This window comes from Oncorhynchus keta, chromosome 28, assembly GCF_023373465.1.
Source record: "Oncorhynchus keta strain PuntledgeMale-10-30-2019 chromosome 28, Oket_V2, whole genome shotgun sequence".
In the NCBI taxonomy this organism is placed as follows: domain Eukaryota; kingdom Metazoa; phylum Chordata; class Actinopteri; order Salmoniformes; family Salmonidae; genus Oncorhynchus; species Oncorhynchus keta.
In genome coordinates this window covers 27,418,692-27,490,780 of record NC_068448.1, presented here as the reverse complement: position 1 = coordinate 27,490,780, position 72,089 = coordinate 27,418,692, and the positions used below count along the sequence as shown (strand labels likewise).

At 42.1% G+C, this 72,089-nt stretch overlaps 1 protein-coding gene across 2 annotated transcripts; it reads left to right on the top strand.

Moving 5' to 3' along the window:
• Window positions 1-15,777: 15,777 nt before the first annotated feature.
• LOC118360932 (gamma-aminobutyric acid receptor subunit delta-like) lies at window positions 15,778-41,846 on the top strand. Of its 2 annotated transcripts, XM_035740507.2 has the most exons (9): window positions 15,778-16,131; window positions 32,957-33,072; window positions 34,562-34,629; window positions 35,173-35,393; window positions 35,843-35,925; window positions 37,536-37,673; window positions 38,216-38,371; window positions 40,249-40,460; window positions 40,720-41,846. In XM_035740507.2, the coding sequence occupies exons 1-9, from the start codon at window positions 16,064-16,066 to the stop codon at window positions 41,044-41,046; spliced, it is 1,389 nt and encodes a 462-aa protein (XP_035596400.1). In that variant the 5' UTR covers window positions 15,778-16,063; the 3' UTR covers window positions 41,047-41,846. The 2 variants fall into 2 exon arrangements, with proteins under 2 accessions (XP_035596400.1, XP_035596401.1); XM_035740508.2 differs by lacking the exon at window positions 32,957-33,072.
• The last annotated feature ends 30,243 nt before the right edge of the window (window positions 41,847-72,089 follow it).

Below are 72,089 nucleotides of genomic sequence, written 5' to 3'. Positions count from 1 at the left end.
TACCATGGAACATAGGCTATAAGGCATATCTTAAAGAAATGAAATCCATCAGATCCATGGTGACACCAAGTAACTTGCAATAACTGGTTGTGTAGCTGACATTAGTCAGGATGACCTTCTTCTTGTACATAATCTTTTCCACCTCAAATTCCTATGTGGATGTGTAAAACAACTGAATGTCATGAAAATGACTGTCATTTTGTTCGAAGTGACTAAACAACATGAGATAACTGCATGTCATTTTCTGTGAAATGACTGCACAATGTGAAATGACTGCATGTTCTGCGATACAATACACTGCATAGTTACATAATGCTCAGCAGTGTACATTGAAGAGGACAATTTCTGGCTTGCTGATGCAAGGTGAGCCTTTGAATTCCTTCCCCTGTATAACTCTTTTACCAGCCGCTGGAGGTTTTCCCACCTCCAGTGAAGACATGTCTCTGCTCGCGACTGCAAGGATTAAGCCTCTTCATTGGAAGTGCTCAGGAAAATTCTGTTAATATTTCAAAGTTGACAAATATCCTTATATATCGATATACTACAGCTTGTAAGTTATAATTTTTCACAAGACAAACAAGCAGATAGAAAATGTTAGCCTATGTTTCTCTCAAAGCCACATTGACACAAAAGGGCATGGACAATGCAGCCAACATCATGACATAGAAACCATTAAATAAACAATATGCTTATTGTGGGAGGCAGCAGCTCTAAATTCACATTTATAAACTGGGTGGTTCAAGCCCTGAATGCTGATTGTCTGAAAGCTGTGGTATGTCAGACCATATACCATGGGTATGACAAAACATTTATTTTTACTGCTGTAATTACATTGGTTAAAACCAGTTAGGGCTAGGCAGAATACTGCCCCCTTTGGATGAATTGCGTGCCCATAGTAAACTGAAAACAAATCTGTCCAAAATTGCTAATATATACATATAATCATTATTATTGGATAGAAAACACTCTAAAGTGTAACGTCGTTCTTCGTTTGTGGAAAGAGAGTCGGACCAAAATGCAGCGTGGTAGTTACTCATGACTTTAATGAATGAAGAGCGATACATGAAGTAACTATACAAAATACAAAACAACAAACGGAACGTGAAACCTATTACAGCCTATCTGGTGAAACTACACAGAGACAGGAACAATCACCCACGAAATACAAAGCGAAACCAGGCTACCTAAATACGGTTCCCAATCAGAGACAACGAGAATCACCTGACTCTGATTGAGAACCGCCTCAGGCAGCCAAGCCCATACAACACCCCTACTCAGCCGCAATCCCAATAATACAAAAACCCCAATACGAAATACAACAACATAAACCCATGTCACACCCTGGCCTGACCAAATAATAAACGAAAACACAAAATACTAAGACCAAGGCGTGACATAAAGCTTCTAAAACTGTTTGAATTATGTCTGTAAGTATAGCAGAACTCACAGGGCAGGCAATCTCCCAAACTATTTTTGGGAGCCTGAAACTTGGGGCAACTTTGACGTCATCGCCCCCACCCTACCCAACCAGCTATGGATCTGGAGACACTTTCTATGTCTTCCACTAGATGTCCTCATTCAGAACAGCGTTTAATTGTGCAAATCCCTCGAGTTTTGACCCTTTGGGAGGCGAAAGAGTGGATGTCGCGAGAAAATACCTGGAGACTAGAGTGCGCATTTAGGACAGGCCTTCCTTTGTTCCAGAATGCCTCAGAAGAACCACGTTTGTCCGATAGATTTAAGAATGGTTTTGTACGTTTAGAACATCCTAAAGCTTGATTCTGAACTTAGTTTGACCAGTTTAGTCGACATATAATATGTAATTTTGAAGTTTTGATGCGCAACTGTTCGAGACCAGAAGTAATTTTGGATGCATTTCAGCTGGAACTTGAAGCATATGCTAATACAAAGACACACAACTTGAAACCAAACAATGTTTTGGGTAAGTATGACTCCTTCCACTACATTCTGATCGAAGACCATCAAAGGTAAGGGAATATTTATGTTGTAATTTTGTGTTTCTGTTGACTCCAACATAGCGGAGAAATATTGCTTATGTCTGAGCGCCGTCTCAGATTATTGAATAGTGAACGATTTCTGTAACGTTAAAAAGAAATGTGACAAAGCGATTGCATTAAGAAGCAGTGTATCTTTCTAACTATATGTAGAACATGCATATTTAGTCAAAGTTTATGATGTGTATTGCTGTTATCTGGCGTTATCTGGCGGAGCTATCTGTAATTTCTCCTGACATTTTTTTGCATTTTCTGAACATGGCGTCAATGTAAACGGAGATTTATGGATATAAATGGCATATTATTGAAAAAAACATAAATGGCATAATGTCCTATTACTGTCATCTGATGAAGATTTTCAAAAAGTTAGTGAATTATTTTTCTTTTAATCCGGCGTTTGTGATTGCATCTTTTGGCGCGAACCCAGGGACTCTGATGGCACAGCTGGCGCTGCAGTACAGCGCCCTTAACCACTGCGCCACCCGGGAGGCCCGAAGGTATGATCAACGGTAGGTTGTCCACACCACTAGTATAAAGAGGGTTGTCTCCTGTTTCGTCACACATATCTTTACTATAGACTACTGAGGTATTCTGTATGTGAATCTCTGTCTGCAATTGCATTTTATTACTAAAGAGTTGTATACCAAGGTTCCTGTGTCTGTGTCATCTATCTGGAAGACTGATTGTTAAAGGAAACTTACATCACCCCATGCAAAGGACCACCCAACACCATTCATGTCTTGCCTGGCTACCCTAACTCCTTGCTCCGTCCAAATGCTACGCTATGCCCACGGACATTACTTTCTCCACCAGAATGAGTCTGTAACCGAGTGCCTCCCCGGAGATTTCTAGAATGCAAACATATATCTAACCGTTCTTGTCACGTTTACTCCCGCTCCCCCTCTCCGGTGGTTGACATGCCAGTTTACTCATTATTATGCACACCTTCCACCATTGTTACGCGCACCTGCTCCTCATGAGACTGACCTGGACTCCATCACCTTCCTGATTACCTCCCCTATATTTGTTACTACCTTTGGTTCTTTCCCCAGGCATTATTGATTATGTTCCTGTGTTATATGTCTGTACTCTACTCTTGTTTCTTGTTATGTTTGATTTATTATTGAATTCACTCCTTGTACTTGTTTCCCAACTCCTAGCGTACCGTTACAGTTCTGATTGGTCCCAGAAACAGTTGGGTTGGGCCAGAGCCAGAACATGTGGGTAAAGTAGCATTTAGAAAATCCGTCATTGGGTTTGATACTCTGATTGGTTAGAGATGACCCCATCACTGATGCCTTTTGATTTTGTATTTATTTTTGCAATAGCCCTGATTTTGACGTCCCCACAAACGATTTCAACGATGGCAGTCTCAGACTGAAGCGAACATAGAGCAGGGTAAGAATTCAGTTTGAGTCATCAGACAAATTCATGTCATGCTCAGTTAATCAAATGCTAGACGAGGCAATATCAAGACACAAACAAGACATCAATCTTTGAGGGAGAGTGCTAATGTGATACAAACTTAGGAGTTGAGGATCTGAATAATTTGCTCAGTTTTTTTCGACGTCTTTTATATTGAAATGTCGCTTTTTTAACTTGCAACCTCATTGTGATAAAACTGCAATTACAATATCCATCATCATCATCATCATCATCATCATCCTGGAATCAAGAATTTTCCTTTGTTATGCTGGAGAAGGCGGTAGAATTTGGCCTATGGTCATTTTCTTTTGTGTAAACTAAACCCATAACTCGGCTCACAACCCAATCAACATGTGGCATGTTGTCATGAGAACCTCATTTGTGGAAGTGCAAGATAACCTTTCCGCATGACTTCTTGCACCCAGTACTATCTGGCCTAAATGACTCTCATGTTTCGTTGTAGGCTTTCAAGGCACTAGTAAATGAGAAGTGATGACTGTTGCCATGGATCTCAGGAGTGGGAGAGAGGCAGAGGCAACCTATTGCTGCTGGCTGGGACCTAACTCCTGGCTCTTATCCTAACTCAACTCTATGCCTTAACAATAGCCTTGGGTGGTGGCATTTCATGTTCACCCTCAAAAAAGTGTGCAGTGCTTACCAGGCTGGCTGCAATGTTGGCATTCAACTACATGATGACTGCCTGCATCCTTTTCTGCCTCTGATCTCGAGGGAGAGCGCTCAAGTGCATTAAGATGGAAAGAAATTCCACAAATGAACTTTTAACAATGCACACCTGTTAATTGAAATGCATTCCAGGTGACTACCTAATGAAGCTGGTTGAGAGAATGCCAAGAGTGTGCAATGCTGTCATCAAGGCAAAGAGTGGCTACTTTGAAGAATCTCAAATATAAAATATATTTTGATTTGTTAAACACTTTTTTTGGTTACTACATGATTCCATATGTGTTATTTCATAGTTTTGATGTCTTCAGTATTATTCTACATGTAGAATAATGTAAAAATAAAGAAAAAACCCTTGAATGAGTAAGTTTTCCAAACTTTTGACTGGTACGGTATTATATGTTTTATGTCGTTACAGGGGTCACTGGTAAATATAGAAATACACTGCTCAAAAAAATAAAGGGAACACTAAAATAACACATCCTAGATCTAAATAAATTAAATATTTTTATTAAATACTTTTTTCTTTACATAGTTGAATGTGCTGACAACAAAATCACACAAAAAATATCAATGGAAATCAAATGTATCAACCCATGGAGGTCTGGATTTGGAGTCACACTCAAAATTAAAGTGGAAAACCACACTACAGGCTGATCCAACTTTGATGTAAGTTAAACAAGTCAAAATGAGGCTCAGTAGTGTGTGTTGCCTCCACGTGCCTTTATGACCTCCCTACAACGCTTGGGCATGCTCCTGATGAGGTGGCGGATGGTCTCCTGAGGGATCTCCTCCCAGACCTCGACTAAAGCATCCGCCAACCCCTGGACAGTCTGTGGTGCAACGTGGTGTTGGTGGATGGAGCGAGACATGATGTCCCAGATGTGCTCAATTGGATTCAGATCTGGGGAACGGGCGGGCCAGTCCATAGCATCAATGCCTTCCTCTTGCAGGAACTGCTGACACACTCCAGCCACATGAGGTCTAGCATTGTCTTGCATTAGGAGGGACCCAGGGCCAACCGCACCAGCATATGGTCTCACAAGGGGTCTGAGGATCTCATCTCGGTACCTAATGGCAGGCAGGCTACCTCTGGCGAGCACATGGAGGGCTTTGCGGCCCCCCAAAGAAATGCCACCCCACACCATGACTGACCCACCGCCAAACCGGTCATGCTGGAGGATGTTGCAGGCAGCAGAACGTTCTCCACGGCATCTCCAGACAGTCACGTCTGTCACATGTGCTCAGTGTGAACCTGCTTTCATCTGTGAAGAGCCCTGGGCGCCAGTGGCGAATTTGCCAATCTTGGCGTTCTCTGGCAAATGCCAAACGCCCTGCACGGTGTTGGGCTGTAAGCACAACCCCCACCTGTGGACGTTGGGCCCTCATACCACCCTCATGGAGTCTGTTTCTGACCGTTTGAGCAGACACATGCACATTTGTGGCCTGCTGGAGGTAATTTTGCAGGGCTCTGGCAGTGCTCCTCCTGCTCCTCCTTGCACAAAGGCGGAGGTAGCGGTCCTGCTGCTGGGTTGTTGCCCTCCTACGGCCTCCTCCACGTCTCCTGATGTACTGGCCTGTCTCCTGGTAGCGCCTCCATGCTCTGGACACTACGCTGACAGACACAGCAAACCTTCTTGCCACAGCTCGCATTGATGTTTCATCCTGGAAGAGCTGCACTACCTGAGCCACTTGTGTGGGTTGTAGACTCCGTCTCATGCTACCACTAGAGTGAAAGCACCGCCAGCATTCAAAAGTGACCAAAACATCAGCCAGGAAGCATAGGAACTGAGAAGTGGTCTGTGGTCACCACCTGCAGAACCACTCCTTTATTGGGGGTGTCTTGCTAATTGCCTATAATTTCCACCTGTTGTCTATTCCATTTGCACAACAGCATGTTAAATTTATTGTCAATCAGTGTTGCTTCCTAAGTGGACAGTTTGATTTCACAGAAGTGTGATTGACTTGGAGTTACATTGTGTTGTTTAAGTGTTCCCTTTATTTTTTTGAGCAGTGTAGAAAGAGAGAGGCAGGGAAGGTCAACGATGAGATCGGTGCTTAAAGGGATACTCTGAGATTAAATTGTTTTTCTACACTACTGAGTCAGATTAATTTGTGGATACCATGTTTATGTCTCTGTGTGCAGAATGTAGGAAGCTAGAGTTAGTTTCACGAGCCAATGCTGACTAGAGGGGACTTGATACCAGAGCATAACTCCTACTCTGAGACACTACATACTGTACGCCCCCTGACCTGGCTATATGTGGGTTTGTTTTGTTTGTGCCTACCCATTGTCTGCCTCTTTCTGTTCCTCTATCTCTCTGCTTCTCCAGCTCAGAAATATGCAGACTGCAAACTTTGAGCTCCTTCCTGGAAACCAAGAACAACAACAACAAACCACCATATAAAAATATTGAATTTTGATAGTCACAAGACTATTCAGAGATTTTTTGCAAAGTAATAGGTTGGATGTGTCTGTATAAATGATTTTGTGACTGAAGGTGGCCGGTTATATTTGTTGTGCTCACAAGGAAGTCATGAAGGTGTGCTATAGCAGAGACAGCTGCGAGATTTCAACGCATCCCCGTCTCAACAGCTTTGTATAGCCCAATGTTCTCTTTGCAATCAAATGAAGTGCATCATAATCTGTAACTGGGATAAAGTGCTAAAACAAAACATTAAGGACCATTATGTTTCAGGTCATCTGTATATTGGCTAAATGCCAGGTGCTTAAGTTGCCATTCCAATATGACCCTAACCACAAAACTTCTTGATTTGCCACACACAATCTATTGCAGTGTGTTGTTTTGTGTCAGCGAAGAAGGACAACCATTTATGTTTATGCTAAAGGTTTGCATCACAGCTCATTGGGCTCTAAATGGCTTGATGTTGCAGAAAACAACAACGAATGTGGACACATCAAAAGTGCATCCTCTTTCTTTGAATATCCAAATCAGTGAATTATAGAAACGGTCCCTTGGTTTAGGGCAGGACTGAAAAGGGGCATTGGAATGTATTTGGGCAGAGACAATCTTTGATTTGGGTTAAGGTGGCATATGGTTAAGGTGGCATACAAAGGTCTGATCCTTGCCAGACCCAGGCTGTATCCCTAATGGCATCCTATTTCCATTATAGTGCACTACTCTTGACTAGGGTCCACGCAGACACCGACCTGGCTTTCAGCACGTTGTGCTCCTTCTGTCAGTGGAAGTGGTCCAGCTGGTCTAGGTTTCTTCTCAGCTTGAACATCCGTGCTGTCCCGCTATAACTCTTCTTTCCTCTACCGCTGCCATCCTCCACAAGGTCGTTATAATTATCCTCCCTTTGACGATACAAGACACATTGGCCAAGGTTTGGTGAATGGTCAAGAATAGATCATCAGTAACAGCATGAGGTAATCTAATAGGTATTAACAATATAAGGCACACCTCTATTCATTTAAAATAATTTATAGATAACCCTTAATCTCATTCCCAGACACTTGCACAACAGCCTGGGCACGCGGTTAGATAATCCTAGACAAAATGCAATTATTAGTAAAAAGTAAATTATAAGACAGAAGCCAAAATTGGTCTGTTGGGAATATTTAAAACTGAATTAAACCACATTTAGGATGATCAAATCATCTGTCCTCAAATAAGCAGCAGACACCCACCAGTTACTGGTATCTGGGGTGGTAGGTAGCCTAGTGGTCAGAGCATTTGGCCAGTAACTGAAAGGTTGCTATATCAAATCCCCAAGCTGACAAGGTAAAATCTGTCGTCCTGCACAAGGCAGTTAACCTGCTGTTCCTAGGCTGTCATGGTAAATAAGAATTTGTTTTTAAAACTTCATTTGGATAGGGGGCAGTATTTTCACGTACGAATGAAAAACTGCCCAGAAGCTAGGATATGCATATAATTGGTAGACTTAGATAGAAAACACTCTAAATGTTCTAAAACTGTTAAAATTATGTCTGTGAGACAGAACTTATTTGGCAGGCAAAACCCTGAGGACAAACCATCCAGAAAAAAAAATTGAGGTCACTGTGTTTTCAATTGGTTTTCTATGGGAAACTATATTTATGAGGAACCTGGTTGCAGTTCCTATGGCTTCCACTAGATGTCAACAGTCTTTAGAAATTGGTTGATATTTTCTTTTGAGAAATGAGGAAGTAGGGCTGTTCATTGTGAGTGTCAAGCCAAGTGGACTTTTCTGTGTGGCGCTTGAACTAGAGCTCGCTCCTCATTGTTTTTATCCGCTATTGAACACAATATATTCCATCTTAAATTTGATCAATTATTTACATTTTAGGATATCTAAGGTTGGATTAGGAAAGTTGTTTGAAATGTTTGGGCCAGGTTTACAGGAAACTTATTAGATACTTTGTAGTCATGTTGGGCGAGTTGGAACTGACGTATTTCTGACGCCATATGCGCCAAATAAATTGACATTTTGGGGATATAAAGAAGACATTTATCGAACAAAAGGACCATTTGTGACGTTTGTGGGACATTTTGGAGTGCCAACAGAAGAAGATCTTCAAAGGTAAAGGCATGAATTATATTGTTATTTCTGACATTTGTGTTGCACCTGCCTGGTTGAAATATGCTTTTCATGTGTTGGTATGCGGGGCGCTGTCCTCAGATAATCACGTGGTTTGCTTTCGCCGTAAAGCCTTTTTGAAATCTGGCACGGCGGCTGAATTTACAACAAGTTAAGCTTTATTTTAATGTATTGCACTTATGAAAGTTAAATATTTATAATTTAATTTGAATTTGGTGCTCTGCAATTTCAACGGATGTTGTTGAGGTGGGACATCCCACTTATCCGAAAGTTAACTGACTTGCCTAGTTAAATGTTAAATAAAAAAATCTTAGTCTATAGACAACTCTGTTGCATCAGTTCAGATTGCTCTGAAATTGTTGCTGTTGTTTGAAACAGATAAGAGTAGCATTCCAGCAACATTATTTTGTTGAAATATAATTGGAACTCTGAGAAATGAACCTAATTGCACCAAAATTGGCCAAAATTGGACATTCATACAGTGTGAATTACACCATGACATTACGTCTTTAAAATAATAAAGATGTAACTTAAATAGTAAAAATGAAGTAACTTTTAATGTGCCATGAACACAACCTGTCAAGATATTTACACACATGAACACACCCAGAACAGGTGGCCTACATTCAATATAACCCATGAGTTGAATAACTAACTAGATCGGATACTATATGCTTGCATGCATTTGTGATGAAGGGAAATCTTAATGTTACAGCATACAATGACATTATACACAATTCTGTGCTTCCAACTTTGTGGCAACAGTTTGGGGTAGGCTCTTTCCTGTTTCAGCATGACAATGCCACCATGCACAAAGCGAGGTCCATACAGAAATGGTTTGTCGAGATCGGTGGGGAAGAACTTGACTGGCCTGCACAGAGCCCTGACCTCAACCCGATCAAACACCTTTTGGATGAATTGGAACACTTACTGCGAGCCAGGCCTAATCGCCCAACATCAGTATCCAACCTCACTAATAATCTTGTGGATGAATGGAAGCAAGTCCCCGCAGCAATGTTCCAACATCTAGAGGTAAGTCTTCCCAGAAGACTGGAGGCTGTTATAGCAGTAAAGGCAGGGACCAACTCCATAGTAATGCCCATGATTTTGGAATGAGATGTTCGACGCACACTTTTGGTCATGTCGTGTAGCTATACTAGACTGCCATTAAACATGTTCAGTTAGGCTCGTGCATTACAGTCATTTGCAACAGCCAACCTAGCTAACGTTAGCTAGCTAGCATTGTAGTTAGCACACTAACTTACTAGCTAACCTCAGCTGAACAGGTAATATGTGGGTTCATGTTATCTTCATTGACTTAGTTGCTGTTACCTGGAGTTCTTTCTAACTGTGTAACTTTGCAAGCTAACTAGCTATGGTAGCTACTGCCTTCTCTGGTCTTCAACTTCCAGCCAGCTGCCAAACCATGTGTAACCCCCCCCCCGAAACGAAGAAGAGGGTGCATCCAGAGGTGCGTTCAGCAGGGCTCAACATTTTGGAAAGTTCAGATATTAATTTGTAGCCTAATATAGAACAAATATGCCTCTCCAACATGTAGACCAAGGATAAAAGGATAAAAATAAAAATGTTTTCATGAATATCGCTAGCAACAAAATCGCTTACATAACTACAGTAGAAAACATTAGAATATCTTCTTTATGATGATGTCAACTTTATTTCTCAACTCCTTATACTGAGTAAATTACTTTCATTGAAGACAATTACACTCACAGGAGAATCTGCTATAGGCTTTGAAAAAGCAACTGTGAATAGGCTATCAGCGCGGCAAGTGCCGCTGGCTGCTATTAAGCTTTCCTGTCTTGGACAGCTGCTCTTAGTGAAAATGTGTTTGGAGTTACCTTTCTAGCTAATAGGCTATGTTAGAGTTTACACTCATCTTCCAATTATAATGTGGGGAGGTCAAAATAATGAAAAACTATTTACCAAATCTATTCATTTTAAAATGTTCATTACTTCTCCTTGCCATTATCATTCACCTGATGATAACACAAGACGTATGATGGGGGTCCCTGGGTGGCTGTCTTGCCTGGGAGGGGGTCCTTGGGCAAGAAAAGGTTGAAGACCCCTGATATACAGTCAGCGTGTGCATTACTAGGATTTAGGATTTTATCTATTTTCTCTCTCTCTGATAAAATTGATTGATTAAAACCTTTTGGGGCTGAGATCCCGCTAACGGGATCGATATGACAACAGTCAGTGAAAGTGCAGGGCGCCAAATACAAAACAACAGAAATCCCATAATTAAATTCCTCAAACATACAAGTATTTTACACCATTTAAAGATACACTTCTTGTTAATCCCACCACAGTGTCTGATTTCAAAAAGGCTTTACAGTGAAAGCAAATCAAATTATGTTTGGTCGGAGCCAAGTTACAGAAAAACACAGGCATTTTTCCAGCCAAAGAGAGGAGTCACAAAAACCAGAAATAGAGATAAATGAATCACTAACCTTTGATGATCTTCATCAGATGACACTCATAGGACTTCATGTTACACAATACATGTATGTTTTGTTCAATAAAGTTCATATTTATATCCAAAAATCTCAGTTCACATTGGCGCGTTACGTTCAGTAGTTCCAAAACATATGGTGATTTTGCAGAGAGCCACATCAATTTACAGAACTACTCATAATAAACATTGATAAAAGATACAACTATTATGCACGGAATTATAGATAAACTTCTCCTTAATGCAACCGCTGTGTCAGATTTCAAAAACACTTTACGGAAAAAGCACACCATGCTATAATCTGAGTACGGCGCTCAGAGACAAAAACAACCCTAACAGATATCCGCCATGTTGTGTAGTCAACAGAAGTCAGAAATAGCATTATAAATATTCACTTACCTTTGATGATCTTCATCAGACTGCACTCCCAGGAATCCCAGTTCCACAATAAATGTTTGTTTTGTTCGATGATGTCCATAATTTATGTCCAAATACCTCCTTTTTGTTCACTCATTTAGCCCAGTAATCCAAATTCATGACGCGCGATCACTAGGAGCAGACGAAAAGTCAATAAGTTCAATTACAGTCCGGTAAAAACATGTCAAATGATGTATAGAATCAACCTTTAGGTTGTTTTTAACATAAATCTTCAATAATGTTCCGGAGAATTCCTTTGTCTTCAGAAATGCAATGGAACTCAAGCTAACTCTCACGTGAACGCGCGTGGCCAGCTCGTGGCTCTCTGGCAGACCTAGCAGGCTCTCTGACTCATTCCCCTCTCATTTGCCCCCACTTCACAGTAGAAGCATCAAACAAGGTTCTAAAGACTGTTGACATCTAGTGGAAGCCTTAGGAAGTGCAATTTGACCCCATAGACACTGTGTATATTCGATAGGCCAAGAGTTGAAAAACTACAAACCTCAGATTTCCCACTTTCTGGTTGGATTTTTTCTCAGGTTTTTGCCTGCTATATGAGTTCTGTTACACACACAGACATTATTCAAACAGTTTTAGAACCTCAGAGTGTGTTCTATCCAAATAGTATGCATATATTAGCATATATTAGCAACTGGGCCTGAGTAGCAGACAGTTTACTCTGGGCACCTTATTCATCCAAGCTGCTCATTACTGCCCCCAGACCAAAGAAGTTAAGGAAATTAAAACATATGCTGTTTATGTTAGCATTGCAATAATAAAACTGCATTATTCAAGTAGGCTGTACTTGGAACTTCAGTTGAAATGCGTAGGGTAACCATCTAAGTTTAATAGGTAGGGTTGCAAAGGGAGGGTATATTTTTGAATTTTGAATTTACCAGTAAACTACCAGAATTTTGCTATCTTTCAACAACTTTATGTAATCTATCACAAGACATCAAGTGGCCCTTTTGGGTACTTCAGATTATCAAAGGTGTCCGTAATTATCTCTAGCCCTCTGTGTCCTTATCACACATAAAATACACGGAACAAAATGATAAACGAAACATGTAAAGTGAAATTAAAGATCCCTGAAAGTTTCCATACGCACAAAGAGCTTACTTCTCAAAACAACATTGCACAAATGTGTTTTCATCCCTGTTTGTGAACATTTCTCCTTTGCCAAGATAATCCATCCACCTGACAGGTATGGCAAATCAAGAAGCTGATTAACAGCATGATCATTACACAGGTGTACCTTGGCTGTGGACAGCAAAAGGGGCAGTTTTGTCACAAAACACAATGCTATAGATGTCTCAAGTTTTGATGGAGAGTGCAATGCTGACTACAGGAATGTCCACCAGAGCTATTGCCAGAGAATTTAATGTTCATTTCTCCAATGTCGTTTTAGAGAATTTGGCAGTACGTCCAATCGGCCTCACAACCACAGACCACGTGTAACCATGCCATCCCAGGATCTCCACATTCAACTTCTTCACCTGCGGGACTGTCTGAGACCAGCCACCCAGACACAGCTGATGAAACTGTTTGTACAACTGAAGAATTTCTGCACAAACCGTCTCAGGAAAGCTCATCTGTGTGCTCGTCGTCCTCACCAGGATCTTGAATGGACTGCAGTTCGGTGTTGTAACCGACTTCAGTGTGCAAATGCTCACCTTCGATGGCCACTGGCACACTGGAGAAGTGTGCACTTCATGGATGAATCTCGGTTACAACTGTAAGGGAAAGGAAAGGAAAAGGGGGATACCTAGTCAGCTGTACAACTGAATGCATTCAACTGAAATGTGTCTTCCGCATTTAACCCAACACCTCTGACTGTACCAGCTAGATGGCAGATAGAGTGTATGGCGTTGTGTGTGCGAGCATTTTGCTGATGTCAACATTGTGAACAGAGTGCTCTATGGTGGCGGTGGGGATATTGTATGGACAGTCATAAGCTTCGGACCATGAACACAATTGCATTTTATTACCATGAAGAGATCCTGAGGCCCATTGTCGTGCCATTGTTTCACCATGATAATGCATGGCCCCATGTCACAAGGATTGGTACACAATTCCTGGAATCTGAAAATGTCCCAGGTCTTCCATGGACTGCATTCTCACCAGACATGTCACCCACTGAGCAGGTTTGGGATGCTCTGGATTGACATGTACGACAGCGTGTTCCAGTTCTCTCCAATATCCAGCAATTTCGCACAGCCATTGAAGAGGAGTGGGACAACATTCCACAGGCCACAATCAAAAGCCTGATCAACTCTATGTGAAGAAAATGTGTCGCGCTGCATGAGGCAAATATGGTGGTCACACCAGACCAGTTTTATGATACACTTTCCTAACTTCTTTTTTAAAGGTCTCTGTCACCAACAGATGCATATCTGTATTCCCAGTCATGCGAAATTCATAGATTTGGGCCTAATTTATTTATTTCAATTGAATGATTTCCTTATATGAAATTGTTGCATGTTGCATTTATATTTTTGTTCAAAGTATATGAAATAATCAAATAAAATTATTTTTAAATAAAACGTATAATGACAAAGCTGTAAAACATTATCCTAAATATAAACCATCAACTTAGTGAATACCATTGATGTTTAATATCAGAGTTTCAGCATGAAATATCCTTTATATATTTTTTCAACACTTTTATTTATTTTACTATGTATTTTGGCATCAAACTGATGGCAGTTGTGAAAAAAGTTAATAGGTGGCTAGTTACAGACGTAATTAAAAATAATGCCATTGTTGATTAGATGTTTTTTCTCTTGAACCATATTGACTATCTACTAGAAACTCATGGACAATATGGACACAGATATAAAACATGAATACTTTATATGAATAAATGTTTTTAAGTTATTCAAGTATAAATTACCAAAGTTACAATTGCCATAGAGTTTCTGTTAATTACCAAAATTACTGAAGATTCCGGTAACTTTGCTAAATCTGTTAATTACCAAAATTACTGAAGATTCCGGTAACTTTGCTAAATTACTGATAGCTTTACAACCCTAATAATAGGATACTTATATTAGTATATGTGATTCTATTATCAACATTTTCAAGGGTGTCTTGACATTGAGATCCCTATATAAATGACTGCCAATGTACTGCACCCCTGCAGTTAATAGTTAACTAGAGGGAGAGTATAGCCTTAGTCCTAAAATCAATTTAGAGTATATCATGATGACTTACAGAAAATCCCCATCTATCATGACTTCTGCTTCAAGTACGAAGTAGTGGACACAGTTTGACTGTATATCGTGGGGCAGATATCAGGGGCTTATGCGATATCATTATTTGAATTTCATCAATGGACTGTGAATCATTGGTGTGAGACTATTCACCCATTTTGTTTTGACATCCATTGATTATATAAGTTTAACTGAGTAAACATGTGTTAGAAGACTGCGTTCTGTGTCATAGGACCGTGACAAAAAAAAAAAAGGGAAGCTGAGGTGTTAAATGCTGATGTCCCACATCGAAGAATATATTCTGTTATTCTGGAAGATTATAATGAAACATTTTACATGTGCTTTTTCTGGACTGATATAAATCAACACCAGCTCAGCAGTTTTTTCTCAGAGTTTGAAATGCAAGTAGGGAGGAAAAGAAAGACAAAATCTTGAGGTCTTTGCTAATTCTTTTTGCCAGGTGTATGTAGATTATGTATGCAGAAATACATTTTTACATAGTCCTTACAAAAATATGTCTCATAACTCCTAATTGTGATTCTAATCTATGTCACTATGCACAAAGGCCCTAAAGAAAAAGAGCAACTGACCCACGAGGGAAAAGGCAAGGCATGCGACCTTACAGAATGGCAAAGCAGATAACTGCCCTTTACAAGTGGAATAGTGCCACCAGGAGAGGAGAGCAAGGACAGAGTCACTTGCTCCTTTCTCCCTTGGGTGAAGCAAATGAAAATGAAACCAGGGCAGGTGCATTGATATGAAAATACTTTTACGTTTACGTTTTGGTGTAACAACTGAAATTACTAGGATGTGCAGATGAATGTGCAGATGACAATAATATATAAACGTTTATTAAGATACAAGCTGAATAAATAACAGTTGATCAAATCCATTACATAATATCGGTGTCTTCTTTTTTGCGCCTTGGGTTTACATTGGAGACAGCGTTTCCATGAGGACGATTTAATCTGACGTTGCTTATAGCAACGCAGTGAGAGAGATTAGTGTGGTCCTATCTCTCTCTCGAGCCAGTGCTGCGAAAGTGGAGTGCAAGATTGCGCTCCAGTAATCGACTGTTGTGGTCTGACCAACGAGTTGACACCGTGCGTTCTGTGTGCTGGGCCAGGACAGGGAGGAAGCCAGGCGCGCGTGTGTGAGCAGAACATGGGTCATCACAACAAATTACTTTATCCCGATCTTCCTCCGCATTATGGGACCGTAGGAACGCAGTCTGTGTGAGCCCATTTGGTTTTCTTGATAGTTTTTGGTTCTGGGAACTTTGGCCAGCCATAAAAATGGAGATGATAACTTTCATGTTGGCGAACCTTGCCTTCTTGAATATCAGGGGCAACATTTTCACCAGGTAAGATTATACATTTTTTGACTAGTGTTACAGAGAAGACCTTCCCATAAAATTTACTCGGGTTTTATTTGAATAGCGTATATTATTGAATTGGAGCCAATTGTTTCGTTCAAAAATAATTTGTGCGTATGTTGTAGGTCAGCTGTTGCGATGTTCTGATTTATCCTATAACATATACTACTGGTCGTTTAGAGTACCCTCAAAGCGTTTAGTGAATTTCTGCAAATTCAGTGTTTAGTTGGATTTAGATTTAGAGCACATTGAGGCCATAGCATCTGTTTCTAATTTAGCCTAGATCATTTTTCGATGGAAACGAATTCCTAACCTACATTTTCTGGATTGGTCCAATTTGCGTAAAATGAACTGATTATTAATGAATTCTACTCAACGCCCACATAGCTTTCGAGCAGTTACTGTACAGTTGAAGTGCTGTGGGACCCATAATCAACATACAGTAGACCTGCTGATCATATGGTCATATTAAAGATAGAGATAGAGGCTCAATCAATAGTGGATATGTGGTAAATAATGTAACATTATATCATGTGTGACAGATTTGGGTACAATGTCACACCATAACTTGTAGGCCCATTGAATTGAGGTCAAGTATCATGTGGTGTTCAGCATACTGCAGTTTAAAAATAATTATTTGTTTCATTTCAATAATTGCATTGCTTAAAATGAGTTGTTAATAACAATGAGATTATAATAACAACATGTTGTTACATAGTCATTTTGTAACTGATTTGTAATTGCATTGTAATAAAATTGAGTGCCCTTTGTTATAACACAAGTGGAACAAGGAACAATCCCTATATACACTCTTGTACAGTACTTACACAAACCAGTCAATCCCAAAATAACTATGCAATGTCAATGCAAATACTATGCAATTACTAAAGAGTTATGGAACAACATGTTTTTAATCAATGCTGTTATTAGAGTCATTGCATTGTTATGGTATAATAGCAACTTGATGTAAAGTCTTGTTAACACAAGGTTATTGTATTATAACGTCAGAAGATAAGAGCCCCAGTCTATATCCAATCACTGTTTAAATAAAATTTGTGAGTAAACATATATAAATACAATGCCTTTGGAAAGTATTCAGAGACCTTGATTTTTCCCACATTTTGTTACATTTAACAGCCTTCATCTAAAATTGATTAAATATTTTTTTCTCAGCAATCTACACACAGTACCCCATAGTGACAAAGCAAAAACATTTATTAAAAAAACAAACAGAAATACCTTATTTAAATAAGTATTCAGACCCTTTGCTATGAGACTCGAAATTGAGCTCAGGTGCATCCCGATTCCACTGATCATCCTTGAGATGTTTCTACAACTTTATTGGAGTCCACCTGTGGTAAATTCAATTGATTGGACATGATTTGTCTTGTTCAACCTCGTGTTGTGTTCCGGGGGTTGTGACTATTGTAGACCTCGCTGCAGCGTGTGTTCTTTCAAGTCTGATATGTTCATTCTTAACTCAAGATGTTTATACCCTTGGGTAAAAAGGGGCACTTTTTTTTTGAACCTTTATTTAACTAGGCAAGTCAGTTAAGAACAAATTCTTATTTTCAATGACAGCCTAGGAACAGTGGGTCAACTGCCTGTTCAGAAGCAGAACGACAGATTTTGTACCTTGTCGGCTCGGGGGTTTGAACTTGCAACCTTCCGGTTACTAGTCCAACGCTCTAACCACTAGGCTACGCTGCCGTCATGCTGACACGCTCTATGGGCTCCCTGGGGCGTGGCTAGTTATGGTTGTACACAGTGTAAAAGCTCTTCAAGTTACAATGTTTTCATTATAATGTCTTTAAAACCATTTTAATGACATCACAAAATATACATACATTTTCCATATTCCATCTCTCATCATTCCAAACATTTGGATGTTGAAATAAATTGTCCCAATGTCCATTGTTTGATGTTGAAGTTTTGGGCGGAAACCTCTTCTCTAACAAATTGACATTCCATTCACCCAACTAGAAATCAAAAGGAATCGTCTGTTGCCTACAATTTACCATCACGTGAGGTGTCATAAAACCCCCACACCCATCCCTCCCCCACTTCTACGGGTTAGAGGGCCCTATTGAACGCTGATCCACTGTAACCTGATCTTGGGATCCTCCCAAAAGAGTCATGACACAGTGCATGTGAGATCAAAAACCATGCCATGAGGTTGAAGGAATTGTCCATAGAGCTCAGAGAAAGGATTGTGTGGAGGCACAGATCTTTTATTTTTTATTTATTTTTATTAAAGCTTTATTTAACTAGGCAAGTCAGTTAATTAAGAACAAATTTGTATTTACAATGGCGGTCTACCACGGCTAAAACCCTAACCTTGATGACGCAGGGACTCCCAATGGGACTCCCAATCATGGCTGGTTGTGATATAGCCTGGAATCCATCCAGAGTCTGTAGTGATGCCTCTAGCACTGATATTCATTGCCTTAGACCACTGCTACACTCGGGATCTGGCGAAGGGTACCAAAATATTTCTGCAGCATTGAAGGTCCCCAAGAACACAGTGGCCTCCATCATTCTTAAATGGAAGAAGTTTGGAACCACCAAGACTCTTCCTAGAAACTGAGCAATCGGGAGAGAAGGGCCTTGGTCAGGGAGGTGACTGACAGAGGTCACTGACAGAGCTATAGAGTTCCCCTGTGGAGATGGAAGAACCTTCCAGAAGGACGTCCATCTCTGCAGCACTCTACCAATCAGGCCTTTATTTTAGAGATGCCAGACGGAAGCAGCTCCTCAGTAAAAGGCACATGACAGCCCACTTGGAGTTTGCCAAAAGGCACCCAAAGACTCTCAGACCATGAGAAACAAGATTCTTTGGTCTGATGAAACCAAGATTGAACTTTTTGGCCTGAATGCCAAGCGTTAGGTCTGGAGGAAACCAGGCATCATCCCTACGGTGAAGAATGTTGGTGGCAGCATCATGCTGTATGTATGTTTTTCAGCGCCAGGGACTGAGAGACTAGTCAGGATCGAGACAAAGATGAACGGAGCAAAGTACAGAGATATCCTTGATGGAAACCTGCTCCAGAGCACTCAGGACCTCAGACTGGGGTGAAGATTCACCTTCCAATAGGACAACAAACCTAAGCACATATTTTCCGAAGGCTCTGTATGTGAGCAAACAAAGCAAGTGAACATATCTCAATACTGTCTGTGAATTGACTGAACAGTTTGGCAGAGTGGGTGATATTAGAGTGACACACATCCTGGATCAGTCATTGAAACAGTCTCTAAACAGTAAACTGTTGACGTATGTGTCACGAATCCCACCGAAGATGGTGCCTCTTCCTGTTCGGGCGGTGCTCGGTGGTCGTCGTCGCCGGCCAACTAGCTCTCCGCCCCTGCGCTTTCTTTTCACCGATCCCCTTTTCTGTTTCATTTAGTTTTATCTGAGTAGTTGCACCTGTTTCTTGTTTAGGTTTAGGTTTTGGGCTATTTAAACCCGGTTGGCCAGCCAGCTTTTGTGCGGGCTTGTTTTCTGTTTTTTGATGTGTGTAATTTCTGTTGAAGTATTTTGTTCTCGAACCGTTTCGTCCTGTTGTTTTGGACTGGGTCTTATTGCACCCGTGTGTGTGGCGTTGACTGACACTGTTGTTTTGGGAATAAACATTCCACATATCAACTACCCTGCTCTCTGCGCCTGACTCCTCCACCCACTACTTCTAGAAGTACTTGACAGAAGCCCAAACCATACCCATGGAGTCAGCAGGAGCAGCGACCACTCCTCTTCCTTCGATGGAGGAGCGTGTCCTCCATCATACAGCCGTCCTCCATCGGATCGGTTCGGCGATGGATCTGTTGATGGAGAGGATGGAGCGATGGGAGAGGAGTGGTCTCCCGACATCCACCCCAGCTCCCCCACAGACTACGCAACCCACTCCTCCACCGTCATCGTCTGGTCCCAGCGCGTTGCGTCTCGCGCCCCTTAGGGAGTACGATGGAGCGGCGGCTTTGTGCCAGGGTTTTTTGCTCCAGCTTGAGTTCTACCTGGCTACCGTTCGTTGCTCTACCTGGCTACCGTTCGTCGTGAAGAGAGTGTGAGTCTCCTCGTCTCCTGTTTGACGGGTAGAGCCATGGAATGGGCAAACGCTGTCTGGAACGGCCAAGACACTTCTCGGGACCACTACCTGGAGTTCACCCGCCATTTTCGGGCCATGTTCGACCACCCTCCTGAGGGCCGAGCGGCAGGTGTGCGACTGTTTCACCTCAGACAGGAGACGAGGAGCGAGCAAGACTTCATCTTGGAGTTCCGAACTTCGGCTGCTGGTGCGGACTGGAATGACAGGGCCCTGATGGACAACTACCGATGCAGCCTCCGGGAGGACGTCCGCAGGCAGCTAGCTTGTCGGGAGACCACACTCTCCCTCGACGAGCTTATAGACATGTCGATCCGACTGGACAACCTGCTAGCTGCCCGCGGGCGTTCAGACGGGGTCCTGTCAGTTCCACCTCCCAGCCCTCCCGCTCCAACTCCGAAGGAGTTGGGAGGAGCTGCATCTAGGGGGACCGGGGGAGGAGGCTCCTCCTGCACCGACTGCAGCCGGAGAGGACACACTTCCAAACGGTGCTGGAGGCAGGCGGAACACTTCTCGGCCACCCCAGGTGAGTAGGCACCAAACTCACCCAGAGCTCCCTGTTGGTCACATGTTTTTATAATTTTTTTCCCCTGCGTTTTTTCCCTCTCTCCAGCATAAGGCGCTAGTCGATTCAGGCGCAGCTGGGGGTTTTATAGATCGTGGACTCGCCCGTAAGTTGGGGATTCCGTTGGTGCAGATAGACCCACCCTTCCCCGTGCACTCCTTAGATAGCCGACCGGTAGGGTCAGGGCTGGTCAGGGAAGCCACGCTTCCGCTGGACATGGTAACGCAGGGGGATCATAGGGAGCGGATCAGTTTCTACCTTATCGATTCACCTGTGTTTCCAGTGGTGTTGGGGATTCCCTGAATCTTTCCACGGAGCGCGTTTTTTCACGAAACTGGACCTCAGGAGCGCGTATAATCTGTGCGTATTCAGGATGGAGACGAGTGGAAAACAGCGTTTCGTATCACATTAGGCCACTATGAGTACCTCGTCATGCCGTATGGGTTAAAGAATGCTCCATCCGTCTTTCAATCTTTTGTAGATGAGATTCTCAGTGACCTGCACGGGCAGGGTGTGGTGGTATACATTGATGACATCTTGATCTATTCTGCCACATGCGCCGCATATGTCTCCCTGGTACGCAAGGGACTTGGGCGACTGCTGGAGCATGACCTATACGCCAAGGCTGAGAAATGTGTGTTCTCCAAACGAGCCGTTTCCTTCCTGGGTTATCGCATTTCCACCTCGGGGGTGGTGATGGAGTGTGACCGCGTTAACGCTGTGCGTAATTGGCCGACTCCGACCACGGTAAAGAAGGTGCAGCGGTTTTTAGGGTTTGCCAATTACTACCAGAGGTTTATCCGGGATTTTGTCCAAGTGGCGGCGCCTATTACCTCAATGCTGAAGGGGGGGCCGGTGCGTTTACGGTGGTCGGCCGAGGCAGATGGAGCTTTCAACCAGTTGAAGGCGCTGTTCACTGACACACCCATGTTGGCGAATCAGGACCCTTCGTTAGCGTTCATATTGGAGGTGGATCCGTCCGAGGCTGGGTTTGGAGCTGTGCTGTCACAGCGCTCGGGCACGCCACCGAAGCTCCGCCCCTGCGCTTTCTTTTCTAAGAAGCTGGGTCCGGCGGAGCGGACTATGATGTGGGGGACCGGGAGTTGCTAGCTATGGTAAAAGCCCTGAAGGTGTGGAGACACTGGCTTGAGGGGGCTATGCACCCTTTCCTCATCTGGACTGACCACCGCAAACTGGAGTATATCCGGGTGGCAAGGAGACTGAATCCTCGTCAGGCTAGGTGGGCCATGTTCTTTACACTATTTAGATTTACGATCTCTTATAGACCAGGTTCCCTCAACACTAAGGCCGACACGCTGTCCGTCTCTATGACACTGAGGACCGGTCCATCGATCCTACTCCCATCCTTCCAGCGTCTAGGCTGGTGGCTCCGGTGGTATGGGAGGTGGACGCGGACATCGAGCGGGCGTTGCGGTTGGAACCTGCGCCTTCACAGTGTCCTACCGGTCTCAGGTACGTGCTGCTTGGTGTCCGTGATCAATTGGTTCGGTGGGCTCACACACTACCTTCTTCAGGTCATCCGGGGATTGCGAGGACAGTGCGTGGTCTTAGGGGTAAATACTGGGGCCGACCTTAGCCAAGGACGTGAGGCTCTATGTCTCCTCCTGTTCGGTATGCGCCCAGAGTAAGGCTCCTAGAAACCTGCCTAGAGGGAAGTTACAGCCCCTCCCGGTTCCACAACGGCCCCAGCTGTCGGTGGACTTTCTTACTGATCTTCCCCCGTCTCAGAGGAACACTACAATTCTGGTCGTTGTGGATCGGTTCTCTAAGTCCTGCCGTCTCCTCCCATTGCCTGGTCTCCCTACTGCCCTACAGACTGCGGAGGCTCTATTTACCCACGTCTTCCGGCACTACGGGGTGCCGGAGGTTTGGAGGGCGTTTATGGAACATCTGGGGGTCTCGGTCAGCCTGACCTCTGGTTATCACCCGAGAGTAATGGGCAGGTGGAGAGAGTGAACCAGGAAGTGGGTAGGTTTCTGAGGTCGTATTGCCAGGACTGGCCAGGAGAATGGGCGAGGTACGTCCCATGGGCGGAGTTGGCCCAGAACTCACTCTGCCACTCCTCCTGGCTCCGTGGCATCAGAGTCAGACCGAAGTTCCTGCGGTGGATGAGTGGGTACAGCGCACCAGGGAGACCTGGCGGGCAGTCCAGGACGCTCTCAATCAGGCCGGTGGACGGCAGAAGAAGAGCGCTGACCTCCACCACAGTGAGGCCCCTGTGTTCGCCCCAGGGGACAGGGTCTGGCTCTCGACCCGAAACCTGCCCCTCCGCCTGCCCTGCCGGAAGCTGGGGCCATAGTGTGTGGGGCCATTTAAAGTCCTGAGGAGGATAAACGAGGTGTGTGTGATTTCTGTGGAAGTATTTTGTTCTCGAACCGTTTCGTCCTGTTGTTTTGGACTGCGTCTTATTGCACCCGTTTGTGTGGCATTGACCGACATTGTTGTTTTGGAAATAAACATTCCACATATCAACTACCCTGCTCTCTGCGCCTGACTCCTCCACCCACTACTTCTAGAAGTACTTGACAGTATGTTCAGTTACACAGGATTGCGAAGTGTTGCAATGTGTCCCAGGTCAAAAGGTTGTACAATGTTGTGTACTGGCAAATAAAATTAATCAACCTGGTAGCCCTCCTACCAGTCCTGACAACACATACCAGCAGAGGGTGTAATTGTTATTAGACGGTGATCTTTCACAGGCTTTTCTGAGATGTGTGTGTTTCTAATGAAGATATCAAATCAAACATATAATATATTATCCTCATGATCGTGATTCATTCGCATTTTTTCCCCCAACATACGATCCTTCACATATTTAATGTGTGAGGGTTTTGGAATAACAATCTGATAGTGCCTCTACTCTTTCTCTCCATGTATTATGAGCTTTTGTCAACAGCTTATTTTGTCACCATTTTGAATATTCTGGCAGAGTAGCTCTTCTGCTAGAGTTAAAAGGACAAAAGCTTAGTAGCCAAGTTACCTTGTTACCATATCTGGTATGCATTTTGCATGCTTTTCACTCTATCCATGTGTAATTTACCCTGCTCTGAGAGAAATCAACATTTGACAGTATTTCTACTCAGTCAGTTTATTACTATTTGAAAATAGCTTTCCACTTTTTCATAATTCATCCTTTTTTATCATTCTTTTCACTGGCCTACTAAACTATTAATTGTGTTACTACTTGACGTTGTGTTTTGACATGTTTTTTACAAAATAAGCCCGAGTCGTACTGGCACAATATCTCACTACCTTTGGTGTGAGTCACCTCTGTTAATAAATCTGGATCCAGGTGACATGCACTATAGCCTTGGGGGTGATACGCCTTAGAAGTAAGCCACTTACTGGATAAATTCTTTTCACTCTAAGAAGGAACAGATTTTGAAATAGCACACAAATTTCACTGCAACGTGATCTCACATTGTTATGGGATACATTTTTGTTGTTTTAATTAAATATTACGACTTATGATTACGTTCTCATATAATGTGTGTCCTGTAGAGCAGTTTATTTTACCCACACTGGGCCTAGGCTTACTATTTATTGATTTATTTTATTTTAATTGAATTTATTTTTCATTTCACCTTTATTTAACCAGGTAGAACATATCTGCATTTAAAACGGATGATTGTTGCAGTACACTGGAAGTATCACAAATATCACAATGTGAGGTAGCATTTATTCTTGTTAGCTTAGTGGGGTAGCAGTTGCATAGTCAGTGACCTCTCTTATGCCCTACTGTAAGACATGGGCGGCCCCATAGGCTAGATGACCTTAGTATGTCCTTAATGCATGCTCCATATGTGCATATCAAGCAGATGCTATTGCTGAGGGGTCCAGATATGTTCTAGCCAAATGACTGTGGGAGCACAGTTACACTACACTGGGTTTGTGATGGAAAGACCACAGTGTGCAGAGAGAGCTTTCACCTTAGAGAGGCTGCAGGGAATGAATTTGTCTGAAATGATAGATCTTGTATCTGTGCAATGCCACCATTTCATTCTCTACTGATTGGCATTTAAAAGGCTGTAGATTTAATTAGCTAGCTTTACGTGCTTTCACATTCAGGATTTACAACATTAACAATATAGGGCTACGCAAGGATGACTAGTGCTAGTGCGGTTCTCTTCTCTGTTCTCAGGTACAAATTGATGTCATTGTAGGAAGCTAATTACACTTGTTAGAGCTGGGGCTACATTACAAGGCTTTTTTAAAACTTTGTTTATTTATTTATCTAATAAATCTGTGGGAAGAAAAGCTGCTCCTTTTGTGTTTCGTCTCTTTCACCTCAGCACTCAGTGAATGTATCTGAAATGGCTCCCTATTCCCTTTATTGTGCACAAACCATGTCAAAAAGTAGTGCAATGTATAGGGAATAGTGTGCCATTTCGGACATACCCAATGTGTTAGCTCGTAAAACAGACGGTTAGCGAAACAGAGCCTCTGGAGATCCTGTTAATGAACCAAAATAAAAGACTAAGAGGAACAACATGAGCGGGAAATTGACTTTGAACTGTTATAACAGAGTTTGGAGGGGTGAGAGCAGGCCTAGTATGTTTAAAGAAACCCCCTTGAGACCAATCAAATGCTCTGCACCATTAGCATTTAATGACATCACATTTCCTTTACTGCATGCATAATGTGTATCCTGTTGTGCTATACACTGCACTGGAGTTACTACAGGTAGACCTACAACAGCTTTAAATAGGTCCCATCTCTTTATCAGTTAGGTTATTAAGTTAGAACACCTAGTTGCCGAAGAGGATGGCCACAAAGGGAGGCACCTCTTGGATATTCCAATATCTATAGCATACCAGTTGGAAATATAGCTGCAAGCTTTGGCCCCATAGTGCCACCATCAGGACAAATTGGACACATTCCCCTTTTATTTATTTATTTTATTTCACCTTTATTTAACCAGGTAGGCAAGTTGAGATCAAGTTCTCATTTACAATTGCGACCTGGCCAAGATAAAGCAAAGCAGTTCGACACATACAACGATACAGAGTTACACATGGAGTAAAACAAACATACAGTCAATAATACAGTATAAACAAGTCTATATACGATGTGAGCAAATGAGGTGAGATAAGGGAGGTAAAGGTAAAAAAAAGGCCATGGTGGCAAAGTAAATACAATACAGCAAGTAAAACACTGGAAAGGTAGATTTGCAATGGAAGAATGTGCAAACTATAAATAAAAATAATGGGGTGCAAAGGGGCAAAATAAATAAATAAATTAAATACAGTAGGGAAAGAGGTAGTTGTTTGGGCTAAATTATAGGTGGGCTATGTACAGGTGCAGTAATCTGTGAGCTGCTCTGACAGTTGGTGCTTAAAGCTAGTGAGTAGATAAGTGTTTCCAGTTTCAGAGATTTTTGTAGTTCGTTCCAGTCATTGGCAGCAGAGAACTGGGAGGAGAGGCGGCCAAAGAAAGAATTGGTTTTGGGGGTGACTAGAGAGATATACCTGCTGGAACATGTGCTACAGGTGGGAGATGCTATGGTGACCAGCGAGCTGAGATAAGGGGGGACTTTACCTAGCAGGGTCTTGTAGATGACATGGAGCCAGTGGGTTTGGCGACGAGTATGAAGCGAGGGCCAGCCAACGAGAGCGTACAGGTCGCAATGGTGGGTAGTATATGGGGCTTTGGTGACAAAACGGATTGCACTGTGATAGACTGCATCCAATTTGTTGAGTAGGGTATTGGAGGCTATTTTGTAAATGACATCGCCAAAGTCGAGGATTGGTAGGATGGTCAGTTTTACAAGGGTATGTTTGGCAGCATGAGTGAAGGATGCTTTGTTGCGAAATAGGAAGCCAATTCTAGATTTAACTTTGGATTGGAGATGTTTGATATGGGTCTGGAAGGAGAGTTTACAGTCTAACCAGACACCTAAGTATTTGTAGTTGTCCACGTATTCTAAGTCAGAGCCGTCCAGAGTAGTGATGTTGGACAGGCGGGTAGGTGCAGGTAGCGATCGGTTGAAGAGCATGCATTTAGTTTTACTTGTATTTAAGAGCAATTGGAGGCCACGGAAGGAGAGTTGTATGGCATTGAAGCTTGCCTGGAGGGTTGTTAACACAGTGTCCAAAGAAGGGCCAGAAGTATACAGAATGGTGTCGGTCCAAGAATTGAACCCTGTGGCACCCCCATAGAGACTGCCAGAGGTCCGGACAGCAGACCATCTGATTTGACACACTGAACTCTATCAGAGAGGTAGTTGGTGAACCAGGCGAGGCAATCATTTGAGAAACCAAGGCTGTTGAGTCTGCCGATGAGGATGTGGTGATTGACAGAGTCGAAAGCCTTGGCCAGATCAATGAATACGGCTGCACAGTAATGTTTCTTATCGATGGCGGTTAAGATATCGTTTAGGACCTTGAGCGTGGCTGAGGTGCACCCATGACCAGCTCTGAAACCAGATTGCATAGCAGAGAAGGTATGGTGAGATTCTAAATGGTCGGTAATCTGTTTGTTGACTTGGCTTTCGAAGACCTTAGAAAGGCATGGTAGGATAGATATAGGTCTGTAGCAGTTTGGGTCAAGAGTGTCCCCCCCTTTGAAGAGGGGGATGGCTGCAGCTGCTTTCCAATCTTTGGGAATCTCAGACGACACGAAAGAGAAGTTGAACGGCTAGTAATAGGGGTGGCAACAATTTCGGCAGATCATTTTAGAAAGAAAGGGTCCAGAATGTCTAGCCTGGCTGATTTGTAGGGGTCCAGATTTTGCAGCTCTTTCAGAACATCAGCTGAATGGATTTGGGAGAAGGAGAAATGGGGAAGGCTTGGGCGAGTTGCTGTGGGGGGTGCATTGCTGTTGACCGGGGTAGGAGTAGCCAGGTGGAAAGCATGGCCAGCCGTAGAAAAATGCTTATCGAAATTCTCAATTATGGTGGATTTATCAGTGGTGACAGTGTTTCCTATCTTCAGTGCAGTGTGCAGCTGGGAGGAGGTGTTCTTATTCTCCATGGACTTTACCGTGTCCCAGAACTTTTTTGAGTTAGTGTTGCAGGAAGCAAATTTCTGCTTGAAAAAGCTAGCCTTGGCTTTTCTAACTGCCTGTGTATAATGGTTTCCAGCTTCCCTGAACAGCTGCATATCACGGGGGCTCTTCGATGCTAATGCAGAATGCCATAGGATGTTTTTGTGTTGGTTAAGGGCAGTCAGGTCTGGGGAGAACCAAGGGCTATATCTGTTCCTGGTTCTACATTTCTTGAATGGGGCATGTTTAATTAAGATGGTTAAGAAGGCATTTAAAAAAATATCCAGGCATCCTCTACTGACAGGATGAGATCAATATCCTTCCCTAAGATAAGCTAGTTCTGTACTTCTTACCACAGTTGTCAAATATCAGAACGCAACAATTAACAAATAATGCAATATGATTGTAAAGTATTTTGGACCATTTTGAATGATGTTGACTACTTTAAAGGTCTTCTTCCAGGACTCTAGCTCTAACAATAGGGCGGTTCTCTTCTCTGTGAAAAGATGACGCCGACAGAGATGGTTGCCTCGCTTCGAGGCCTTAGGAATCTATGCAGTATTTTGTTTTTTTTAATAGATTATTTCTTACATTGTTAGCCCAGAAAATCTTAAAAGTTATTACATACAGCCGGGAAGAACTATTGGATATAAGAGCAACATCAACTTACCAACATTACGACCAGGAATACAACTTTCCTGAAGCGGATCCTTTGTTCGGACATTGGATCTAATCGCAGAGCTCGATCCAAAACAACGTCGCCGCAGACGAGGTAGACGGGGTAGACGGAGTGGCCTCCTGGTCAGGCTTCGAAGGCATGTTCACCGCCCACCGCTTCCGAGTATACTACTCGCCAATGTCCAGTCTCCAGATGGATGAAATTCGGGCAAGGGTTGCCTTCCAGGGTGACATCAGAGATTGTAACATTCTCTGTTTCACAGAAACATGGCTCTCTTGGGATATGTTGTCAGAGTCGGTACAGCCATGGGTTTCTTCATGCGTCGCACTGACAGAAATAAACATCTCTCTGGGAAGAAGAAGGGCGGGGGTGTATGTTTCATGATTAATGATTAATTGTGTAATCATAAAAACATACAGGAACTCAAGTCCTTCTCTTCACCTGACCTAGAATTCCTCACAATCAAATGCCGACCATATTATCTCCCAAGAGAATTCTCCTCAGTTATCGTCACAGCTGTGTATATACCCCCTCAAGCAGATACCATGAGCAGATGCCCTCAAAGAACTTCACTGGACATTATGTAAACTGGAAACCATATACCCTGAGGCTGCATTTATTGTCGCTGGGGATTTTAACAAAGCAAATTTGAGAACATGGTCACCAAAGTTCTATCAGCATATTGATTGTAGCACTTGCGCGGGCATGTCTGAGCCGCAATTCAACGGCTCAGACACGTGACGTACGTGGCAGGGTCTACAGGCACTTATGGACTACAAAAAGAAAACCAGCCACGTCACGGACACCAATGTATTGCTTCCAGACAAACTAAACACTTTCTTTGTCTGCTTTGAGGATAATACAGTGCCACCGAAATGGCCCACTAACAAGGACTGTGCACCCTCCCTCTCCTTTTCCGTGACCAATGTGAGTAAGACATTTAAACTTGTTTACCCTCGCAAGGCTGCTGGCACAGACAGAATCCCAAGCCGCGTCCTCCCAATTTGTAAGTCGCTCTGGATAAGAGCGTCTGCTAAATGACTTAAATGTAAATGTAAATGTACATCACCTGGGGGCAAACTACCTGCCCTCCAGGACACCTATAGCACCCGATGCCACAGGAAGGCCAAAAAGATCATCAAGGACAACAACCACCTGAGCCACAGCATGTTCACCCCACTACCATCCAGAAGGTGAGGTCAGTACAGGTGAATCAAAGCTGGGACCGAGAGTCTGAAAAACAGTTTCTATCTCAAGGCCATCAGACTGCTAAACAGCAATCACTAATTCAGAGAGGCTGTTGCCTACATAGAGGCTCACTAGTCATTTTAAACAATGGCACTTTAATAATGTTTACATATCATACATTACTCATCTCATTACGCATCTTATACCATCTATTGCATCTTGCCTATGCCGCTCGGCCATCGATCATCCATGTATTTATATGTACATATTCTTCTTCCATCCCTTTAGATTTGTGTGTATTTGGTAATTGTTGGGAATTGTTAGATTACTTGTTAGATATTACTGCACTTTTGGAACTAGAAGCACAAGCATTTCGCTACACTCGCATTAACATCTGTTAACCATGTACAGTAACTTGCAAAAGTATTCATCCCCCTTGGCGTTTTTCCTATTTTGTTGCATTACAACGTGTAATTTAAATAGATTTTTATTTGAATTTCATGTAATGGACATACACAAAATAGTCCAAATTGGTGAATTTTTTGTTGTTGTTGTTAATAATTCAAAAACAAATAAAACGGAAAAGTGGTGTGTGCACATGTATTTAACCCCTTGCTATGAAGCCCCTAAATAAGATCTGGTGCGACCAAATTGCCTTCAGAAGTCACATAATTAGTTAAATAAAGTCCACCTGTGTGCAATCTAAGTGTCACATGATCTCAGTATATATACACCTGTTCCGAAAGGCCCCAGAGTTGGCAACCATCAAGCAAGCGGCACCATGAAGACCAAGGAGCTCTCCAAACAGGTCAGGGACAAAGTTGTGGAGAGGTACAGATCAGGGTTGGGTTGTAAAAAATATCAGAAACTTTGAACATCCCACGGAGCACCATTAAATCCATTATTAAAAAAATGGAAAGAATATGGTACCACAATAAACCTGCAAGAGAGGGCCGCCCACCAAACCTCACGGACCAGGCAAGGAAGGCATTAATCAGAGAGGCAACAAAGAGACCAAAGATAACCCTGAAGGAGCTGCAAAGCTCCACAGCGGAGTATCCGTCTATAGGACCACTATAAGCCTTACACTCCACAAAGCTGGGCTTTACGGAAGAGTGGCCAGAAAATAGCCATTGCTTCAAGAAAAAAATAAGAAAGCACGTTTGGGGTTAGCCAAAAGGCATGTGGGAGACTCCCCAAACATATGGAAGAAGGTACTCTGGTCAGATGAGACTAAAATTTAGCTTTTTGGCCAGCAAAGAAAATGCTATGTCTGGCACAAACCCAACATATCTCATCACCCCGAGTACACCATGTTTTTCATCGGTAGGGATTGGAAAACTGGTCAGAATTGAAGGAATGATGGATGGCGCTAAATACAGGGAAATTCTTTCGGGAAACCTGTTTCAATCTTAAAGAGATTAGGGACTGGAATGGAGTTTCACCTTCCAGCAGGACAATGATCCTAAGCATACTGCTAAAGCAACACTCGAGTGGTTTAAGGGGAAACATTTAAATATCTTAGAATGGACTAGTCAAAGCCCAGACCTCAATCCAATTGAGTATCTGTGGTATGACTTAAAGATTGCTGAACACCAGTGGAACCCATCCAACTTGAAGGAGCTGTAGCAGTTTTTCCTTGAAGAAAGGGCAAAAGTCCCAGTGGCTAGATGTGCCAAGCTTATAGAGACATACCCTGAGACACTTGCAGCTGTAATTACTGCAAAAGGTGTCTCTACAAAGTATTGACTTTGGGGGGTGAATAGTTATGCATGCTCAAGTTTTCAGTTTTTGTTTGTGTTATTTCTTGTTTGTTTCATCTTCAAAGTGGTAGGCATGTTGTGTAAATCAAATGATACAAATCCCCCAAAAATCTATTTTAATTCCAGGTTATAAGGCAACAACATAGGAAAAATGCCAAGGGGGTGAATACTTTCGCAAGCCACTGTTTATGTGACCAATACAATTTTATTTGATAACAATATGTCCACTATGAGACAATGCACTTGCATACATTTTTGTCGGGTCCAACTTTGCCACCATGCATCCAAACAGAAGCCATACTCTACAGGTCAGCTACACTCACATCTCTGAGCATGTGTACCAAATTTCTTTGGATTTTGGTATATGGTCTGCACAACCGCATTTCTATTTGACCTCACAGGTTCAGCACATTTTGAGTTTGTGAAGGTAACAGTTACCTCTGAATTTAGACACCGCTAATTAGGTTAGTGATAGATTACAGCCATCAGTCATACTAAGCCTAGTTCATTACTCTAAAAACACATCCACAAACATACATTCAATGGTTTTAAAAGACAAAATAAAAAAGTGGCAGGTTTATTTCATGGGTATGTTTAAGTTACTATGTAATGACAAATGAACAAGGAGTAATATTAAAAGGGCTTCATTCGTTTGAATCTTGTTGATAAATCACCTCTGCATGTTCTGTGTGCTGTCTGTCTTCTTACAATACTCTCTCTTGTCTCTTTTGTTCAGGAGGGTGCAATGTTCCAAAGCATTATTCAAATAGACATGCATTAGAACATATATCAATAAGATTCTCAGTCTGGTAGAATAAGGAATTGTTTCTCTCTTAATCACATATCTATCTGAAACTTTTTAAACATCTCATGCCACTGAATACACCATATAGTAAATTGGATCAGTCAGAATGAGACTGTCTTGGCTCGGTGTCTCATTAGTCCATCAGTCCCAACAGTGCACACAGTGAGCCTTCTTAGTAGAGAACTCTGCCTCCTGGTGGTCTGTTTATGTGTGCACTTTGTGCTGTCAGTAAGCAGCACATAGAATATCAGGGTCAGAGTAGGAGTGCTGATCTAGGATCAGTTTAGCCTTTTATATAATGTTGAATAGGATAACATAGACAAGATTACATAGATAGGACCTAATCCTAGATCTACACTCCTACTGAGACGCTTTATGAGTACGGCTCCAAGATGCAAGGGTTTACATGAATCTCTTGAGTGAGATAGCTTTGTCCATTATTCCAAAATCCCTACTGGATAATAGGCACGGTGTAAAAATGTATTATTTTGATAAGTTTGCTCTTTTCTACAGTCAACAGTAAACATATTGTTTTTATTTCCACATTGTTTTTTGCATGCCCACCGATCTTGATTGCAAAGCTATGTTCAACATGAAAATGCAGCTTTCTCCTGTTTACTACTATCTTTGCCTCTCTAGCTTTCTTCCTTCTATGCTTCTCCAGTGCTGTGGACGCAGAGAGCTCAAGTGTGCTGTGTTTGTTCCCTATAGGGCCGAGCTGAGTGACATTGGGGACTATGTAGGTTCAGACATACAAATATCCTGGTTGCCTAATCTGGATGAGTTAATGAAGGGCTATGCACGAAATTTCCGCCCTGGGATAGGAGGTGAGTATGAGATCTACTGCTTGTGGCATTGGATTGCATTTCATCCCCTCACATTTACAACCATTCGTAGCATAGCAGGAACCGGGTATAAGCGTTTTCAAATTCATCATGCTCTATTCATCTTATTCAATTCCACTTCGCCCAAGAAAGTGCTTTAACTTATTTTTAAATCCTAGTTTAAAGACATATTTACCCATATGTAAATAATAGCTTTGAATGAATGAAAAGTTTTTGCGATTGAACATGATGCAAAAGATCACAAACAAAAGCAATTAAGTGTTGGAATGAGTTTGTGGAAGAGATTGAAATGATGCTTTGGAAATTGAAGACGTGTGTAGTATTGCTAAATAAAAGAAAGGAGCATTGCAGGAGAATGCCTTTGCTAAGAATGCCTGCCAAATGTGAAATATCCAATGTCCGCAGCATTAGATTTCTCAACCTCACAGCTTAACTCAGGTCAGCAGAGGTGAAAAAACATTGTCGATATAAGAATCCCCACCACCTTGCCAGGCCTTGTGAACCAGCAACAAGGCTACTGCAGCCAACAGCAAACAATTTGACATACTAGAATATAAGGTAAAATCTCCCTCAAAATCAAATCAAATCAAATTTATATCCCTTCGTACATCAGCTGATATCTCAAAGTGCTGTACAGAAACCCAGCCTAAAACCCCAAACAGCAAGCAATGCAGGTGTAGAAGCACCAGATATCACTCAGCACCAGATATCACTCAGATATCATCTAAGTGTTAAGACAGCTTCCATAAAGCCAAACTCGGCCATTGAAGAATAATAATATCAGTTGGTGTGGTCTTACTCTGTCTATTCAACTCACATCCCTTCACCATTTCATATCTTAAGGAAAGTGGTGCTACGATAGGCATCTAGAATCTATACAAATAAGTTGAACACTGGGCCTATCACAAAGAGCCATTTGTCAAAATGAGCTCGGTTTTAGCGACAGGCGGAGGGATTATGGATTTATTTTAAGTTTCATTGACTTTAACTGTCCTCCCACTTGTCAGTGCTGATGACTGCTCTCTCTATGGTGGGTAGGATAATGGCTACAGAACACAATTTGACGTAAATGGTTATGGGATGAGTACTAAATGACAGAGAATGGTAATATATGATTCCTTAATGTTCAGAATAAATAGCCTTCGGTAATCCTGATCTCCCTCCCTCTAGATTTTCTTAAAGTATCCACGATCTCAGCAGCACAAATTATGCTAATCATCGAGCAAACTATAACAGCATGCTAGCTATGTATGCACTTCGAAACTCACCACTGCGCAAGCCCATGAGACCCCCAATGTCATGTTTATGAATGTACATAGTGCTATGTTACTTCACTTAGAGCAATGTTAAATGGGGAAGTGGCCCTTGATCCTTGTCTAAGTGTGTTCTTGGGAAGGAGGGAAGGGATGGATGAAGGGAGGGAGCGAGGGAAGGAGGGATTATTTTCTTTTCTCACTTTTTTTTCCCACAGGCCCACCTGTGAATGTTGCCATGGCTATTGAAGTAGCCAGTATTGATCACATCTCTGAAGCCAACATGGTAAAGTGTAAATTCACCTGCAGGCCTTTCTACAGAATGGTTGCCATATTTCACTGCTACTGTACTGTTCCAGTAAAATGTGAAAACTACCACTTATGTGTCATCCACATCAGCCAATAGGGTTTCTAAAAAGTTAATGATACCCTGCCCTTTTCAGTAAGAGCATGAATGGCCCTGTTTCAATTCTTATGAAATGCATTCAACAGATTCAACCAGGTTGGTTTGGTTAAAAGCAATAGTCTTGTAACCTATATTGATTTTATCCAATACTATTCAGATCAGTGATTAACCAAAGGAAGGTAATATAGGACACATTTGAAAAGTTTTGAAACAGGCCTTTTATCCATCTCCTATTCTCCTAGTTACAGTACTGTCTGTACAGTACTGTCTCAACGTGATCCACCACTCTCTCACACCAGAGTTGGAAATGCCCTGAGCTCAGCTTTGTACCTTTGTGTCTGTGTGTGCATCTGTCTGTGCATGTGCATATGCTTATGCTTGTTCTTGTGTTACCATGTGTTACCGTGTGTGACCTCTTGGCAGGAGTACACCATGACCATTTTCCTGCGGCAGAGCTGGCGGGACGACCGCCTGTCCTACAACCACACCAACAAGACCCTGGGGCTGGACAGCCGCTTCGTGGATAAACTCTGGCTGCCCGACACCTTCATTGTCAACGCTAAGTCTGCCTGGTTCCACGACGTCACTGTGGAGAACAAGCTGATTCGCTTGCAGCCTGATGGGGTCATCCTTTACAGCAGCCGGTGAGGGCAAAGGGAGGAGGGTGAAGAGAACTAGGAGGAGGGGGGAGAAGAGTGGGGGGAGGGTTGAGGGGTTAAGGGAAGAGGAGGGAGGAGGGGGAGAGAAGATGGAGAGGGGGATGGCAGAGAGGGGAAGCAGGTGGAGGGGGTGGAAGAGAGATAAAAGGAGGGACAGAGGGGGTGAAGGTAATGTGTGAGGGGAAGGAGCATAGATTGAGTAGGAAAGGAGGAGGAGAAGGATGAAAAGGGTAGGAGAGATGGAAGGCATGGGGACAAGGCAGAGAAGAAAATGGTGTGAGAGGCCCCTTAATAACTTGCCGTAGCCTGATGTTAAGGCTATATAATGCCTAATGATAATGTCAAAGTGAGAATGACATTTAACCTACCGTTCCTTGTCAAGTTACCATTGTGGTTGATGTGGTTGTTTACTGAATTACTTGTTCTCCTCTCAGGATCACCTCGACTGTGGCGTGTGACATGGATCTGACCAAGTACCCCATGGATGAGCAGGAGTGTATGCTGGACTTAGAAAGCTGTAAGTGGATTTATACATTACATGGCCAAAAGTATGTGGACATCCCTTCAAATTACAGGATTTGGTTATTTTAGCCACACCCGTTGCTGACAGGTGTATAAAAGCGAGCACACAGGCATGTAATGTCCATAGACAAACATTGGCAGTAGAATGTCCCGTACTGAAGAGCTCAGTGACTTTCAACGTGGCACCGTCATAGGATGCCACCTTTCCAACAAGTCAGTTCATCAAATTTCTGCCCTGCTAGAGCTGCCCTGGTCAACTGTAAGTGCTGTTATTGTGAAGTGGAAACGTCTAGGAGCAAAATCGTCTCAGGCTCGAAGTGTTAGGCCACACAAGCTCACAGAACTGGACTGCCGAGTGCTGAAGCACGTATTGCGTAAAAATCGTCTGTCCTTGGTTGCAACACTCACTACCGAGTTCCAAACGGCTTTTGGAAGCAACGTCAGCACAAGAACTGTTTGTCGGGAGCATAATGACATTTCCATTGCCGAACAGCCGCACACAAGCCTAAGATCACCATGCACAATGCCAAGCACCGGCTGGAGTGGTGTAAAGCTCGCCGCCATTGTACTCTGGAGCAGTGGAAACGTGTTCTCTGGAGTAATATTTCCCACTTTACCATCGAGCAGTCCGATGGACAAATCTGGGTTTTCTGTTTTTCATGGTTTGGGCTAGGCCCCTTAGTTCCAGTGAAATGAAATCTTAATGCTAAAGCATACAATGAAATTCTAAACGATTCTGTGCTTCTAACTTTGTGGCAACAGTTTGGGGATGGCCCTTTTCTGTTTCAGCATGACAATATCCCCGTGCACCAGGTGAGGTCCATACAGAAATGGTTTGTCAAGATCTGTGTGGAAGAATTTGACTGGCCTGTGCAGAGCCCTGACCTCAACCCCATCGAACAACTTTGGGATGAATTGGAACGCCAACTTCGAGCAAGGCCTAATCGCCCAACATCAGTGCCCGACCTCACTAATTCTCTTGTGGCTGAATGGATGTCCCCTCAGAAATGTTTCAACATCTAGTGGAAAGCCTTTCCATAAGAGTGGAGGCTGTTATAGCAGCAAAGGGGCGACTAACTCCATATTAATGCCCATATTTTTGGAATGAGATGTTCGACAGCAGGTGTCCACATACTTTTAGCCATGTAGTGTATGTACCGCTCTTCTTGATGGGTGGAAGTCAATACCAATAGTCTGTCATGTTCCCTAGCACTCTTAATGGATGGATCTCAATAGTCTACAGCATGATTATTTATTTCCCAATTCGAAGTTGGTTTCCTTTTCTCCCTGGTAGTTCAGTGATCGATTATTGTAATTGTTAGGCCAGGTAATTCACTCACCTGATCTCCTAAGTCTGAAACAGTCCCTTATTAAACTTAAGGGTCTAAACATGCAATGCTGTGGCTCTGCAGGGACATAGTTGAACAACCCTGCTCTACAGAGGAAACAGGACAGGAAACCATTTTACTCCCATATTGTGTATAATGAGTACCAGAAGCAAGGCAAGGGTTAATTCACTACACATTCATTGAAAAATCCAATAATACTTCATTGTTGTTGGGATGTTTGTTTGTTGACTGTTTGTTTTTTGACTGTTTGTTCCAGACGGCTACTCCTCAGAGGATATTGTGTACCACTGGTGTGAGAGTCAGATACACATCCACGGACTGGACAAATTGGAGCTCTCCCAGTTCACCATCATCGACTACAAATTTGTCACAGAGACTATGAACTTCAAATCCGGTGTGCCACCCCCCCCCTCTATCCTCGTTTCACTATCACCATGGTTACTGTACTGAACAGCCAGTGGGATGTCTGTGAGATTCCTCTTCACTTTTATATACAGAGCTCTAAAAATATGCCTCTTTCACTGTACAGCGCCTCCCCATGCTTTTGAACATGTAGGATGCCTATAGATAATTTTTTAACTAATATGTTTTGAACCCAGACTCCTCTGTGGGTATTTTATATTCACAGACAGAATGGCTCATGTTATTTAGGAGAGGAGACTTATGAGGGGAAGGGAGGAGATTGTATGTTATGACTTCTTCAAGTGAGAAATATGGTACAGCCAGGAGGATGTGCCCCCACCCCTGACTCTGTTTTCTTTCAAGGTTTCTTCCTTCTAGAGACTTTTTCCTTTTAACTTCTTTGGGGTCTTGTTCTTGGTCAGGTTACCGTAGGACTTTGTGACAATTGTTGATCTAAAAAGGGCTTTATAAATAATTTTGATTGATTGACTGATTGATCAAATAGCTTATGTTGGTCTACTTTTTCGCTCCAAGCCGGACGTTTCCCGCGGCTCAGCCTTCGCTTCCAGTTGAGACGTAACCGAGGTGTCTACATCATCCAGTCCTACATGCCCTCCATCCTATTGGTCGCCATGTCCTGGGTGTCCTTCTGGATAAGCCAAACAGCAGTCCCGGCTCGTGTATCCCTGGGTTAGTATCATGTTAAGAGTATTCTGTTAGTGATATTGGTGAAGTGGAGGCTACTGAGTGGAGAACAGCTCATAATAATGACCAGAATAGAGCAAATGGAATGGCATCAAACACCTGGAAACCATGTGTTTGATGTATTTGATGCCATTCCACTGACTCCGCTCCAGTCAATACCACAAGCCCGTTTTCCACAATTAAGGTGCCATCAACCTCCTGTGTATTGGTGGCAAAGTCTGCAATCTAGTTTGCACGGAATGCGGCCATTAGCTTGCTGCGGGTATGTTAGTAGAGATACTGTATGAGTGTTAAGAAAACACAGATGAATGAGACAGCAAGAATAATTGAAAGTGAACTGAATGTGTCTGCGTGTATATTGAAAAATAGACAGTACTAGTCAAATGTTTGGACACACCTACTCATTCAAGAGTTTTTCTTAATTTTTATTATTTTCTACATTGTAGAATAATAGTGAAGACATCAAAACTATGGAATAACACAAATGGAATCATGGAGTAACCAAAATAGTGTTAAACAAATTCAGATGCTTCAAGGTAGCCACTCTTTGCCTTGATGACATCTTTGCACACTCTTGTTATTCTCTCAACCAATTTATTTAAATTAACAGATGTGCCTTGTTAAAAGTTAATTTGTGGAATTTCTTTAGTTCTTAATATATTTGAGGCAATCAGTTGTGTTGTGACAAGGTAGGGGTGGCATACAGAAGATATCCCTATTTGGTAAAAGACCAAGTCCATATTATGGCAAGAACAGCTCAAATAAGCAAAGAGAAACGACTTTAAGACATGAAGGTCAGTCAATCTGGAAAAATTCAAGAACTTTGAAGGTTTTTTCAATTGCAGTCGCAAAAACCATCAAGCGCTAAGATGAAACTGGATTTCATGAGGACCGCCACAGGAAAGGAAGACGCAGAGTTAACTCTGTTGCAGAAGTTCATTAGAGTTACCAGCCTCAGAAATTGCAGCCCAAATAAATGCTTCAGAGTTCAAATAGACACATCTCAACATAAACTGTTCAGAGGAGACTGCGTAAATCAGGCCTGTCTGGTCGAATTACTGCAGAGAAACCACTACTAAAGGAAACCAATACAAAGAAGAGGCTAGCTTGGGCCAAGAAACACGAGCAATGGACATGAGATAAGTGTAAATTTGTCCTTTGGTCTGATGAGTCCAAATGTAAGATTTTTGTTTTCAATCGTTGTGTCTTTGTGAGCATATGTGGGCACTCCTTCAAGACTAATAAAGCATTCCAGGTAAAGCTGGTTGAGAGAGTGCCAAGAATGTACAAAGCTGTCATCAAGGCAAATGATGGCTACTTTGAAGAATCTCAAATATAAAATATATTTAGATTTGATTAACACTTTTTTGGTTACTACATGATTCCATATGTGTTATTTCATAGTTTTGATGTCTTCACTATTATTCTATAATGTAGAAAATAGTAAAAATAAACAAAAATCCTTGAATGAGTAGGTGTGTTCGAATTATTGACTGGTACTGTATGTTGCCCTAGAACTTGAAGAAATAAAGTGCATTATCAGTGAGACATATATTAATAGTTGTGATATACATGACAACATATTTGATTAATGAAAAATGTGAAACCTTCGTTACAGTTCTAGTTGTAGATTCTTATCTTAGGTTGTTTGTGGTGCGTAGACCAAAAAGTAATCCGTAATGAATAGAAAAAAGGTTTGTACTCTATCTTTGCAGTGAAATAAATTAAATTTATATATAAATTTAATCTTAAACAAGATGGAATTATTTATCTTTCACTTTTTTATTTCACTGCAAAGATTGAGTCTGGACCTCTTTTCTATTCAAAATAAATATTTAATTTCCATATATATTTTGATAAAGGGATCACCACTGTGCTCACCATGACCACTCTGATGGTGAGTGCCCGCTCGTCTCTCCCTCGAGCCTCGGCCATCAAAGCGCTGGATGTGTACTTCTGGATCTGCTACGTGTTTGTGTTCGCAGCGCTCATCGAGTATGCCTTTGCTCACTACAACGCTGACTACAGGCTCAAAGAGAAGGCCAAGAGCAAGGCCAACAAGATGAGCTCAGAGGTAAGAAGGGAGGACAGCGCTCCCCAACCTGTGGTGTTTAGTGCTAGGCCCGTTCCTTATTTGATCCATTTGTACCACAACATTCATTCAATGTTCATACGGTGTTCAAGGGACATTGGGTTGACACAAAAAGTGCAAAAAAGGTAGTAAGAACCTGCAAGCACTTGAATTCTTAACATGCAAGCTTTCCTTTGGTGTGAGGTAAAGATGCTTCACAAAGGGATTGACTTGTAGCTTTTCTCTATTGATATTTCTTCAGTCGATCGTGAAGAATGGGAAGCAGGCCATGGTGCTCTTTTCCCTATCTGTGGCCGGAATGAACCAGGGCCTGATGGTCTCCAGCCGCCGTCCACAGCGCTCCGGTGCCGAGACCCCCGCCGAGGAGGACGTGGAGCATAGGAGGGGGCGGGGGGCCAGAGCGTCAGTAGAGAGAGAACAGGAAAAGAAGTGCTGTAGTTGCTGTTCTAAGTGTTGTTGTGATTGTAAGCCTCTCCAAGCTGACACCATAGATGTCTACGCCAGGGCCGTGTTCCCAGCCACCTTCGCCATCGTCAATGTGATCTACTGGGTGGCATACACAATGTGAGTTGGGAGGACTAAAGACAGGCATCACCGCCAAGGACGGGTGTACCGTACATAAGGGAAAACGGGCCACTTTGAATTCAGTGACTTATATATTGGCACCGATGTAAACAAGGCTTCCTTAAGAAGAACTGTATTCATGTATACAGTAATATGGTGAAGTAAGGACCTGGTAAATAGCAGATAGACAAACAAAATCAGATGAGGTATATGGACATGTTCTGAAGTACAACTAAGTTACGTACAATGGAGCCTTGAGTGGTCGCCGATGTCTTATCCTGAGTGAGGCTCACTGTATGATAACCCAACAACAGGCTTTTAACTCCAAAACCCTCCACTAGCCACCCTACCCCTACCCCTACTGCTCTAATCCCTTTCAATACTGATCGCTACCCACGAAGCCACAGCAATGTACTGACATCCAGCTATGTCCTATTAGCGCACATGTATGAACTCTGCTCACACCAGCAACATACACAGCATGCTAATGTCTCATTGCTGAAAACAAATGCGCACAACAATTGCTATTTGCTTAACTCACAAACACATCTGTGGATGGACTAACTGTTGAAAAAAAGAAACTGTCCAAACTTCATAATGATGAGATGAGGTGTAGTCTATTATTCTGCATGGCTGATGCCCCCCCCCCCTTCACCGTCCCAACACCCCACTTCTTTTTTTCCCTCTTATAATTCCGCCCGTTTTTCCACTCCAGTTTGTTTTGGGCTTCAGAGCATCTTATCTCCTCTTGCCAGGTCTTCCTGTTTCCTGATTATTATTATTATTAAAGGACTTCCTCCACTACCTGGGTATCTCCAAGCTGGAAATGTTCCCTTTGGAGTTTTAATGCCTCTGCTTAAAGTTTAAGAACAGTTGTTTATCATGATTGTCTTGAGAACATCTACAATCACATGTACTTGTAATGGCAGATTTCCTCCTCTTCGTCTGAAGAGGAGTAAGGATCGGACCAAGATGCGGCGTGGTAAGTGTTCATTACGATTTTAAAAATAAAATCACTGAACACTATGAAATACAAAAACAATAAACGAATACGTGAAATAACCCAAACCGAAACAGTACCGTGTGGCAACAAACACACACAAAACAACAGTGAAACCCAGGCTACCTAAGTATGATTCTCAATCAGAGACAACTAACGACACCTGCCTCTGATTGAGAACCATACTAGGCCGAAACAGAAACCAAACATAGAAACACAAACATAGACTGCCCACCCCAACTCACGCCCTGACCATACTAAATAAAGACAAAACAAAGTAAATAATGGTCAGAACTCGACAGTACTGTAGGACTGATAAAATGTTTCTTCAAATTCCAAATGTTAAGTAGCTTTGCGGGAATTATGGTATATTATGAATTCATTAACAGCATCAAAATGGTGGCTTACACATCTATTTTTCATCTCCTTTGCAACAGGTGATCTATGAACTCAACTCTAGTTTGAGGAATAGACCAATTGGAGGCATGGTGCATAATTTAATCCAATTTACAGATGATGCACTTTGCGATATGAGCAATATTTACATTTCAGATTATCTAAGGCAGCGTGTCCCTTTGTGTAACATTTTAACTGGAACCTTATGGGGTATAACATACTGAAGATGAAATAATTAATACTGTGGTCCCCTAGAAGTAATTGCGGCTGCACATGATGAAGTAAATACTGAGTTGCATTTGGGCAATTCCACTTAACAGAATGACACTGAGACTACGATTGTTTTTACTTTAAAAGTATTCCAAACAAAAACGATTGATTGCTAAGTTAAACAAACCATACAACTGCATGCACGATAATTACTTTGAATAATTTCCACAGAAGATTTTACAAAAACACATTCACTGGAAGAACTGTGCAGATGTAAAGTTTGGTATCAGAAGGATGTTAAAATCTCCTTCAGTATTTAATGTGACCACGTTTTCCCAAAACTCTTAAATATCTACTCTGCATTAAGATTCAAAGATGTCTACAGAAGGAATGGGGTGTCAACTATGATATAACACCTTGAGTTGGAAAGCATTTATTTTGGTTATTGAACTACAGTAAGCGCTCTATTCAATCAGATCCGCTCTAGTCGGCATGCGCATAGTTGTTGTTTTGGCGGTGTTTGAGAAAGAACTGTATACTTAAAGCGGACATTGCCATAGTCTGCACAGCGTCACATTACAAGAAATCCCATGCAGCCTTGTTTAGAAGTTCTAACACTGGAATGTGAGATGTAATCTACATTAGGATGATTGAAATTCTCCTGATCCATTTCATGATTTTTCAATTTGAGTGTAATTATTTCTATATAGCATACACTTTCTCATTCTGAACTTCTAACTGGTGGGGCAAGTGTAGCTTCGTGACAATGATCAGCAGCTGCTCACCGATTTGAGGGCTGTAACTGCAGTTCCACCTTTGAGACCACCAAAACATCCTCTATTTGGGTGTCTGTTATCGCCAGTTAACACTTGATCTGATTATATCTAGGCCTAAGTGAAGTGGATTAACACCAGGTAACAGAATGAGAGTAACATAATGACATCATGGGTCCCTGATTTGGACTACAGAGATGGATTATGGATGTAATTCTCTTCATGGTGATGTATCCTGAATCCTACACAAAGGTAGGAAAGCTTCCTTTACATGCTTGGGTTTTGCTCTACATACGGGCTATTATTCGACCCCCAAACCCCCAAACAAAACCAAATTCGGTTGGTCCGAATCAGACCAAATCTGTACCAATCACAGACGTCTATGTTTCACAAGTTTGGACATCACAGTAGTTCACAGTAGAACACAGTAAAGTACTGGACAGCAGAGTAGATTAGAGTAGAATTCAGTACAGCACAATACAGTACACTACAGTAGGGTGCAACTTTTAAGAGTAAGTTGAAAGCCGGACTGAGTTCCTTAAAATAAAAATAAAATAAAAATAATATATATACAAAAAAGTATTTAGTCAGCCACCAATTGTGCAAGTTCTCCCACTTAAAAAGATGAGAGGCCTGTAATTTTCATCATAGGTACACTTCAACTATGACAGACAAAATGAGGGGAAAAAATCCAGAAAATCACATTGTAGGATTTTTAATGAATTTATTTGCAAATTATACCTATACTTTCATTATCCTCCCTCATGAGGCAAATAATTTCTGCAAAACAAAATACATTTTTTGATATTAGTTGGCAAGGGTCTTACCTTACACATTATTGTGTTTTGATGTATTTCTAATATATTTTCAGACTTCTTCTGCTAGATGTTTTCTAAGACCAGTTTTCCATCTGTTTGACCAGAAATCCAATTCTGAATTTTTAGGATGGAAAATGGTTGAACATTTAAAAAATGCCTTATTTTCTGAAAAATATATACTCTTAGCTTTCATTTTACACCAAATTTGATGTGCTCATATGTATTTACAGCTCATGGGGCTTTTTTACATGGAAATGCTCTCTAGCCAGAAATAAACTAGTGGATTATTTGCAGTATGGTTAGTACTGCTTATTACCTATTATTTGTCCTTACTAGAATTGCTACAGGTTGTTGTCTGTATGGTTAGTAAGTAACATACAGGCTACTGTAACCTCCTTTAGTCTGAAGTGACAGCTTAGCAGGGTGTTTTTGGTCCATGTTTTCTCTGTGTGGAGACTGGCTAGGGGGCGAGTTAGTAAGGCTGTTATCGGACCCAGCAGTGCTGAACAGGGCAGGGACCAGACCTAGGTGGGAAAGGGCAGTGCTGGGTGCTCTTTGCTGGGTGCTCTTTGAACGTTGCCCATTGAAGGCTTGCTCCACTAGGGTAGATTTGTTCTGGGCTTTGTTCTTGTTCTGACATCATGAAGGATGGCGGTGAAGATGTTGTCGCAGAGACAGGAAGTGTAATCTGCTGTCCTTCACTAGCAATTGCACCCAGAGGACACACACACACACACACACACACACACACACACACACACACACACACACACACACACACACACACACACACACACACACACACACACACACACACACACACACACACACACACACACACACACTGAAGAGGTCTAACATAATATTTACAGTATGATTGGTGCTCCAGGCCAGAACACACAGTCCACTTCAGATCCACTTTCTCACGGATACTGTCAGAGAAAAGTTCCTAATTAAATAAGACAATCCATAAGACAATTCCAAGAACTGTTTTCCCAGTGGCATTTTGCCAAATTAAGAGATCATGAGAGGAAACTTCTAATAATGTTGGATAAATGTGTTCTGAAAGTTGTTATGAATGATTCTGCAACACTCATGAAGGTATTATGACTGGTTTTTATAAATATGTTATGAATGCCTTAGTGGCGGAACTAGAGTTTTATACATGGGGCTACTTCAGGGGGTCCATAGACCATGAAAGAAAATGTGTGTGTAACCCTAACCTGATATCTAAGGAGCATGAATGAATCATATGATTGCTGATTAGATGTAGAAGTGATAATTCACTTATCCCTGAGTTTTTCAATGTGGCAGATAGCACGCACGCACATGCACGCACACGCACACGCACACACACACACACACACACACACACACACACACACACACACACACACACACACACACACACACACACACACACACACACAGCATTTGTGTGTTACATAAATTGCATATTTTATTTACCAAAAAGTACATTTACAACATTTTTTTTTGACATACTGTACCAGGTATCAAGCAGAAATGGACTTGAAAAATCATCAATATTACAAACTTACAGAATAATATTTATGCTCATATATATTATGTTAACTAATATCAAAGATGCGTTTTGGAATTGGCCTAATCAAGACCAAATTAAATCTGACATGATATCCTTTGGATTTATAATTGTATAATGTCATTGTACTAGCTAGTACATACTGCAGGTTTTAATTATGGCCAGAGGGACTGTCTAAGTCCCAAATTATCTTAAGTAGATTTAGACCATGGTGCTTGCCTACGGAGCTGTGAGGGGAACGGCACCTCAGTACCTCCAGGCTCTGATCAGGCCCTACACCCAAACAAGGGCACTGCGTTCATCCACCTCTGGCCTGCTCGCCTCCCTACCACTGAGGAAGTACAGTTCCCGCTCAGCCCAGTCAAAACTGTTCGCTGCTCTGGCCCCCCAATGGTGGAACAAACTCCCTCACGACGCCAGGACAGCGGAGTCAATCACCACCTTCCGGAGACACCTGAAACCCCACCTCTTCAAGGAATACCTAGGATAGGGTAAGTAATCCTTCTCACCCCCCCTAAAAAGATTTAGATGCACTATTGTAAAGTGGCTGTTCCACTGGATGTCATAAGGTGTATGCACCAATTTGTAAGTCGCTCTGGACAAGAGCGTCTGCTAAATGACTTAAATGTAAATGTAAATGTAAAACAGCATAATTCTGCGGTTCTGGTGAGAACTGGCAAAATGTTTCACAAACTCATCCACGTTGAGGGAGCATGCCCTCCTTGACTAAACACTGAAAATTCTGAGTTGACTTAACCTGTCATCAACCATTGTTGTCCTAAGGTGGGTTTTAATCCGTTTTAAAGCTGAGAAGCTTCTCTCGCAAGAAGCACTGCTGACTGGTATAACAACAGAAATCTTAGAATGTCGAAATAGCTTATGGAAGACCTCTTTATAAGGTTCTAGAAACACAACAAAGTCAAGGAGAATAGACAGCCTTTTCCTTCCACTTTTCTTCCTCCTATCAAGAAGCCGCTTGGTCTGACGAACCTTATGTTTGAGGTCCTCTAAATCTGACTCAAAGGTCTGAGCAAAGGCAAACAGAGGCTCCTCATTCAAGAATGTTGTACTGTAGGTTGAGAGACTGGACCCCTTGCATTATTTCACAATTATTTTTGAAAAACGCCTCTGTAGCTCAGCTGTGAGACTGTCAAGCACCTGATAAAAGATAGCTCTTTGGAAGCTCTCACCATCACTTTGGTCACTATTTTCTGTCCTACAGTGCTCATCGTCAATGAGTCGTGAAATCTTAAGCTTGTTTTAGGATGTCTTTTACATACTGTCTGTACACTTATTTTGCAGTGCTCTGCAATCTCTCAACCTCTTTCCATAGTTCTCCAAAGTAACCCTCACTTCTGCAGTCCTGTAATGTGTCTGTAAGGGCACCTACTAGATCCACAGACCTTGCTAGGTCAAGAGAGCTTAATTGGAGAATGTCAGAAAGACATTTGGCATCACTAAGCACTTTACAAAAGGTAACCAAAAGCCCTCTGAGAAAGAAGGCCCATTTCCTCCACTGATCTATCACCACTATTTTCAAGTGTGATATCCTGTAGCACTCTCAGAACTGCTGGAAGCCTGTCCCTCCGATTACGGCATGCCATGTATCTGTCTTTATTATCATTAAACTGAAGACATAGTTTTTATCAAAGATTCTCTGTAATTAGTATTAAGCGATCAAACTGATTAATCATGTAACTGTAATTAACTACGAAGTCGGGGCACCAAGGAAAATATTCAGATTACAAAGTTATCATTTCTTAATATAACCTTTCAGACATTTAAATATCTGATCAATAGTCTTCTGAATAATGTATTATTTACTTTACCTCACGTTAGTCTCATTCCAAACGTCGTAAATTGTTGGTTATCTGCACGAACCCAGACTTCACTATGAGTCATCCATACATCAATTGTCTTAAATCATTTACTTATTAACTAACTAAACAATCACAGAAGTGCACACACAAACAAACAAAGTAAATATGGTTACAAGAAATGATAGGAGAATGTGCCCTAGTGGGCTAAACCGGCATGGCGGCTTGTTAGACAAAAGGGAAGTGGGGGTCGACTGAGAAGTCACTACAGAGTTAATAATTATAACAATTGAAATGCTAATCCTTTGCACATGAATGCTCACTCTTTCGGGAACAATAGCAATCAATATATATATTTACGCTCAGTGTGTCATCGGGATCTTTGTTGAAAAGTTTGTTTCTGTTGGAGTTTTCGTCCTCTCTCTCTCTCTCTCGTGGTTAGAGGGGATAGTTCAGAGTGACATTCATTCATGTTGTTGTAGAAAGGATGTTTCGGCGGTTGTCGTTCTTCACGTTCAATGATACAGAATTCCTAGCTGCAGACTAGTAATTAATATCAAAGACTTGTTCTTATTCTGTCGGTATCGATAGTCTAAGAGGTTAACCACGTGGTATGGTTAAAAGATTCAGCAATGGTCTGCAACCTTTGTCCACTCCTAATAGAGAAAGACATGGTCTACTGAGAACTTCTCAAAGTTGGGGTTTTATTCGGAATTACAGAAAAGGGGCTGTCCCAGGATGCCTGACCCTAACTGGGCTCATGGGCGGTCCTCTGATTTAGTTAAACTCAAAAGGGAATTGGAGTTTCCTTCATTAACCTCTTGCTCCTACCTGGCACGCAGGCGTCCCATCTAGAGCTCTGGAAATGCAAATGCGCTACGCTAAATGCTAATAGTATTAGTTAAAACTCAAACGTTCATTAAAATACACATGCAGGGTATTGAATTAAAGCTACACTCGTTGTGAATCCAGGCAACAAGTCAGATTTTTAAAATGCTTTTCGGCGAAAGCATGAGAAGCTATTATCTGATAGCATGTAACACCACAAAAGACCCGCAGGGGACGTAAACACAATAATTAGCATATTCGGCGCTACTCAAACCGCACAATAAAATATAAAACATTCATTACCTTTGACCATCTTCTTTGTTGGCACTCCTAGATGTCCCATAATCACTATTGGGTCTTTTTTCCCCGATTAAAACGGTCCATATATAGCCTAGATATCGTTCTATGTAGACTGTGTGATAAACAAAAGAAAATAGCGTTTCATAACGTAACGTCATTTTTTAAAATTCAAAAAGTCGACGATAAACTTTCACAAAACACTTCGAAATACTTTTGTAATGCAACTTTAGGTATTAAACGATAATAAGCGATCAAATTAATCACGAGACGAAATGTTTTCTATAGGGCTCCATCTTGAAATACTGTCCGTGTATTTCTCAACCAAAATATCCGGTCGGAGACCGGAAGAAATGGGCTGTCTCTTGTTCGTTTGACCAAGAAACAAATCCTAGGCAAATGACAAGACTGTTGACATCGTGTGGAAGCTGTAGGTACTGCAACCTCAGCCATATTTAATGTCTTTCGCCCATAACAATGGGTTGAAGCGGAGGATGGATATATTTTTCCACTTTCAGTGATCAGATTTTCCTGCACTTTTCAATGAAACACGTTCTGTTAAAGCCACAGCCGTGATTTAAACAGTTTTATAAACGTCTGAGTGTTTTCTATCCACACATACTAATCATATGCATATACTATATTCCTGGCATGAGTAGCAGGGCGCTGAAATGTTGCGCGATTTTTAACAGAATGTTCGAAAAAGTAGAGGGTAGACTGAAGAGGTTAATTAAACAGTCCAAAATCACATTACACAATTTTACAAACAGTATCATCCTCACTCATTCATCATATATAACAGTTAGATGTAAACCTCATATCTGAGGCTATTATATAAACAGCGTTATGGTAATGTGGCCGCACCGTCTCCCATGAGCTTCCTCAAGTTGTAACAAACGGACCAGTTCATTGCTGGATTCTTCACCGATCTTTTATACCTTCTCCGGAACATAAATGTTGTTCCGACCTCAAGTTCTGTGAGGTGGAAGAAATTCCTTTGTTGTCTATGAAAATTCACTCTATCGCTATACTGTGTGGCCACGAGGAGATCCTCTCTTCAGGAATTTATGACCTCCCTCTGACCACAGCAGCCTAGTTGAAGGAGGCAAGGGGGAGGCAGGGAGAGGGGGATGGGGCTTGCTGTACCCAAAGAGGGCAACGTCATGACACCACCTTACACCCTCAAGTCTCTGTAGTTCCCTGGGCTGCTGCTGTGGATACTGCTCTTTCTGAACTGCAAGCCACTTGAGATGAACGTACGAGCCAGATACAAAGTTATTAAGCTTCTGCAGGAGAGCAAAAAGTTAACTGCCTCAAGCACTGATTTTACAGCATCGTCAAGAACGAATTTCAAACAATGTGCATGACAGTGCACACAAAATGCAAATCTTGCACTGTTTTTAATCCGTGCAGACACACCAGAATGCTTTCCGCTCATGACGGATGCACAGTCATAGCCTTGCCCCACAATATTATTTCTGTAGTCCAGACCATGTTTTTCAAGGCAATCAATTATCATTTTTGTGAGGCCTGCTGCATCTAAGCTTTCAGCTGACTGAAAGTGTAAAAAGCTTTCGTGGATGGCCCCGTTGTAATAGTACCTCACAACTAAAGACATTTTTATTTTTTATATAAATCTTTGGTTTCATCTGCAATTATGGAACATTAACTAACAACTTCACTTTCTTTTACTTCTCTTATTATTTCACTCTGTACCATCTCAGCTAAGTCCTTAAGAACTTAATTCTGGATTTGGTGGCTTGTGTACTTAGCATTGCCACATGCATTCATCCGTTTCTCTATGAGAGGGTCATGCTTTTTCTTCTAAGATTGTCAAAAAGTACCCTTGTTGTGAGAGTCATCAAACTATCCATGACCTCTCTGCGCTATATTTTGAGTGGCAGTTAATATGAGCATATCTGCAATTGTTTTAATGTAAGTACAGTTTCCTCCACTTTCTTTTTCCGGTCCTCATTTATGACATTTGTCATTGATGAGTTGCTGTCAATAGCACTTTTATGCTGATTCCAAGCATACATAGCATTGATATGATGCCCTGCCTTCGAATGGATCTTAAACCCAGAATCTTTAAACAGTGCCATTTTTCCTGTTACGAAAACCAGACTGTGATGTGAAGGCAGATTCGTCTGTATTTGGCAGAGAAAAATGCCTACAGGTGAAACAATAAGTTGAATCTTGACTTACAGAATTTTCAAGCCATGAATTGTCATACCAGGAGCTGTTGTAAACCCTTTTCCTAGTACCATGCTGAGTTCTGGGAAATGTTGTCAAACACGTCTGTACAGGAAGCTCTTCTCTCGATCTTGAAATGTCTGAAATACACGTTAAATAATGTGGCATATCTCTATGGAAATGTATAATTAAGGGATCCACAAGATTAGATTCTAACAGCTGCTAACTAAAATGTGTAGTTTAAAGTATTGGACTGGCCTACCATTGGGTCCTTCTGGAACAGCATATCTGGTGCTTGATGCAGTTGGGAGGGACTCGATGACATCTCCTGGCAGCTCTGGCTCACTGTCTTGCTCAGAGCCAGAGGTCTCTGTGTCATCCCTTGATATATCTATTACATTAAAATAACACAATAACCATTGGTGTATAATCACAATAAAAATGCCACAGTCATCCAAACAAGAACACATATGAATCAACAACCAACATTTTAAAGTGAGGCTTAATCTGACAAAATCATCTATTACAAACTGAAGCTAAACTTAAATTCTGAATTGGGCATGTGACTGATTGCCTGGTATATGCTCTGACCTGTTGGTGGTAGACTGGGTCCTTGTGAAGTCTGACCACACTGACTCTGACTAGCCTCAGATAGGGAGCTGCTATGGGGTCCAGGGGTGATGCAAGGGCTGGGGTCTGTTTGCACATGATCTGCCTGTTGTGCTTCTTTAAAAAGAAGTCTGATACCTCTCCCTTTCTTTTCATGTTTAATTGACCCTATGCAAAAATAAGACCGTTTGTGGTTGCATCTAAGCATCCAATTTTCACACATTTTAGTCCAATCTCAATCTTAATTACAAATTCCCATTTTCATAACTGTACCATAAAATCAACTACCAGCTTAAGTTACTAGTTAGATCATGGCTAGCCCTACTCTGCAGTAAGTAACTTAGCTAGCAGCAAATTGTGGTAATCTTTTGAGTAACGTTAAAAGATTGATAATAACAATTGTTAGTTTTGAGTTCAAGTACAAAAATCTAGAAGTCCTTTCTATTTCTGCCGCAGATCGCGCTGCAAGTCCTGCCTCTCCCATCTCCTCATTGGTTTATAGAAGCAGGTACCCACGTAACATCTTCTCATTGGTTATACCCACGTGGGTAATTGAAAGACAAACTGTTTTGCCGGTCGGCGTAGTAATACTATGAAAGTTCAAAGATGAAAAAGCCAGGAAGAAGGAGAGATGACTAGAAATGATTCGGTTGGCCGTTTTATGTGTGGAATAATTGTTGGAGTAGAGGACCTTGTGCATTTCAGGTAAAATCAAAACTCAATGTTTATATCCCAGGACAAATTAGCTACAACAGCAAGCTAGCTAAATAGAACAAATTAGCTAGCAAGTGCAAGCTAACTAGCTAATTTGCCATAAATGTTTAATGCTTTTCGACCTGTCCCCAAATTAATGTAATTGGTTCAGAGTTTGTTTTGATATTTTAAACTGCTTGTCGTGATCGCTTTTGGTGTAGGGGGACAAAATACATTTTTGCACGATGGCGCACGATGGCGCACGAGTGCAGCCAGTTTGGTTCCGTTTTACGTTAACTTACACAGCGACTCAACCTTCGTGGAAGTGGTTCAGGAAACCTAAACCAGATGCTAAACCGTGACAGGGGGCAGTATTTTCACGTCCGGATGAAATGCCTGCCCAAATTCAACTGCTTGCTACTCATCCCCAGAAGATAAGATATGCATATTATTAGTAGCTTTGGATAGAAAACCTTCTGAATTTTCTAAAACTGTTTGAATCATGTCTGTGAGTATAACATAACTTACGTAGCAGGCGAGACCCAGAGGAAAAACCATTCAGATTTTCTTTTTGAGGTCACTCTCTTTTCAATGGTTTTCATTGGGAATCCATAATTCTAAGGGACCTTCTTGCAGTTCCTACCGCTGAAAGGTAGCGTCAGCTTGTTTTCTTCCTGTATTGAACAAAGATCATCCCGTCTTCAATTATATTGATTATTTACTTTAAAAAATACCTAAAGTTGTATTACAAAAGTAGTTTGAAATGTTTTGGCAAAGTTTACAGGTAACTTTTGAGATATTTTGTAGTCACGTTGCCCAAGTTGGAACTGGTGTTTTTCTGGATCAAACGCGCCAAATAAATTGACATTTTGGATATATATCGATGGAATTAATCGATATATAACCATTTGTGATGTTTATGTGACATATTGGAGTGCCAACAGAAGAAGCTCGTCAAAGGTAAGGCATGATTTATATTTTTATTTCTGTGTTTTGTGTCGCGCCTGCAGGGTTGAAATATGTTTTCTCTCTTTGTTTACGGAGGTGTTACTCTCAGATAATAGCATCGTTTGCTTTCGCCGAAAAGCCTAATTTGGTATCTTACATGTGTGATTTCATGAAAGTTTGATTCTTATAGTAATTTATTTGAATTTGGCGCTCTGCATTTTCTCTGGCTTTCTCTAGCGTCCCACATATCCCACAGAGGTTAAAACTTACTTCAAATATGATGCTTTCGCCAATCGCGAAAAGAGATTTTGGAGCTGTGGAAATGTTATCTATTCTTCTGTATGTTCTTCTTATTCTTATTCTTCTGTATCTTGCAACCAACGATAATATTCTCTCTTCCTCGTCCTCGCTTTGAAAAATGCGGCGCCGAACGTCAAAATAAATGAGAGGTGAAATGAGATCAGTCAGCATCAAACTGCCAGTAGTGAATTACATTTTGTGTGGCACCCGGAGTGGCCAATCAGATGTCAGGGGTGTCCAGTGCCACAGCCGGACACCCCTCAGGCTCCGCCCCTGTGTATACCCCCTTCAAGTGAAATGTTACCCAGATATTCAGGGATCCCTTACCTCCTGTGTCTACTCATCCAGTGGGGCTACCTCCAGGGCCGTATTACCAAACGGACACACAGGGCACGTACCCTGGGGCCTCTGACCTCCAGGGAGCCTCCAGGTCGGGTGTCCTGGGGCCCCAAATGCGGTAGTCCGGCCCTGGATCATGTCGGGAGCCAGGGCTGGTGGTGGTGTGTGTATTTAAGGTGGGAGGCATTTAAAAGTTACCTGCGAATTACAGCGGTGTATCTACTCACAAAAACAAAAGCCTGTTATTAAACTTGAAGAATAAATATTGGAGCTACATTTAAACCACTCTCAGCAAAGATTTAATTTAATCTGGAATATTTTCACTCTATAAATATGACCATACAGTTTATATACTGTATGACAAAATTAGATTGACAACACATTTTGATCATCGCAATAAGATTTTTTTTACTTTTTGTACATACAGTTTAGTTAGTTAACTACTCATAGTTTAGTTAGCTATTTAAGTACTCTAATTGTGTTAGTACTCAAAATATGAAGTACATAATTACTTATTTCTAATTGACATTCAGTGACGAGTAAATTCCCAGTGTGAATTTAACCAGCTGAAATTGTAACCAACAGTAGATGTACCAAACAGGGACAGGACATTGGCCAGGGTCTGCTCCTAGTCATCATGATCATACAGCAGATGTACCAAATGTATAAAATTATACTCATTAAAAACATGTTATTCCTTTTGATGTCTCTGTACAGTCCTTTGAAATTGACAGGTCAGAACAGTTGAAAGGTTTGTAATACATGCTCACTCATCACTCACAGTCACACTTTGGCTCCTCGCACTGTTTTCAATCAGCAATGGCTTTGTTTAATCCTACATCCTAGTTAATAATACACTATGGAGAAGCTATTCACTGTCTAATGCCAATTCAACTGTTTGGTTTGGTCACAGTATGGGCTAATCGTGACTATGGTTTTATAAAGCTATTAGCCATACAATATGGCATTTATTTATTTTTATGATGACTCAAATATAAAAGGCTTTTAGAAAAGTGACTCAGTACACTCAGTTCGTAGCAAAAATGTGTTCTCTAACCACTCTTACTATCCTACCTGCCACTGACACTCACTAACTGGTGAGGTCCCAGGTAGAATAGCTGATTCTAGTATAGGGTTATCATTATGCTGTGATTTACTGTTGATTTCAAGAAGCTGTAAAGCACTTGCGGGATGTTTTTTGAACAACCTTTTTTGTTTAGATACTTTATTAGTTTTCGACTTGGTTGACAGCGGGTGTCTTCCAGACATCACTAGTGTCAGCGTCGTGTGTATAGGTGGCAGGGAAGTCAGGCGCAGGAGAGTCAAAATGAAGTGTAAATGGAGTCTTTTAATAAATGTCAACAGAACATGCTCCATAACACTAAAACGTACAGACATGAAAAAACATGGGTACGAGGACCCGTCGCGCACCAACACAACAAAATGACAACACTGACAATTAAACAATCTCTGACAAAGATATGAGAGGAAACAGAGGGTTAAATACACAACAGGTAATGAATGGGATTGAAAACAGGTGTGTGGAAAGACAAGACAAAACCAATGGAAAATTAAAAATGGATCAATGATGGCTAGAAGACCGGTGACGTCAAACGCCGAGCACCGCCCGAACAAGGAGAGGCAACGACTTCGGCAGAAGTCGTGACAGTACCCCCCCCCCCTGACGCGCGGGGACGACCCGGAGGGCGAGGTGCAGGGCAATCCGGATGGAGACGGTGGAATTCTGATAACATGGAAGGATCTAACACGTCCTCCACCGGAACCCAGAATCTCTCCTCCGGCCCGTAACCCTCCCAGTCCACGAGCTACTGAAGGCCCCTCGCCCGACGTCTTGAATCCAAAATGGATCGAACAGAGTACGCCGGGACCCCCTCGATGTCTCTGATTGATCAAGACAGGTGGGTGTCCACCCCAAATTGCTGCATGTCATGTGTGCGACTCAGAAATCAAGCACCGATTTTAATGGACACTCACCATCAGAGAAGACGAAGATAGTGTAACATGGCAGCGTGTCTATACATTGTCGGATTACATCATGGAGCAAAAATGTATTTAGTTTAATATCAGAGCATTTTGTAATGCTTCAAACATTACACCTGTAACTAGTGATGTTTAGAAGACACCAGCTGTCTTCCATGTCAAGAATGAAGAAAGTATCGCAAAGAAAAGGTTGGTTGAAAAATGCAGATAGCCAGGTTAGCCAATGTGCAGGAGCACTGGTTGGTCGGCCCCATTGAGGTAGTATGTACATGAATGCATAGTTAAAGTGACTACGCATATATGATAAACAGAGAGTAGCAGCAGCGTAAAAAGAGGGCTTTGGAGGGGGTGGGTCAACAGTAATCACAGCATGATGATACCTCTATGATACAATCAGCTACAGGTAGGACAGATTTAGGATCAGCATACCTCCTTCATAGGCTGGACCAATTTGTTTGTGTTTTAGCCAACTCCTCTGACTATTCATGTATGGCATGGCAACGATAATCTGAGGATTTGACTGAGGCAGATATGGGATCAGACACCTCATTTCATCCTGGTCCTAACCATTAGGGGCCAAAGGTCAGTGTCTTAGCGGACAATAGATTCTCCTCCACTGGGGCTTGTGGGACTCCTCTCTCAGGCAGGATGTGTCATGTCATCATCTTCCTGCTGGCCCTGCTGAGCCGTTTCCTGTTTGCCATCAATGGTGTGGCAACCGTGTGGTCGTGTGGTCGCCGTCAAAGGGGAAGGGAGCCCCTCTATCGACTGCTTCTGATGGGCGTGGCTCTGTTGGGGGTGAAGATGGCAGTCACCATTAGGTATACCCGCAACGCAGAGTGGACATGGTAACAATGTCTATATAACGTATATAGCCTTACAGTGTCTTCTACAGCAATGACACACTAATAATGATGATCACTCAGGATCATTACCTATCATACACGATTAAGTCTTATAATAACGGCATTAAAAACGCATTACACTTGTTGGCAAAGTGTCATGTTCGTCATAACGAGGAGACCAAGGCGCAGTGTGATAAGAATACATACTTCTTTTAATGAAGAATAAACACAGAACAAACTATACAAAACAACAAAACGAACGTGATGCTAATAACACGAGTCCTGACAGGCAACTACACTTAGACAATAACCCACGAAATACCCAAGGAATATGTCTACCTTAATATGGTTCCCAATCAAAGACAACGATAAACAGCTGCCTCTGATTGGGAACCAATCTAGGCAACCATAGACATATAAACACGTAGATATACAACAACCCCTAGACAATACAAAAACTACACAAATCACCCTCGTCACACCCTGACCTAACCAAAATAATAAAGAAAACAAAGATAACTAAGGTCAGGGTGTGACACAAAGAGAAGTATTACCCAAACTAGTTCTGGAACAAATGTTGTGTTGTAAGAATAAACGTTAAGACTTTACTTTACACCCAGTGGCATAACACAGTATGACACGGTCATAACCATGTCATAATATATCATAACAGTTGACATAACTTGTCCTAACTTGTCATAATATGGTCATAACACTGACATGACCCATATATTTACAGCGGTTGTGACATGTTGTGTTATTTTATGGCTGGTTATGAAACCCACATAATTCGCTTTTTCCCTGCCAAGATGTTTCCTTTGAAGGTTTGTATCTTAAATCCTTTGTTGTTGTAATGAATTCTTCATAGTCATGTTTTTTTCATCATATTTTAAATAAGTTGTAGAATATACACTTTATGACACTGTCAATAAGCATTAAGGAAAGGGGGATACCTAGCTAGTTGTACAACTGAATGCATTCAATTGAAATTTGTCTTCTGCATTTAATCCAACCCATCTGAATCAGAGAGGTGCGGGGGGCTGCCATAATCGACATCCACAGTTTCAGCATCTGGGGAACAGTGGGTTAACTGCCTTGCTCAGGGGCAGAACGACAGATTTTTACCTTGTAAGCTCGGGGAGCTTTCAGTTACTGGTTACTTGCCCAATGCCCAACATTCTAACCACTAGGCTATCTGCTGCCCCGGCTGCCATAATCGACCATCCTGCGTCACTTTACTTGGACTAAGAAAATACACTTTATGACACTGTAAAGAAGCATTATGACCATCCTGTGTCACTTGGACTAAGAAATTACACTTTATGACACTGTCAAGAAGCATTATGACCATCCTGTGTCACTTGGACTAAGAAATTACACTTTAAGTCACTGTCAAGAAGCATTATGACCATCATAAGCATATAAGGCAGATAGGTCTATTACATACATGGTGTCTTGTCCTGCTCCTGAAATCTGCTTCTGCATTCATGCCAGACAGCAGCGACAGACCATTGGGGTAGGTGCATGTCTGACATCAATGTGTGCACAATTACAATGATAATTTAACATGGCAAATAAATAAACCCACAGGCTATGGTGTAATGGAATTGTTTGCCTTGTGTAGGTTTTGACACTCTTATTTAGGTGTTATAACCAGCCATAAAATAACTACCATGGTAGGTTTTGTGGGTTTTTACACTCTTATGTAGGTGTCATAAGCAGCCATAAAATAATGCAATTTATGTCACAACAGGTCTAAATATATGTGCAATGATAGTGTTCTGACTATATTATAATAGGGTATGACAAGTTATATCAGCTGTTATGACATATTATGACATGGTTATGACTGTGTCATAATGTGTTGACGCTGGGTGTCAAGTAAATTGTTACCGAATAAACAGATATGCCAGTGCTTCCTCCTTTGCACTGTATACAGTCCATCACTCCATCTACATTCCACAAGGCAGTAACTTGTCTAACATCATCCACTTTTACTGCACTTATTTCCAATTTGTATTTTCACTCACATTCTCAACAAATTTAGCAGCAATATGTTCCATTATTTTGCATGACCTTGATATACACGTCTTCATTTTCATTTTCATTTTCATGCACGCACTCTCTCTCTCACACACACACACACACACACACACACACACACACACACACACACACACACACACACACACACACACACACACACACACACACACACACACACACACACACACACACACACACACACACACACACACACACACACACACAAACACACTACAACGTAAGACTTACAGCGATCATGATCTAGTTCTGTCTCGGAGTCATAGCCCGAGTGGAAAACCTAATGAAAAACAATCAAACAGCCCCGGGGTTACAGAGCAATTGTAATAATGATTAACCACACAAATGAACTCATTAATTTGATGCGAGGAAAATTATTTTTTTCCTCTCCTGTTCGTGTTGCGATAAATGGAAATGTTAGATAGAAAGACATTAGCAATTCACCCGTTGGCCTGGCTGTCTTCACAGTCTACTCTGCTCTGCCTGTGTTTTTTGTTTTACAGGGGTGGTATAGGGTTGTAGCTAATAAACCTAAACATAAACCTTTTTATATGGGGATAAATCACCACTGTACTGGTGGAACTCTTATGAGTTCCTGCCAAAGGCTGTGTATGCATCCAAAATATCTCTCACTCTTTATCTAAAAAAAAAGTTTCTTTGTCCTTCAAAAACACTCTGTCAATCTCTTGCTTGCTGGAAGCACTGTCATTCTCCATGAAAAGCCATTCTTTACATATGTGTGTGTGTGTAGACGTCCAGTTATTTTACCTTCATACTCCTTTTCTCACCATTGTCTACTGCATGGCCTGGCTCAGGCCCTGAACTGAATTAACAAGCTTTTATTTCACACCCTTCAAAGAGATAACACAAAATGATGTCATTGCTGACTGAAACACAGCGGTGGAATAATTTCTCCATCCATCCAAACGATGCTGAATCAGCCAGCCATCATATTGCATCATATGTGCGGAGGAGCATGCTGAGACGGAAGCTTACTCCAGGTCCCTCTCTCCCTCTAACTTTGAAGTTCTCTCCTCATGGAGAAGGCTTTGCGCTGTCAAGTGGGATTTGCATACATGATGAGAATAATTGGCTGTCTGAAATGGGACACTTGTGGAAGCATTACTTCTTATACTGACTGCCCAAAAACTAAGTGTGTTGCCAAAAATAACTCTCCCTATCCCCTCCTCGCTGCTTTGCTTTTAGGTTCTCCCCTATGGTTTCCTCTTACCTCACTGCCGTCATCCCCTCAATTTGTTTCCTGGAGCTCAGCCTGCTGCAGTACAAGCTCCCGGTCAACATCTCCTCTAGCCTTGAGTTAGAGAAGCTGCTGGCTCACATCCCCATCTCAGCGGTAGGTGTTACACCACAAAACGCACAGCAACGTTCTTGGAAAGTAGACATTAAAGTATCATCTAATCTCATTGTGTGTTGACTGACGCAGGACATCTTGCAGCTGGGCCCAGAAAACTGTGCGGCTGCCCTGAAGCAGACCATGCTCATCGTGCTGGTTCTGGGTCGCTAGCTCACGCCCAAAGGAGACATGTCCCGAGATCAGCTCTCCCAGCTCCTCATGGCCTACATGGGCCTGGGCGCCGACATCCTGGACATCTTTGACATCTTCACAGAGCCAGATGTCAAGACCAACCGGGCTGTCATCGACGTAGGACTGGCCCTGTTCTCCTGGGCCCTCATGCATTTTCCACTGGTCCTCACCCAGACCTACCCCACCAAGGCCCAGCCCCATCCTAGCTCGTCCCAGCCTGGCTCGTCCCAGTGGAGTCTCTCTCAGGGGGTAAGCATGGCTGTGGTGGAGGGCATGCCTGGAACTCCCTCCTCCTGCTATCCAGGGCTATGCTGTTCCAGGGAAGTGTGGCGCTTGCTATTGTCTGTGGGGCACCAGGATGGGCTGTTCCTTGTCTACCGCCTCTACCTCACGATCAGGAAGAATGTGCTCAACCAGTTGATGATCTTCTTCACCTGCAAGAACATCCTTGTCATCTTGCTGGAGGTCTACAGGATCTTTGTGGTGTAGTGTGAGCAGCAGGAGGAGACATCACTAGGGTGGCTGGAGACGTGTTCAATGCCCTGGTGCCAACAAGCCCAGGAGGAGGTTGTGGTGTGGGAGGGAGGGAGGGAGGGAGAAGGACAGGTGAGCGAAGGACAAAGCTGCCTGACAGAGGTAGAGTTGGAGGGGGGAGGGATAGGGAGGAAAGGAGAACAGAGCTGCCTGACAAAGGTGGAGGGAGAGAGGGAATCAGATCAGAGAGGTTGCCAGGTGTGGAGAGCATATACGATGCTGTGAGGCATGACTCAACCCTTAGGGGGAATCTCCTTCACACACCAGGAGTCAAGTTGAATAGATCTGCCAACTCTATAATCTCCAGTTCAAAAGTGTACCATGAAGAGACTCTGGTCTTTGGAGGAGGTTCAATGCCAAGGAGTAGAGTATACCACTGAGCAAGGGGAGTCCCTGAAGATTTGATCACACAATATTATGTAATTCCCATGATAAAGATAAAGACAAGAGAGGGAGAGAGCTGCAATTTCCATGAACACTATCACCTGACATACAATGTTCACCAAGTTCACTAGGACCCAAGTCACACTTGTGAATATCTCTGTGACTGTCTTTATATTGTATAAAACGTTCTGTATTACTTAGGTATTGTGACTTTGTTTGTATGTGCCCTTTGGAACTATGTCACTTTTTATATCTCAATTGGAAATGTTATAATTTTTTTACATTATACATTGAGACATAGGTATCATAGGTTAGTGTGCCATTTTTTGGTTTGGATGATTGTAGTGGTGGTAAATGTTGTGAGAGAACTGTCTGTTTTTCAAAATCAACGTTTCCAGAAAATGCTTTCAAGCTTTACACATTGAGAAATACATTTCCGAACGTTCCTTTCTCTTTATACCATGAGATGGCAGTGTTAGCAAGTCAAACAAACCACAACTCGTCTGTTTATCAGATTAAAATATACACTCAAATGTGTTTAAAGCTTGTGCTGTGCTCCTAGAAACGCCTCATTCTAAAAGAAGCAAGCCTTTACATAGAATGATTGTTAAACGCCTAACTGCTTATATTGACAGTGACCCTTTATATAACTTGAAGGTTTAAATTGGTGTCCAGATAGAGCCCTTACAGACCTGTCATCTTCAAATCTTAAAGTGCTGTCTCACCCGCTTTAAAACATTGGCAGGAGATGAGCAGCAGGTGTTCCCGATTAGGGATTTGAGTTCAATTCACTCTTATTACAGTCCTCTGTGTCTGTTAGTCGCCAAATAGCTTCGCTCCACCACCCAGAGTATAGGAGAGGAGAGCACTAGAAGGCAGCATTTTTCTTCCAGTAAGCTGCCTGAATTGGTGGAGAGAGGAAAAAAGATGCATGGTATGAAAATATTTAATAATGCATCTTTAATCTGTTAAAATGTGTGTGACAAGTCAGAGACCATTACATCAGAGAGAGAGAGGGAGAAAGAAGAGAGAGCGATAGAGGCAGACAGAGAGAGAGAGTGAGAGAGAGAGAGAGAGAGAGAGAGAGAGAGAGAGAGAGAGAGAGAGAGAGAGAGAGAGAGAGAGAGAGAGAGAGAGAGAAGGGGGAGAACGAGAGAGGGGACAGGAGAGAGAGCGAGGGAAGGAGAGAACGAGAGAGGGAGAGAGAGGAAGTGAAAAAGACAGACAGAAAAAGAGAGATAAGCAAACAGAGACCGAGAGAACGAGAGAGTGACATATTTCTGGAATGGAAACTAGAGAGCCTCTCTAGAGGAACAGTTAAAGAGCTGTATTCTCCCAAGTGGCATAGCGGTTTAAGGCACTGCATCTCACTACAGTCCCGGGTTCGAATCCAGGCTGTATCACATCTGGCCGTGATTGGGAGTCCCATAGGGTGGCGCACAAATGGCCCAGCATCGTCCGGGTTTGGCTGGGGTAGGCCGCCATTGTAAATAAGAATTTGTTCTGGCTTGTCTAGTTAAATCAAAACAATTATTTGTGTTTTTGTTGTGACACATTGGTTTCAATTATCCATGGAGGACCAACTTTCACTTGAGAGATAAACATTTATAACGAAATGTAGAGATGTCATGTCTGCCCAAATGCAGCATTCACTTAAATGTCAGATACAAATTGACCAAAATATCAGCCCACTCTCTCTAGACCATCAAAGGAATCAAGTGACACAAGCTAATGTACAATGTGGCTTCTTTAAGTCTAAGTGGCTTTTTCTAACACACCTATATGGATATGTATAAGAAAGAGCGTGATCATGGCAGACAATTGCATGATGAAAGATCTGCTTGCCAGAGTCCATTTCTTCCTCAGATTAGCTGCACACTAACAAGATTGTGTTGGCACGTGGGCAGATGGGATTGTCAGCTGATCGCTGCTTGTTAAACCACGGGCTGCCTTAGATAGAGCTAGAGAGAGAGAGAGCTAGAGAGAGAGAGAGAGAGGAAGAGAAGAGTCAACTGCAAGCCCGCATGCATGGTAAAATGAAATCAGCTCTCCGCTTCTCAACAACTTCTTCACATGAACAACCACAGACTGAGCGAGAGAGACACACACGCATGCACATGCACACAAGTACATTCGCCTATGCACGCACGCACACTCCCTCAAACAAAACAGGTGAATGTTAGGGGAACCGAGAGCTTTAATCACTTGCCACGATTTCATCTCTCATCTCAAAGAATCATGAAGGACCAAACATGCAACTTTGTGCATAATAATCAGTTGGAAAATCCTTTATAAACCAGAGGCTAATGACAACATGCCATCTCCATGTTCAAAAGGGAGGAGAGAACGATGGAAAACTTTAAATGAACTTGAGAAATGTCTGTCTTTCTGGCATACTTTTACTGCAGTAGCATCCACACGAGTTGGCAGGATGATTAGCTCCATTTCGATTGAGCATGTAAGTTTATCCTCCAGCATGCTGTTTATCAACCCCAATCTTGTAAGACCTCGTCTTGTGCCCACTTTTGGACTTTTCTGCCCACCTTAACTGACCCAGAATTTTGGGCAAACAATCTTGGAAAGCAACCGTCGTTGAGTCCGACACCTCAGATAAGCTCATGTTTAAATTGCATGAAGGCCAATGAGGGCTATGGCAAAAACAGAGTTTTCTTCGAAAATGAAATGTTTACATTTACCGTGCACCAGGCATACGTGCTACGGTGATTCCTGAAATGCAGACACCTGTTGGAGTATTTTTTTAATCTTAAATGATTACATTGTTAACATGGTTAACTAGCTAGCAGTCTAAGAGTAGGCAGGTTTCCATTGACCCAGATTTATTGCAACATGTGCAATGGAATCGGCAGATATAGGAGACATTTTCTAATGATCAACATTTTTATCCATCCGACAGAAAAACATTTTTTGTTGAACTTTCTTTATTGCATCAAAATAATGAATTAAATTAAGAATAATTGTCCAGCAGGAAGGCCGGTCTGGGCTTTGCGTGCTAAATGATACACCCTATTGTGTATTGGGATCTGAAAATAAATGTAGTCCTGCTTTGTGGCATTTTGCGAAGCCTCTATGGTGATACTGATCGCAATATACTGTACGTCTTTGTGAGTGTAGATATGGTTGTCCTTGTTCGATAGAGCCATTGGACGTCTTTCAGAGGATTCGTTGGTAAATATAGGAGCTGACACATGTTTTCCAGTCTCTGAAAGACCACAACTCGTATAGGGTGGTGCTTTGTGCTGTGGCCCCATCCCTCCCTCAATGCAGGCTTTTTTGAAAGGGAGGCAGACACTAACAACACAATCCTTTGGACAAAACTGAAAGAACTGACCAGACCACAATTGCATCAAGTGTTTCCTCTCATGAACACGAATCTGACGATGGAGCATTTTTTTTGTTGCTACATGGTGACATTCCACTATACATGTTTCAACCGGAATATAGCAAAGAAGATTCAAAACAAAGAGTTGGATTTATATAGTTCAGCTATACCTGATGCCAGCCCCAAGAGGGCAAATGACAAATACGGTGGCTAGCCAAGTAAGTCATTTTTTTCCTGCAAGTCATCTAGCTAGCTAGCTAACTTTAGTAAATCTACTGAAACCCACATTTTGTATTGCTGGCTAACAACATGCTGGCTAACGTTATAGGGGGAAAATGTAATAATTTTTCTGTTTGCTAACTTAGATAGCTGGTTAGGTAGTTATGTAGTCTAGCAATCCTAAATTAGCTAAACAACTACAGATTGCCAAATCTATGACTAAAAATAGAAATTTTACAATTTGAGATCTAGGAGGTGAGGGATAAATAAGGTCAGTTCCCCTTAAGGGAGTAATCAGGGTTAGTATCTGGTTACCTTTTCTCTTGGGCATAAACTAAGGATGGAGAGAGGGAGTGTCTTAAGTAGGATGTATATAACTGTGATGTCTGAAATGTTTTGCTGTCTGATCACAGCTGTAGAGAACCTTTGGGAATAATTATACTTGGTTAAAGCTTCTCTAGTGTCCGTGGGTTATTTACTCTGAAAAATAAGAACCTAACAATACATAACAGTGGGCTTCTATATGGCTAACAGAATAAGTAACGACATCTAACGTATTCATGTTTTACAAATAAGGAATCTCATAATTTATTAAGGATAATGTGTATATAGTAATTTATCCTCATTAGCATAACATGTACAGTAGTAATTTGTACGAGCTACCAACTCTACCATACACTACCACACATGTAATTCAATGATTCAGTTGTCCATGGCATTTCCTATCGTACCTACAGACCAGACCATAGCATGCACTGACTAAAGAAGTCAAGATAAACCAGACCAGTGTTATTCAGTAGCAGTAGCACTAACACTCTGATTCAATGTATTACCTAATAATTAAGCCCTTGATCAAGTTGAAGTAGGTGTTGTTAGTACCCTGTGGCTCTCCAGGACCCGGATGCAAGAAAAGTGTCCAGCCAACAAATGTTGTGGAAAAGTTCAAATGTAAAATAACCAAAGAACGTTATGAGAACATTCTGTGTTAGCTAGGTGAACTAGAGCATCAACTTCACATGACTTGATCATTGGAACATATGTTTTTTTTCCAACTAAATGTCTTCTTTGTCCATTCAATTTTGACATTGAACTACTCTGGACTATGTGCAAACTGGAAGCTGCATATCCTAAGGGCTGCATTTATTGTAGCTGGGGACTTCACTAAAGGAAATCTAAGTTCTATCAACACATCTCCTGTGCTACTCGCGCATCGAGCACTCTTGACCATTGCTACTCCCCATTCCAGGATGGTTGCAAGGCTCTCCACCTCCCTCCACTTCTTCAAATCAGATCACGCCTCCATTTTACTCCTCCCCTCCTATAGACAGCATCCGTGGTAAGGACTGTTCAACTTTGGTCTGACCAATCGGAATCTATGCTTCAAGATTGTTTTGATCATGTGGACATGGAAATGTTATGGGTTGCCTCTGAGAATATTATCAATGTATATACTGACTCAGTGATTGAGTTCATCAGGAAGTGCATAGAGGATGTTGTTCCCACTGTGACGATTAGAAATGATCCATACCAAAAAGTTTGGATAGATGGCAGCATTCGCACAAAACTGAAAGGGCAAACCACCAAATTTAACCATGATAAGGTGACTGGGAACATGGTTGTTTACAAACAGACCAGCTATGCCCTCCATAAGGCATAAAGAGGCAAACCGACAGTACAGGGACCAAGTCAGCTCAGACAATCACAAATTATAAAGGGAAAGCCAGCCACATTATAGACACTGTCGCCTCGCTCCCAGACAAGCTAAACACCTTCTTGGCCCGCAACGAGGAAATAACAGAGTCACCGATGTGGGCCGCCGATGCTGGCCACCGCCACTCACGAGGACTGTGAGCTCTTGTTCTCCGTGGCCGACGGGTGTCACGCCCTGATCTGTTGTACCTGTCTTTGTGATTGTCTCCACCCCCTCCAGATGTCGCCCATCTTCCCCATTATCCCCTGTGTATTTATACCTGTGTTCTCTGTTTCTCTGTTGCCAGTTCGTCTTGTTTGTCAAGTCAACCAGCGTTCTTAACTCAGCTCCTGTTTTTCCCAGTCTCTCTTTTTCTCGCCCTCCTGGTTTTGACCCTTGCCTGTCCTGACTCTGAGCACGCTTTCCATGTCCACTCTGCCTACCCCTGACCCTGATCCTGCCTGCCGACCTGTACCCCTTCCCCACCTCTGGATTATTGATCTCTGCCTACCCTGACCCCGAGCCTGCCTGCCGTCTGGTACCGTTGCCCCACCTCTGGTTTACTGACCCCGTTCTGCCTTTACCTGTCTATTGCCTGTCCGTTAGATTATTAAACCATTGTTAATTCGATGTTGTCTGCATCTAGGTCTTACCTTTATACATGATAACGTGAGTAAAGCATTCAATCTCTGTCATGTTCGTCGTATCCATAATGAGCGGACCAAGGCGCAGCGTGAGTAGAGTTCCACATATTTATTAAAGTGAACCTTCAAAAAACAACAAAGATGAAGTTCGTAGCGCACATAGTACTAAACCAAAATGAAACAATATCCCACAAACGCAGGTTTGCAAAGGATCACACTAAGTATGATCCACAATTGGAGGCAACGATCATCAGCTGCCTCCAATTGGGAACCATACTCACACCAACATAGAAATTCAAGACTAGAACACCCCTAGTCTCGCTCTGACGTATTGCACCATAGAGAACCCCAAGGGCTTTCTATGGTCAGGGCGTGACAATCTCTCCTTATCCCAGTCTGTTGTCCCCACTTGCTTCTTTCCAGATGTCCACCATTGTTCCTGTACCCAAGAAAGTGACGGTATCTGAATTAAATGACTATCACCCTGCAGCACTAATTTCTGTTGTAATTAAGTACCAACAACGATAAGACAGCTTACAGGGAGGAGGTGAGGGCCCTAGTGGAGTGGTGCCAGGAAAATAACCTATTCCTCAATGTCAACAAAGTAGCTGATAGTGGGCTTCAGGAGACAGCAGAGAAAGCACACCCCCTCCACATCGATGGGGCTGCAGTGGAGAGGGTGAAAAGCGTCAAGATCCTTGGCGTGCACATCATTGACAACCTGAAATGGTCCATTCACACAGACAGTGAGGAGGCTGAAGAAAGTTGCCCCCCCTGTCACAGCCTGTTCACCCTGCTACCATCTAGAAAGCGGATACAGTACAGGTGCATCAAAGCTGGGATCAAGAGACTGAAAACATAAGCATTTCGCTGCACCTGCGATAACATCCGCAAAATATGTGTACGCAACCAATACAATTGGATTTTGATTTGATCAATTCTTTGGCATAGAGAACTGCTTAACATAACTTGCCAGGTTTGTGTAAAACAAACATATCACATTTCATTAGTAAAGAGTTCCTGTGATCACGGAAAAGCCACCATCATGCCCAAATGTGATGTCACTCAAATATGATCACTCAAATATAACTGCATAAACTATCACTTACCTTATTTTCACTCGGAGTGGAGTGGAGGGTTGGAATCATAAAAGGGATTTTTAAAAAGTGATAAAAAAAACAACCTTTATATATGCCAAAATCAATAATTAAAAACCATCAGAAAGAGTGATGCTTAAAACACTTTGAACAAGCTGTGGAGGAAGTGAATAAATACATAAATTGCACGTGTTTGTGAACCATGCGAACAAGAAACCCAGCGAATTGAAATTACACAGAGATGATGAAAGGGGGAAGTAATTTGAACCATGAACTGCCAGAAAGCTTTTTAACTCTTAAACTGTCAAAAAAATAAAACACTGACACCTAACTGAACCAGCCTTAGAGGCCCGCAAATCGACCAAATGGTATGTTTTCACTTAACAGGCCTACAGCAGTTGTTTATTTAAAAATATCCTATATGATGCTGCATTGTGCTTATCAATTATATGGAATACTTTTCGAGTGTCACTGTATGTTGTGCCACTGATTTGCATTCAGCTTCGGCCCATACAGTTCTGGATTCATTCCACTTTACTTCACTTCAAAACGTAATGGAACATTAAATGCTTTGAAGGGTCTCTCTAACACTTAAAGTCACTCAAATGAATGTCAATGATGGAGGTATAAGGCATTTACCACACTATAGGAATTATGCAGTTTCACTGAGTGACTATGGCTGAATCACAAATGGCACTCCATTCCCTATATAGTGCACTATTTGGGGCTCTGGTCAAAAGTTGTGTACTATATAGGGAATAGGGTGCCATTTCGGATGAAGCCATAGTCACTCAGTGTCTATGGGAAAGAATGTTGATGGTAGTCTAATGTAAAGGAATGAATCATAGGTGAGGGTTGGGGGGGAGAGAGCAGTGAAGGCTCCTTGGAGGAGGAAGGGGAGGACCATCTGTTATGTGGCGCGGAACAGGTGAACCCAAGAGCAGACTCAGATAAGGAGACTGGGACGAGGTACCCAAGGTATTTATTGAAACACGGGGGGAAGATTGATTGCAGGCCAGGAGAAGCTCGGGCGGGTTGCTGGGAGGTGCGGAGGCTGAGGCTGGAGCGAGAGGTGTGGGGACACGGTAAGCAGGTCCCGAGGGGAATCCAAGGGAGCGTAGAGTGGGGAATCCAGAACAGAGTCGCAGGACTGACGAGAAGTCGGACTGGAGACAGGGACCAGAGTCAGAGTGGGCAGAACTGTAGCGAAGAGGGCAGAAGCATCAGGCAAGGAAAAACAGGTACAACAGGACAACAGGAACAAACGGCTAGAAACATGTACTGACTGGGCAGAGATTATGACCTGGCAGTGTGGAAGTGGCAGGACTGAGTATTTGTAGAAGTCTTGATTATGGAACAGGTTGCAGCTGGTGAGGATCTGCTCTGACTCCAGCACACCTGTCTCTGCCCACACAATCACACAATCACACACACACACACACACACACACACACACACACACACACACACACACACACACACACACACACACACACACACACACACACACACACACACACACACACACACACACACACACAGAGAGGGAGAGGGCACTGGGGGGGTGGCGGCAGGTCAAGGAGACACCGGATGAGCACTAGAGGGCATGGCAGGAGCAGATGTGACACCATCCTCCTCAGTGAATTTCCTAAAAATTAAAATAGTGAAACATTTAAAAAGCTGTCATTTTTTAAATAAAACTATACTAAATATATTAATGTCACCAAATAATTGATGAAAACACTGTTTTGCAATGAAGGTCTATAGTAGCCTCAACTGCACTGTAGGATAGCACCATGGTGTAGTCAGAGGACAGCTAGTTTATGTTCTCCTCTGGGTATATTGACTTCAATACAAAACCTTGGAAGCTCATGGTTCTCACCCCCTTCCATAGACTTACACAGTAACTATGACAACTTCTGGAGGACGTCCTCCAACCTGTCAGAGCTCTTGCAGGATGAATTGACATTTTGTCCACACAATCAAAAGATCAAAGAATGAATCTAGTACTAAAAGCATAAGCTTCAGATAGCAAGCACTGCAGAAACATTTCTTCAAAAATTGAGACGCAAGAGAGAGAGAGGGGGAGAGAGCTATCATAGTATTTTTTTTCACTTTCACTTACTTAGATAACTAGCTAGATTAGCCTACTCAAACACCTGGCTTAAACAGAGAGGGATGATATGTTAGCTAGCTGGCTACGGCAATCCAACACTGGAACTCTTCCAATTCAAGGTAAGCTTTTGGTTTTATTAATTTATTTCCACCGGGGCCCGCCGGTGTAACTGCTAAAGTGTTTGCTGACTTCACACTGTACTGCATGATTGTAGCAGGTTTACTAATGTGTTAGTTATTTTACCTATGTTGAATATGACATTAGATAATGGTGACAAGAACGTAGGTTGTGTGTAGAGGTTAGCGGTTATAATATGAAAGTTTGGTTTCTAAAGTTTTTATTGCCTGGTCACAGACAGCTGATGTGTTGTGCACTGAATTCCACAGGTGAAGGGAAAAGGTGAGAGAGGGTGAGCAAAGTGAGCAAAGTGATCATGCTATTTATACGTAGCTGCTATGAGAATGAACAGTGTTTACATGTGATCAGTGGTGTATTAATTCCACCGATTCTGTTGAAAAACGTTTCTTAAACGGAAACGTTTCTTAAATGGAACAATACGAGGATAAACATATCTGAATTCGTCCAATCAAAACACTAATTTGCAACTGTTGGACCAATGAGGCAGGGTATAGGCCAGGCAGCAGGCTGTTAGCGAGCCTGCCAGCATAGTGGAGTCTGCACTAGCACAGTCAGTGTAGTCAGCTCAGCTTCCCCATTGAGACCGTGTCTGTGCCTCGATCTAGGTTGGGCAAAGTAAAAATGGCGGTGTTTGCCTTAGCAATCTCGCTCGAATAAAGACCACCTCCATTCCTGTCATTATTGAAAGAGATTGTGAAGTCTCTCTTGAAAAAGCCAAACATTTTCCCGGAAAATATAAAAAACTATCAGCCTATATCGAATCTCCCATTACTCAAACTTTTTGAGAAAAAGCTGATGTGTAGCAACTCTTCCTCTTCAAATTTCACAGAGGAATGTGATTTGTCTACACAGAGGTTTCCCACCGAAACTCTAACACGTTCTAAAGCGAATACTGGAAAAATATTCCGAACAGAGAATGTGGGGAATGGTCTGTGGTGAGCTAATGTCATTTTGGTTTTTATTTTGTGATGTCATTAAAAGTGTTATGAAGGAAATACTGTAACTTGAAAAGTATTTACACTACATGTATGAAGTCTCCATCCTTAACGTTGTATATGAAATATGACAAATGATGAAAGTGTTTGTTTTAAAAACCTGTTAGGACGGGCGTTCCGCTAGCGGAACCCCACCTCAACATTCCGCTGAAAAGGCAGTGCGCAAAATTAAAAAATATTTTTTTATAAATATGTAACTTTCACACATTAACAAGTCCAATACAGCAAATGAAAGATAAACATATTGTTATTAATTTTTACGTGATTAATTTAATCGGGTAATAATTAAGCATAGTTAGTTGATTAGATAAATAACAGTCATCAGATTAATGAAAGTAAAGTCATGACACTGGTTTAGATCTTATCTGTCGGAAAGATATCAGTTTGTCTCTGTGGATGGTTTGTCCTCTGACAAATCAATTGTACGTTTTGGTGTTCCTCAAGGTTCCGCTTTCACTACATAATCTCTCTCTTGGTGATATCTTTCGGAAAACACAATGTCAATTTTTACTGCTTGGTGGATGACACACAGTTGTACATTTAGATGAAACATGGCGATGCCCCAAAATTGCCTACCCTGGAAGCCTGTGTTTCAGACATAAGGAAGTGGAAGCCAGCAAATGTTTTACTTTTAAAGTCAGACAAAACAGAG

Bases quoted from the DNA above. Each gene is read 5' to 3' on its own strand.
- LOC118360932 (XM_035740507.2), top strand. From the start codon at position 16,064: ATGGAGATGATAACTTTCATGTTGGCGAACCTTGCCTTCTTGAATATC. The intron at 35,394-35,842 runs GTGAGGGCAAAG...TTCTCCTCTCAG, and splicing joins GTCATCCTTTACAGCAGCCG to GATCACCTCGACTGTGGCGT. The intron at 37,674-38,215 runs GTGTGCCACCCC...TTTCGCTCCAAG, and splicing joins GACTATGAACTTCAAATCCG to CCGGACGTTTCCCGCGGCTC.